The 71807-nt window shown below is 36.8% G+C and overlaps 6 protein-coding genes and 2 long non-coding RNA genes across 9 annotated transcripts; 2 read left to right on the forward strand and 6 right to left on the reverse strand.

The window, feature by feature from the left end:
• Nucleotides 1-8538: 8538 nt before the first annotated feature.
• On the reverse strand, nt 8539-10049 carry LOC111905330 (NADPH-dependent aldehyde reductase-like protein, chloroplastic). Its single transcript, XM_023901027.3, has one exon. The coding sequence runs from the start codon at nt 9520-9522 to the stop codon at nt 8704-8706; it is 819 nt and encodes a 272-aa protein (XP_023756795.1). The 5' UTR covers nt 9523-10049; the 3' UTR covers nt 8539-8703.
• A 1798-nt stretch (nt 10050-11847) lies between these two features.
• LOC111905331 (uncharacterized) lies at nt 11848-14115 on the reverse strand. Of its 2 annotated transcripts, none has more exons than XR_002854841.3 (3): nt 13094-14115; nt 12784-12843; nt 11848-12057 (listed from the first exon to the last, which is right to left on the reverse strand). It is a non-coding gene; the product is annotated as an uncharacterized LOC111905331 (long non-coding RNA). The 2 variants fall into 2 exon arrangements; XR_002854840.3 differs by having other exon boundaries at nt 12791-12843; nt 13094-14114.
• A 13722-nt stretch (nt 14116-27837) lies between these two features.
• LOC111905332 (cellulose synthase-like protein D4) lies at nt 27838-31859 on the reverse strand. The gene is made up of 3 exons (XM_023901028.3): nt 31109-31859; nt 29113-31023; nt 27838-28977 (listed from the first exon to the last, which is right to left on the reverse strand). Exons 1-3 carry the CDS (start codon nt 31534-31536, stop codon nt 28014-28016), a joined length of 3303 nt encoding a protein of 1100 aa, XP_023756796.1. The 5' UTR covers nt 31537-31859; the 3' UTR covers nt 27838-28013.
• A 137-nt stretch (nt 31860-31996) lies between these two features.
• Nucleotides 31997-33514, reverse strand: LOC111905333 (protein NDH-DEPENDENT CYCLIC ELECTRON FLOW 5). Its single transcript, XM_023901029.3, has 3 exons — nt 32934-33514; nt 32395-32859; nt 31997-32281 (listed from the first exon to the last, which is right to left on the reverse strand). Exons 1-3 carry the CDS (start codon nt 33456-33458, stop codon nt 32087-32089), a joined length of 1185 nt encoding a protein of 394 aa, XP_023756797.1. The 5' UTR covers nt 33459-33514; the 3' UTR covers nt 31997-32086.
• A 20511-nt stretch (nt 33515-54025) lies between these two features.
• LOC111905334 (photosynthetic NDH subunit of subcomplex B 2, chloroplastic) lies at nt 54026-55888 on the reverse strand. Its single transcript, XM_023901030.3, has 3 exons — nt 55428-55888; nt 54377-54820; nt 54026-54290 (listed from the first exon to the last, which is right to left on the reverse strand). Exons 1-3 carry the CDS (start codon nt 55848-55850, stop codon nt 54096-54098), a joined length of 1062 nt encoding a protein of 353 aa, XP_023756798.1. The 5' UTR covers nt 55851-55888; the 3' UTR covers nt 54026-54095.
• A 1891-nt stretch (nt 55889-57779) lies between these two features.
• LOC111905414 (receptor-like protein EIX1) lies at nt 57780-60640 on the forward strand. Its single transcript, XM_023901113.2, has one exon. The coding sequence runs from the start codon at nt 57889-57891 to the stop codon at nt 59461-59463; it is 1575 nt and encodes a 524-aa protein (XP_023756881.2). The 5' UTR covers nt 57780-57888; the 3' UTR covers nt 59464-60640.
• LOC111905415 (receptor-like protein EIX2) lies at nt 59768-60514 on the forward strand. The gene has a single exon (XM_023901114.2). It carries the CDS (start codon nt 59768-59770, stop codon nt 60512-60514), a length of 747 nt encoding a protein of 248 aa, XP_023756882.2.
• A 92-nt stretch (nt 60641-60732) lies between the features above and the next one.
• On the reverse strand, nt 60733-63552 carry LOC122194700 (uncharacterized). The gene is made up of 2 exons (XR_006184237.1): nt 62377-63552; nt 60733-62304 (listed from the first exon to the last, which is right to left on the reverse strand). It is a non-coding gene; the product is annotated as an uncharacterized LOC122194700 (long non-coding RNA).
• Nucleotides 63553-71807: the final 8255 nt, after the last annotated feature.

Consider the following 71807-nt stretch of genomic DNA (forward strand, 5'->3'; position numbering starts at 1 on the left):
TTTATTTATTAAACATGGGCCAATTTGGGCTAAGGAGAGAGGGTAGGAATCATCTTGGGCCTATTCTAAGTTTTGCTCCAAATTATGAGGCTAAATAACTATTTTTTCTGCCCATTGGGCTTCTAGAGATTGTTTACGGCCCAAGGTGCATAAAAGAATTGATTTATGGTTTATTAGGGCTAATTGGATTAGTTATGGCCCAACATGGCCCAAAAGGTTAGGTCTCATGAATGTGGGCCCAATTATGGCCCGTTTGAAGGTTCTAAGTCCAACATAGTCAAATTGGAGGCTTATTGGCCCATTAGGCCAAATAAGAAAATCCTAGTCCATAATGGACTTAAGCCGGGATTTTTAGGGTTTCCAATCTTTTATTGACTATTTGAATGTTTGTATGAAGTATTTGATGAAACTTTGGTTGTTATTAAATAAGCATTATACATGTTTTCACATTTTTGGTTCACAAATGTTATCATTGTTGTTGTTACAAAGCATAGAATTCCTAGTTATGACAAAAACAGTTGAAAACAACTCCTTTATTGAAGCCATTAACAATGTAGAGAATTTCATCAAAAGTTACGACCATGCAACTATGTTTGAACCAATTACAAGGGGTTGTTGAAGACGAACCAAGAAAAGAAGCTGAAAATCGAAATGATGACAATGAGAATCATGTCGACAAAACAGTAAACAAGCCACCACAAGAGCCCACTTTGCAACATCAAGAGACTAATATGAACTTGCCCACTGAAACCCCTCGAAAAGGCACTCATGTTAGATCAAAACCTAAGCATCTTGTTGGGTATGTTATCGATTTGCCTTCTGTTGATCCTTCAACGACTTCTGTCAACTAAGGTACATGTAAACCATACCCAATATCATAATATGCCAACTATGACAAATTTTCCAAGTCCCACCGTGCTCTTCTTGCTGCAATCACTTCTACTAATGAACCTAAAAGTTTCTATCAAGCATCTAAAGATCCAAATTGGAAAGAGGCAATGAGAAAAGAAATTCATGTGTTAGAATCTAATGGTATTTCTACTTTAACCAACCTACCCCAGGAAAGAAAGACACTAAATCAAAATGAGTTTATAAAATTAAGGTCAAAGCCAATGGATAAGAAGAAAGATATAAATCACATCTTGTCACGAAAGCGTATACACAGATTGAAGGTGTAGACTTTCATGAGACCTTTGCTCCAGTTGCAAAACTATTTACTGTTAGATGTGCATGTGGTTGCCAAAAACCAACGAGAAGTTCATCAACTTGATGTAAATAATGCATTTTTGCATGGTGAATTACACGAAGAAGTATACATTAATGTTCCTTAATGATTCATGAAGACAAAAGAAAACCGTTTTTGTAAGCTTCAAAAGTCTATTTATGGCTTGAAGCAAGTCTCCATAAACTGGTACCAGAATTTTACTAGTGCCAGAAGTTTACTAGTGCTAGCCTTAGTGATCATTTTCAGCAATCAATAGCTGATCATTCTAAGCTCATTTTCAAAACCAAGATGACATACATTGTTGCACTTATTTATGTTGATGATGCTCTTCTTATATGGAACGACGCTTGCAAAATCAAAAAGGTTAAAGATAGCCTACATAGACAATTCAATATCAAAGACTTAGGCCGATTTAAATACCTTTTGGGTATCGAAGTTGTTAGATCCCCATAAGGATTTGTGATCAGTCAAAGGAAGTACACTCTAGATATTCTTGAAGATTGTCATATTTAAGATTTTTGTCCCAATGCTTTTCCAATGGAACAAAATCTTCAATTAAGAAAGGAAGATGCTATTCCAAAAGTAGAATCTTCGAAATATAGACGACTTATTGGAAGACTTCTTTATCTCAAGTGACTCGTGCTTATATATCTTTTAGTTTCAATTAGTTAAGTCAATTATGGAGTAAACTGAGAATGACTCACATGGATGTAGCTTTCATAGTTCATTGTTACTTAAAGGCCACTCTAGGACCAGGTTTATTTTTTTTCCATCTGAAGGCAGTTTGGGTTTGATAGTTTGTGATGCAAGTTGGCTCAGATATCAATACATACGAAAGTCTTGTACATGTTATTTTATAACCATTGGTAGATCTCCTATCTCTTGTAGAACGAAAAAGCAGAGTGTTGTTGCTAGGTCTTCTACAAAGGCAGGATATCGAGCTATGCCAAGCACTGTTTGTGAGGTATTATGTCTTCGGTGGTTACTTTGTAACCTAGATGTTGCTCAAAAGGGAGCTACTCCGTTTATATGTGACAACGAAGCAACTTGTCATATTGCATCTAATCCTCTCTATCATGAACATACAAAGCATATTGAAATGGATTGCTATTTCGTTCAAGAGCGGGTATCTAGTGGAGAAATACAAACTTTTCCCATCCAGACTGAACATCAACCTGCAGACATATTTACTAAAGCTCTTGGAGCAGATCGTTTCAAGTATCTCCATGGCAAGTTGGGTGTTCATGATCTTTAAATTTCAACTTGAGAAGGAGTGCTAAAGTTATCCTAATTAGCTAGTAGTTGTCTTAGTTTTATTAGAGTATCTTATTAATAAGTTTGCCTAGTTTATCTAGGTTTCTTTTTTCCCTAGTTTATATATATATATATATATATATATATATATATATATATATATATATATATATATATAAATTTCTATCTCTCCCTAGGTTGTCACACACACACACACGCACACACACACACACACACACACACACATATATATATATATATATATATATATATATATATATATATATATATATATATATATATATATATATATATGTGTGTGTGTGTGTGTGTATGACAACCCGAAATTTCTATCTTATCCAATAGATTAATTCAATCAAAGTTCGACTCGTTTTGCTATCTTTTAACACTGTTTAGGGTCTATTTGAGTGTTCTAAACCTAGTACAATCAAGGTAGGAGCCTAGAAATGGGATAACACGATGCATATCAAGCAGACTCGGGCCAAACACTCCAACACATGGAGTGTGCGGCCGCACACTTGAGTGTACGGCCACATACAGGTGTGTGCGTCCGCACACCCATCCTAGCCACACACTCCCACCTATAAATATGACCCTTAGTCATTTTTGAAAACTTTTACCACTCCTTCAAAGCTGGAACTCGTTTTCTCTCAAGTATCATCCACATTTATCTTCAAATCTTCAAATCAAGTGAGTATTGCTTCCTTGATTCATTAATAACTTGTTATATGCCAAGAACACTTGAAGATATGCAGGAAAAACGCCAAATATCATGATCTTCAGGTGTGTACGGCCGCACACACCATGTGCAACCATACACACCCTTTTTAGGTCCTAAAATGGCAACGAACTCCATATATGGCTAGAACATGAAGTAAGAAACCTTCCTAGATGAGTCCTAAGGCCTTAAAATCCATCTTGGCACACTTCATGTGGAGTGTGCGGCCACACACACACCCTGGCTGCACACACACATGTGGTGTATTTTGACCATACACTCCCTTGTATAGCCATATACCCCTTATATACAATCATATATGGTTGTGACACTTCAATATAAGTGTTTACTAGTCCTTAAGGTGGTCCCAGTTAAATAATTAGTTGTTACAAGCACTAATTGTATACATATATATGTCATTATATGGTTAATAGGATTCGTTTGTGCTCAAGTCCGCAATTGACACTCAACTTCCTAAACCGATCTTACAGTCGCATCACTCACTACAGGTGAGTTCATACCCCTTAATCAACATTTTAAATGATTTTAAATGCTTTTATGAGGGGGGGGGGGAATACAAGTTGAATATCATAGTTATTATATCAATCACATGTGATTAATAACTATCAAACATATAGATTTACTATACTTTCAAACTATTTTACTAAACAAATGACTTCAAACTGCTTATCAAACTCTTTTACATGTTAAATTCTTTATTAAACTCACTTTTATGTATCAAATCTTTTCTATTATAGCTTTCAAACTTATATATTTTTAAAATCATGTCTATTACATATATAGTTATATAAGTAAGGATTGAAGGACTTAGGACTGCCAACTCACTTTATTTCTTGTTCCTTGTTTGGTTGTGGACTTAGAGTACTCTGTTGTTTGTTCGAGTGTCGTTGGATCCTTAGTTATATATTATGTATATATGTGTAGATATAAAGACTTTTATCATAGTTCAATACATTCAGTCATACAAACGATTATACTAGTAAACTATAATAGGTATAGTTTAGGGTTATACTACTCATTACTTCTAGTTCAACGAAGCATACAAAGAGCCAGTTCATTTATGAGTCAATACTTACTATTATGAGAAACTATACAACGATACTATGATGGAAAACAATACATTCACTACACTAGTACATACAATACATATACAAGTATATTATAACATAAATGTGAACCACGGTTTTGAGGCATGTCTTCACTGCCATGGCCCGATTTGTAACTAGAATCTCCTGGAGGGAGAGCGTGAGTTTGCGTATAGATCTATACTGGATTGACTATCCTACACCTTTGCTGCTAGCTACAGTGGGACCTGCAGGTCTACGGATGCCAAATGTTATTACTTCCGACGTCTTTCATCGTCGTGCTTATAGTCGATAGTATGGTACAATCAATCACATAATACCTTGATATAAATCCGGTTTAAGGTAGTTAGTACAATAGTAGTTACTATAATACAACACTACAGTATTATATTAATTTTCCCCTTTGCATTCACTTTGTGATCATTTCAATAAACAATAATGTATAAACTATATTTTGATAATGATAGTTACACTTGGGAAAATTATACACTTTTACAAGAAACAAACATACAAAACAGTCGTGCCTTGGTAGAATGCTACTTTTAGTAGAAAATATAGGATTTTATAGGAGTTACAAACATTTACAAACATTTATGAACATTTACAAACATTCACTTACTTTTGCTACAACGTTTACAAAATCATATTTCAAACACTGTTACAAACATTTAGATACAAACAATGACACTAAAATACTTATGAATTCACCAGCTTTAAAGCTGATAAACTCTTTCAAAATAACTTGTATTATCAGGTCATTAGTAGACAGGTACCGATGCCAACTTTTGAGAAGATGCAGCGCATTCAAGACTCATCTTATATTTTGATTTACATTGTTGGTGTCATATAAACTATACATAATACATTTGTATTAAATTATATTATTAATGCAATGGATGATGTTGTTTGCTTGTTTACTATTATGTTGTGTTGTGATACTATACATGACGTCCTCCACCCCCGAACGTTTCCGCTGTTCCGGTTTTGGGGTGTGACAATATATATATATATATATATATATATATATATATATATATATATATATATACACACACACACACACACACACACACACATTGTAGTTTCTGTATTGTTCCTCCGAGATTAATTAATGAGAATATAAATTGCAGTTTACTGTTAAATTTGTCAATCATTAAATAATTTTGATCAAAACCAAGGAACAAATTATTTTGAAAAAGAAACCAAAAATGATTTTTGGAAAAATTTCATTAAAAAAAGGTCGAATAAACTCCCCCGAAAGGACCCAAATTAGTTGGAATCAACCATATTTGTTCATATTTACCGTAGCGTGTTGAGTTTTGCAAAAGAATGTCATACGACAACATTGAGGTAGATTTTAGATATTTTTTTGGTCATGCTGATTTTGTCCTATCCAATAACATGGTCGTCTGATGTGAAAACTGCTTGTAGCAACCTCTTTTAAAAATGATTTTTAGGCCATTTTGAACATACATTTTACTTATTAGAGGATGATTTTAGGGCACTTCTTTGGAAGATTTCATTGATTTCAACTCAACAATATTCCTTTCTTATATTTTAACATTTGGTTGTTAGATTACTTGTTGATTTAGTCTTGATATGTGGCTAAATCACAATAGTTTCAACATTAGGGTTTATTTGAACTTTTGGTTCAAGTACTTATATGAAGTGATTATGTTTGATCTAATGTACTTGTACTGTTTGCTTAATTTATCTTAAACACCGTGTTCCAACATTTGTAAGGTTGGTGGGCCTCTGTGTGTTTATATATATATATATATATATATATATATATATATATATATATATATATATATATATATATATATATATCATATCCTCCCTTGTGACTAGATGTCCAACTCACTAAAAAACTGCCAAATCATAAAATCAGCATCAAACCTCTTACTATAAATAGTAATTGTGATATTTAAATCACATGGGTTGTGGTGACTTGGTAAGATACATGGAAGATATGACGAATAACTTATTGATTTATGTTTAAATCTAGGGATGTCAATGGGGCAAACATGATGGGGGTTACATCCCCCGCTCCCGCCCCCGAAATTCCTCCATTCCCCCGCCCCCGCCTACGCCCACGAATTCCCATTATTACCCTTGCCCTTATCCCCGATTGATTTTGGGCTACTTTCATTGAGCTAAAAGAAGTTGTTGTTTGGGCTAAAAGAAACTATTTTTTAAGTAACAAATCGTTGTATATAATAGAATTTTACATGTCACAAATAACTTAAAAACATGTTTTTTTTATGAGTTTTGGTATGTCAAGATCATGCTATTGTTTATTATATATATATATATATATATATATATATATATATATATATATATATATATATATATATATATCATTTATTAATAGGGCCATCAAGGGGGTTTAAGGACGGGACTGCCCAACCCCGAAATTAAAACGTTGCCCCTGTTCCCGCTCCCACCCCCCAATTTGTATTTAAACATATACCCCCATACGGGATGGGAGCACCATGGGAACAGGGTCCCATGGTATTTTTTGACATTTCTATTCAAATCATGACACTACTCAGCCCTTGTGGTCATGGTGGTTCATTTGTAGTGATTCCAGAGCATGGGACAAAGCTTTATGTTTGCAACGAAAGATTAGCCGGTGCGCGAAAATTGGCCCAAAACCATCGTTAAGAAAGTTCCATTTCCAAAAACTTATGTTATTTAAGCATTTTAACAAATTTAATGGTAGAATATACGAAAAAACCTTGATAATTTTTTTAGTAAAATGAAAACTTTGTTACCCTGTTAATCATATTCCTTTTAGTTTTATTTCGTTACTAGCTTTTTCCTACATATCAAATCAAATATAATGAATCGATGATTCATTTGTTAAGGAAAGAAAATAAGATTGTTTTCCAACAAAAAAAATCAAATTAAATTGACTCATATAGCCATCAAAATTATAGGTTTATCATCATGAGTTACGATTTCGTCAGTTAGACTGCGATCTTATCAAAAGTATAAGTTTTTTATTATTATTATTTTTTATTTTTTTTGTTGAATTTTACCGATTTGGCATTATGAAAGTGCATATGGCATTTAGGCATCTATAATTTCCTGTATCTTATTTGTAATTCCCTCATTCTTATCCGTGACTTTGTCTCCCCAAATGAGATTATATAATGTTTATTGCATAAGAGTATATAGTAAACACTTGTACAATCTCATTATATAAAAATAGGATTTTTTTTTCAAACATTAAATACTATTGCTCATCGGTTGGCCCAAAGTTTTAAAAACCGGTTTGAACTAATTGATCGAACCGGTTGGAGCGGGAATTGGAAAAGAGAGTTGTTCAAATAGCTTAGTTTTATGTTTATTTCTAAACTGGAATGAATCACTCGGTTTTTACTAATGTTTTGAAATCGGTTTTTTAGTTGAACGAGTATGTAGATAGGTTTCCGGTTCAACCAATTTCCATAATTTTCATATTTATTTATATTTTCCTACACACATAGACATCAACAAGTTTAAATATAAAATATACATAAATACAAGTTGTAGATAAATATAAATACATTAAAAAAACACATAACCATAAATTTTACATTAATCCACGTACATCAAAAACAAAAAGTATAATATAGAAACAAAATATAGTTTTATATGAATATAATGACATTAAAAACTTCATAACATTTACCATGTATTTTTATTCAAAGAAACCTAGATATGAAAAAACACTAAAATTTGTTATGCAAATGATTCATTTTCATTTGTTTTTATTTAATTTAACCGGTTCAACTGAGTTTTTATAAAAACCGACCGATTTATTCAAGTTCAAAAATAAACATAAAACCGGTGTTAGTTAAACTTGTAGAAATCTATATATATTTAGTAAAATAGAAAAAAAAAAAAAAATTTAAAAAAACCAATTGAATCGACATTCAAACCGATTGAACCAGAAATTAGTCTCTATATCGGTACAACTAAAAATTCAATTTTTAAAACATTGGTTGGATTCATGGTAAAACGTCCATAAGCCATATCACAGCCCATTAAGTGTTGCTTCTTTCATAGGTTATTGGCTTATGTCTTAATTCTTTTGTTATTTTTTAAAAAGCAATTTTATGGTTATACTAAATTATATTTTCTTTTCTTTTAATTCTTCCATTGTTCACTCAATTCTGTGGTTTGTTCGATTCCATTGTCATATATTGCACACCAAAAAATACGAAACAAAAATTAATTAATTTTTTTGCAAATTTATATATAAGCATATACGAAATTTGTAATTTGCTGGAAAAATATTTGTAATTTATTCAAAACACTGACCCGAACCCGAACCAACCCGCCACGAAATCTTACAAGAAAAAAGCCCGCGAAAACTCTCTGTTTCACACAAATCCACCATTGACACGAACGATCTGACCGTTTATCCACTCACCGGCGTCACTCGTCAAGAACCCAACCAACGGAGCAACGTCCTCCGGCAACCCCAGTCTACCCAAAGGGTTCTGATCAATTACCATATTCACCATCGCCTCAGTTTTTCCTTCGAAAAACAGATCTGTCGCGATAGGCCCCGGAGCTACACAGTTCGCCGTGATCCTCGTCCCCTTCAGTTCCTTCGCCAGAATCTTCACCATAGCCTCCACCGCAGCTTTAGACGCTGCATACGGCCCGTACCCCGGTCTCAAAGATGCCACCAGTGATGTCGTCAGACAGATAATCCTCCCTCCGCCGCCTTGCTTCAACCTGTTCGCCGCCTCCTTACAACATAAATAAGCGCCTCTGGTGTTCACGGCAAACGTCCTATCGAATTCGTCGAGGGAGGAGTTGGGGATCGAAGAATAGGAGGAGTCAAGAACCCCGGCGGCGTTGACGAGGATATATAAAGGGGAATCGAAGGCGGATTCAGCCGCATCAAAGAGGGCTTTTACTTGAATCGGATCTGATACGTCGGCTTTGAAAGAAACAGCTTGTGGGGATTCAGATTGAGATTTGGAATTAATTTCCGAAACGACTAGATCCGCTTTAGAGGAATTGGAAGTGTAATTGACGACGAGCTTTGCTCCAAGGGATGCTAGGTGGAGGGAGATGGCTTTGCCGATACCGCGAGAGCCGCCGGTGACGATTGCAACCCGGTCCTGCAGTTGGAGGGGCTGAGATTGGGTGGTTTCCGGTGATGAGATTGTGGTGATTTTGCTAGCCATAGGTGTGGTTGAGCCTTGAAGTTTGAGTGGAGAATTGGAAGTTATAACTATTCATTTTAAATAGAAGCACCAGCGCAATGCTGATTGCATCACCGGGATAAAAAGCCTCACTGCTGACGTCAGTTTCATGAATGAATACCTCTGACTCGTCTTGGGCAACATGACTAAACTTGATTTCTAATTGTACCACATTGCTATGTTATTTTAGATCTAAATTGTTGTATTTTTATGTTAATTTAGTAAGAATGTATTTATTTATTTAAGTGTCATGGAGTTAGTTTTTAGGTCATCGTTCGTGAAATCAAGACAACGATGTAAGTTTTCAGGTCGTCATTCGAGAAATCAAGGCAACAAGGCTAGTTTTCAGGTCGTTGTTCGAGAATTCAAGGAAACGGGAGAAATTGAGGAATGACAATTGCATAAGGCTAAGCCGAATGATGTCTTTATCATCCATTTTCTCTTGCCACCTAGAATCCGTATCATTGTTTATCATCTTTTCTTATCAAGAAGTGATGAAATCCATTTTAAAAGTTATAATTTTATTTACCTAGTAAAGTTGTGTATAGGATGAAAGACATCTCGCTCATTAAAACAATATTATACGGTAGATGTGATATAGAGGAAATCTGGTATACCACATAAAGTGGGTCGAGCCCATACATAAAATACATACGCATCGAAACCAAAAATTTGAAAGACTATTCTATATCTTCCGACATGTGGACTATTGCTAATAAAAAAAAACCCTTGTTTATTTTCCTTGCGCGGCTTAGAGAAACTAATCCTATACCGGTCCGGTGGATCAGTGTAATAAAAACAATATTGATTTTACTTTCTTCTATATCATTCTGTAATTTATTCTCATATTAGCATGGTACAATAACAAATATACCCAATCAAAAAATACATGAATGAAAAAAAAAAAAACATTAAAAGACAATAAAATAAAAGTGATAACAATTGATTAACACACAATTAAATGAACTTAAGTTAAATACAAAAAAAAAGTGAAAGTTATTGTTTAATTACATCCCAAATTGATTCCTAAATGAGTTCACTTTTCACAAGAAAATAATCAACGTTGTCAAAAAAATCAATATCTAGTCATTATTTTTAATTGCCGGTCCATTATCAGCAGGTTAAGATAATCACAAAAAAACTCAAAGAAAGTAAAAATCATTAACTAACACTATTAACCATAGTATCTTATTTTTCCAAAAAAAAATTATAAGTTGTTAGATTATAAATATAATATAGCCCAATCAACAACCATCAATAAAAGACAACACTTCAACTCATACACATTCAAAAAAAAAATGTGAAAGTCCAAAGCTCGAATAGAAAAAAAATAAAGAAAGTAGAAAGCTATAACTTACAACAACTATAAAGTACATGGTTATTTCTTGCAATTAGCTAAAAAAAAGGTGGTTAATTTGAAAGTAAAATGGTGTAATAAACAATTGAATGAGAGTATGTTGTTATTTCTTGCAATAATAACCTTATTAGTTCTCGATAAAGATTTTTTATTGCATCTGTTGTGAATAAAAGACATAAAGTAAAAATGGTCATTTCAATAAAATTTACAGCAAGACTGTTAAATCTGAAGATGCACAAGACCAAAAACAAAATGAAAGAATGAAGTGAACAGTATGTATATACCTTTCTGACTTGTCCTCTTTATTGGTCAAAAAGCCAAACCTACTACTTGGCGAGTAATCGGCATCAAACACAAACAAGTATGTTGTTATTATTGACATGTTGGTCGGGTATTATACTTATATTATTAACACCGTGAAAGACAAAAATGATCAAGTCAATGCTAAAAATACAAATACACATTAAATTTTCACTCTATGTCAAGTCTTTCAACAAAATTCCCAACATCCACATTATAAAGTACTTTGCATGAAAGTAAGGTGCTAATTTCACATAATATAAAATAAGCACATACATGAACTTAAACATATATCCTACTTATAGTTTACCATGATTGCACATATAATAGTCTCAAATTACTGAAGAATAACGGTTCATTCTGAAGTATTACCATGCTTTTATTTCTTACTTAATGGACATACCTAAGTCACGACTATTCACAAATAATCTATACAACAAATTCTGCTTTACATTTTTTTTACAAATTCTAAACTCATTATTGTTATATCTACATCTCAGCTTTTTTAAGAGCAAAGTGTCCATTAATAAACAATTTTTTTCCAAATAAACCCTTCTACTCCAGGTTCATGATCAACATAATTGAATTCCTGTATATATATAGAATAATCATAGATTAAATGAGAGAGAAATTAAAAAAACAAATATAGGTTAAAAAGAAAAGTGTGTTGCTATTATTTGTTAAAAAAAAATAAATGGTGAATGGAGATCTACATAGAATTTATTTTGTTAGCCACCTGGAAATCACTAAACTTAATCATTTACTTTGTTATCCCATCATCGTAATATCAATCACCTCTAATTGATTATCCTTGACATGGTAAGTTTTCCAACTACCCAGTCCATATGAAAAAGTTGTCACTGAAAAGAACAAAATTCATTAGTTATTTAATTTACTTTCTGATAGTAAGATGTGTGATGACATATAAATGATGGTCTCATATGATGTCACCCCGGAAGTAAACAATTTTGTAAACTTGTCAATGACAAAATAAATAAAACTTAATGGAATGTAAATATGGTAAAATGCCATCTTTAGAAAGTTGTTGATATTCATGTAATCTTTGGAGGTCGAGCTTAAAGTCTTTGAATTTGGATTTTTTCCCATAAGTAGAGCTTATTTAACACCTAAATAAAACATATTCATTTAGACTTTTTACTTTATATATATTTTTATTTTGTTTTTTTAATTTTCAAGTATCAGAAAGCAACAAAGATTCCTACTTTGCCAGAATATTCTTTCATTACGTTTATGTTATTGTCATAACATAAACAAACTACCACAAGGACTTAGAAGTACGTGAATTTGATGACCCACTTATATCTATTATTTTTCTTTTAGAAACCATTTAATATAGTGTTTCCTGGTCTCATGTTCGATTTGTTAAGTAAATTTTATTACTGCAAGGGGAACTACAAAATAGATGATCATTTATGCAAATACAATGAGCATGTATTGAAATCTTGAAATGAGTAAAAAATTTATTTACTTTCACAAACCTTTTATAACCAAAAATTGTTAATAGAAACTCAAACAACTATAAAAAAAAAAAAGATAAAAACATAAGGTTAAAGGTTAAAACACACCACAAACCTTCAACAACTATCTCACAAATAAACTTCTTGCTTATACGATGAAATCAAGACCTGTAAAGTAAGATCCACATGGGTGCAACTATCATTTTCAGATGATGGAAACATTATCCAAATACAAAGAATAATCTTATAAAGTACAAGTTCTTAGTAAGATAAAGATTGAAAATATGATATTGTAAGAAAACGAAATGAGAGTAATATCCTATAATAAACAAACAAATGAAAGTTAGTTTATGTTTCTTGCATTTAGCTCTTAAACAACTAAAACAAATCAATATAGTGAACCGGTAGAAAGACTTACATGTTAAGTATATGGTTAGTTGCCTCAAGAAGTGATATTTTGACCAAATCTTTAACACTTGATACAATCTCACCAAATCCTCATAAACAAAATCATGGATCTCGGCTACAAACTCCACACAAGTAGTTCTATCACCACCAACAACAACAAACTGAAGCATACATATCCAAACCTTAATTCTAGAAAAAATGAAAAATCCAGTTTCACTTGGGCATTTCCATAAATAGTTGGTATGCACTGTCTATGTATTAGAAACAAATAAGAACAAATATGCAAGGAAATCGAGAAATTCCTTGAAACAGAATCCCAAGAGGCCAAATCAAAACCCATATAGATTGTAACAAAAAGTCGATTGTAGAAAATTTATAGAAGAGAGGTTAGAGGAAGAAAAAGACATGAAATTAAGATGTGGAAGATATAGAAAAAGCAAACCTCAATTTAATTCCTTATGCTTTTTTATTTATGTTCCCGAACCTCGCTAGTAAGATCAATAATTTCATGTAGGCTTAGGGACGAGCTAGAACGTGGGAGGAACAATTTATTGAAGGAAATGTACATGTAAAAATCAATCAAATTAGGGGCAAATTCAGTGGGCTTCATAGCTATCTTTGTTGTCGTGAGAAATCGGGGAAAAATGATTTGTGATAGAGTGGGGGAAAGGAGAGCAACAACCGGTCTCTCTCTCTCCCTGAATATTTATATGTAGAGTTTGGAGTGATAAAGGGATATGGTTAAAAGAACGTGGTGGAGAGAATTAGAGCACATCGGGTGATGCGGTTATCAGTTTCATGGAGCAAAGACGCAGACAAAGACAGAGAAGTGGAGTTCAAGAAGGATACATTATATGAAAAAGTGGATGGTTGAAGATGTGGTGGGATACATGGCTGCAGTTCTTCAATAAAACTAATTAGCAGTTATTGAGAGAGTGAGGCATGGATGCGTGAAGGAGTTGGAAGAAACTAGAAAAAATCCTTGTAAATAGTGAGTTTACACGGATATGATTGAAGATCGGACGACTGCAATACTAACAACGGTTATTCACGCAATGTTGTCAGTAATAATAATAATTTGGCTCCTAGAATGTAGAAACATTTATTTTCTTGGCAATCGGCTCCTAGAAATTGATACATAATACCCACCACTAACCATTATAGTGGTGAGTGTCACCGTATCACTACATCCTACCATTAAAACTATGGGATACCTATCACTAACACACCACACCACACCACTCCACATCATTTCTTTTAATTAAATTTAATTCAAAAATACATTAAAAATACATATTTTGTTTTTTTAACTAGTTTTTGCATCGAATTAAAATACCACATTACATTAAAAAAAATTACATTACTTAAAAAAAACACAACGTTCAAAAAATAACCTAAAAATATCAAACATAAATAAAAAAACTACTCCATATTCTTATATCTGGTTTGAACAGATTCTTTCATTGTGAGAAATATCTCAAAATCTTCGCCTTTGAGATCATCCGCTTTCATCTTCAAAATCTCCATATCGGTATTTGTTTGAAGCGTCGTTTTTGCCTATTGAAATGATGTTTGCACTTCTATCATTTTTTATTCCACTAGACTCACTATCTCCGCCTTGATCTCTTGTATTTAGACATGTCGATCAAATTTGTCTCCAAATGATCCATAATGCTAGATACCAAAGCCGACGAACACGCTTTTTTTGCTTTATTTATCCCAACGGGTCGACGAAGAGGTTGCTCATCTTTAAGATCTATCGGATCATTGTTGATGGCGATGTGTGTCCACCCGTCCAATTGTTGGGAAGTTGCATCGGGGTCTCTTGAATACTTTGAACCATAAGAGGTTTGTGAAGTTCCTTCGGTTTGCTCTTTCCATTTTGGAGCATCTTTCAAATTGAGTCATGGTTTGAGATATGGAAAATCTTTGCGATTGGCGTTGTTTTTCAAGGCCACGTTAAACACATTGAAATCGTTTGAACCGCTTTTATGTAGGTTGTTGTAAATTCCTTCAAATTCGATATATTTTAGTCTAAAATCGCGCCACTTCGAGCTAATTTGATCAAGATTTCGACTTTCACTTCCCATTAACTCGTAAAACACGGTTCTCACTTTCTCCCAAAAACATCTAAAGGTTTAACTATCTCCTTCAATTGGGTCTCATGAAGCCGATACCCATGGATCTGCTTGTTTTTCTTCTTCCTCTTTTGTCCATGGAACCCTATTGGTTGTATTGGTGGTGAAGGTTGTGTTTTCGACACAAGATTCAGCGAAAGAGGGGGTTGTGAAGGTGGTAGTTATGATTATTGTGGTTATGGTTGGAAAGGTTGTTGTTGGTATACGAAATCGGGGTGGAATTGTTGTTGATAGGCTGGGAAAGCTTGAAATTGTTGTTGGAAAAGTTATGTTTGTTGGATAGGGAACTGGTTTGGAGCAAATTCATAAAACCACCTTAAGGTGATTCCATGGTCGGGAATTGGCAGATAGTTGTATCTAATGCAAAAGTGTTATCGGGTTTAAAGTTTCGATAGTTTGGGGGTGGGGGGTATTTTGATTGGGATCCATGGTTTTTGGTTGTAAATAAAGTTGTGTGTAATTGTTTAATAGAGAAAAAAGAAGAATGGTGTAAGAAATGAGGTTGTACATTATGGTTTTTATATAGGTAAAATGGTTGTTTTAAAAAAAATGAAAAATGGTCACTGAAACGGCCAGTTAAAGCCTTAAAAGGTCAAGAAGCCCTCATTGGGTGTTGTTTCTCGTCTTCGGTACAACAATCCTCCATGAAAATGTTCGACCACTAATGGTCGGGTTGGTGTGCACGGACCATGACCGTGGCCACGTCAACCATGAATGCCTTCGTGGTCGGTATTGCATAAGGCCTAAGAAACAATCGTTTTAAATCACTTGCACTGAAGAGTGATGAAGAATTGTGCTAACATTAAACTCAAAGTAAGTTGTCAAGAGTTTTGAACACTCAGTTCTTTTATCAAATTTATTCAATGAATGAGATGTAATGTAGCATTCAGCTACATTTGTGTTCAAGTATTATGATCATACGATGTACATTGGAAATGTGGAATTGTATTGTGTTTTCTTATTTTTGTTGGATTAGGTGTCTAAGCCCATAACTATAATTGGTATGTACCTGAATTGATAGCAGCACAGTCCTTTTGGGTTGCCCTCAAACCTAGCAACTAGATAAGGAAATTATGAAAAGAGAGATATTAGTTTATAAGATTGATAAATTAATATAAATGATTTATTAATATGTTAAAAGATTAATATATTAATTAGAAATCATTATGTTTAATTAATAGTTAGCCAGAAATTAATCATAATTAATTTTGGGTTTAAAAGTATTAATTATAAAGTGCAGGGACTAGTTTGCAATTATCAGATAGTTATGTGGAAGGCTCCAGAACCTCCTTGGAGGGAGGTGGACGAAATCTATAGGGGAAACCCTAAGGATTTCATCCAAGGGGCTTTGGATAAGGCCTTTGGATTAGCTTAGGCCCCAAGCAAAGGAGTATTAGGGTTTTCCCAAAACCCTAGATCTCTCAGCTATATAAGGAGCCTCCCAGTTCCTAAATTCGGCCACTCCTACCTTAGAAGAAACCCTAGGCCAATTTTTGCATACCTTACCCTCTCTCCTTCAAGTTTCCTTCTTGCTAGTTCTTGGGTGTGATTCCATTAGAGGCATTACATTTGTGGTGCTAGGCTTCCAAGAAGATCAAGTTCAAGAGGATTATCAATTGTTTACTATAACAATTGAAAGGAATGTAACTCTTAAACCCTAGTTAGTTATTTTCGAAAATAGCCTCTCTCCTCTAGGGTTCTTGTTTGCAATTCAAAGTTATATGTTCAATAGTTAAAACATAGATCCAACGTATGTTGCATGTGAACTTAGGAATTGTTTTCTGGTTTATTTGTTTTACCTAAAACCCAACAGTGGTATCAGAGCGATTGGTTTTGTTTAAATTGAATAGCTATAATAGTTGAATTGCAAATTATGGTTTATAGCCATTAAACCCTAAAGGCTAAGATTTTTGATTTTAGGGGTTTTGGTTCATAGGGTTTTCGAAAAACCCTAGCCTCCATGAACCCTAATCGAAATTAGGGTTAGGGTTTTGGAAACCCTAGCCTCCTCCTTTAAAATTTCAAAATTTGCTAGTCCCTTTTAGTTTGTCTTTGTTTTGGATAATAGTTGCCTTACTGGATAATTGAGAAAAATAAGGAAATTATCCTATTCCCTAATTTCCGAAATCTAGAGGGATTTGGATTAGGATTAAATTAATTGTTTAATTTAATTAGATAATCATTACAAGATTTAATTAATTAATTAAAAGTTAATTAATAGATAAATATTAAATCTAGTTATTTGGTTTATTTTAAATTTAAAATTAATGTCTTAGTTTTCGAAATTTATATATAAACCCTAAAGTTTTAAAAAGTTTAAAACACACCTTATGTATATATATATATATATATATATATATATATATATATATATATATATTATAATTAAAAGTTAAATATTATATATGTATAAGACTATGGTCAGTCAAATCGCTAGTATGCCTCATTCACGAAGCTAATCTATAAGGGGGTATAAGGAAATTGCCTATAAAATGGTAGTTGAATGGGTGTCCACTCTCACCCACCGCTTCCTTGATTAGTAGAGGGTCGTTAGCAGAATGGATTTGATAGGACAACTACATCTCATTAAAAGTATAATGTTATTAAAGAAAGTACTAGAACATTATTTTACAAAATCCCAACTCTAGTTACTTTAGGAAAAATGTGAAAAGTATGTTAATCCATGAAATTGCACATTATGCTTTATTGGTCGTTAGTGGAGCGTGTGTGGATTACCAACACACTAATAGGCGCTAATAAAGAGTAGTAATGGGTATCTCATAATTATCATTTTGATGGAGCGTGTGTGGTTTACCGGCACATCAATAGTTAATGATAAAGACAATGAGGTTACCAAGCACATTTGCATGGTTATTCACATCTAGTTTGTGATCCTCGGCATCCCAGTCACAAATAGAAGAGCATAATCCGAGATTAAAACATGGCGTTGAATAGTTTCAATGTATCTCAAAAGGAATTAGGAATTTCACTTCGTTTATTTTGTCTAATGGTGGAATTGGTGAATCGTCATTCACCTACCTTTATGAGATTTAAACTTGGATCTCGACATCCCATTTCTAAGTTGTAAATATTCATAGTTGGATCCTAACCTTGATATGATATCTTTGGGTTATTATATTGAGGTGTCTTGAAATCTAACTAAAACTATCTTTCTTTTCAGATGTCTACTCCTGTAAAAACTTTTGCTTCATCATCCTCCAGCCACAACTTCTCTTTACTCAACATTTGCTCCAAAGTCGTTATGGATGGCTCTAACTATAACGATTGGATGTGTAACATCAAAATGGCGCTTCGATTTGAGGACAGAGAATATGTCCTTGAAAAGGAGCTCAAAGAACTTGATGAGTCCAAAGCCACTCCCGAAGAGTATGTTGCCTACAAGAAGCACTATGATGATGCTACCAAAGTGGTATGCATCATGGTCACAACCATGTCCCCAGAACTACAAAGGTACTATGAGGACTACTGGCCTTTTGAGATGAACAAGGACCTTATGGAAAAGTACCATAAGCGAGCTCGTCAAGAAAAGTTTGAAATAGTCAAGTCACTCATGGCTTGCAAGATGAAAGAAGGGGAGTTGGTTGTATCTCATGTGGAAAGAATGCAACACTACATAGAGCGTTTGGTCAAGCTCAATATTCACTTTGATGAGGAATTGGCCATTGACATGGTCTTGAACTCATTGCCCGACTATTATGGTCAGTTTATCCTAACTTACCATTTGAACAACACTGAGCAGACACTGGCCCAATTGCACAACTTGTTGCAGACTGCTGAAGCAGGGATAAAGGGTAAAAGTATAGCCTCCACTCCTGTAAGTGCTCCTGTATTAGCTATTGGACAGGGAAAGGGGAAAAAGAAGAAAGGTCCTCCTAAGCAAAACTGGAAGGGAAAGGTCCAAGTCGGGTCATCTAGCGGTGGCCCAAAGGCTAAGCCTAATGCTACCATTCCCCATGTTTCTGATCCAAAGGATGCTATTTGCTTTTATTGCAATAAAAAAGGGCATTGGAAGAGAACCTGCCCACAATATTTGCAGGATATCAAAGATGGCAAAGTGAAGCCATCTTCGGCAGGTATTTACATTGTTTCTTCTAATAACTCATTATCTTCTCATTCATGGGTCCTTGATACAGGATGTGGTTTTCACATCTGCTCTGATTTGCAGGGGCTAAAGGAAAGTGAGGAGATAGAGTGAGGAAGGATAAACTGGATCATGGGAAACAAGAAATCTTCATCAGTGACCAAGATCGGAGTTTATCAACTTTTTCTTAGTAATGATGTTAGATTAGATTTATTGAATTGTTGCTATTCATCTGAGATGACGAGAAACATTATTTCATTTCATGCATTGTTCTGACAAGTTTTTAAATATTCTTTTAATGATTTGAATGGTTCAATTTTTGTTTATAAGAATGGTGTTTTCGTGTTTGAAGCTTTACCTTTTGATGGTGTGTATGAAACAGTGACTTGTGTTGATAGCTTAGGAAATAGTGTGTTTAATATTGACTTGTCTAATAGTGTAGACAAGGCATGCTTGTGGCATTGTCGTCTTGGACACATTAACAAGAAACGCATAGTCCAACTCCAAAAGGATGGAGTGTTGGAATCAGTTGACCTAAAATCAGATGATGTGTGTGAATCTTGTCTTTTGGGAAAGATGACAAAATCACCATTCACAGGGTCTTGTGAAAGAGGTGAGGGTTTGTTGGACCTCATACATACATATGTTTGTGGACCCTTCAGAGCAACCACAAGAGATTCTAATCGATTTTATGTGACTTTCACTAATGATGATAGTAGATATGGTTATGTATACTTAATCAAATATAAGTCAGAAACCTTTGAAAAGTTCAAAGAGTTTAAACATGAGGTCGAAAATCAATTAGGCAGGAAAATAAAGATACTTAGATTCGATAGAGGCGGAGAGTATCTTAGCATTGAGTTCAACGACTATCTAAAGGAATGTGGGATAGTCTCACAATTGACTCCTCCTAGGACACCACAGTTAAATGGTGTGGCCGAGAGGCATAATCAAACCTTGTTAGACATGGTTCGTTCTATGATGAGTCGTGCTCCACTTCCAATTCATTTCTGGGGCTATGCCTTAGATACAGCCGCCCACATCCTCAATCTTGTCCCAACAAAGAAGGTTGCCAAAACACCTCACGAAATATAGACAGTGAAAGCTCCCTCATTATCACATACTAAAGTCTGGGGTTGTGAAGCTTTCGTAAGACGAGAGACTCACGACAAGTTAGCAGCAAGAAGTGAGAAATGTGTTTTCATTGGTTACCCAAAATAGTCTTTTGGATATTTGTTCTATAGACCTAGTGAGAACGTAGTTTTTGTAGCACAAAGAGGAGTCTTTCTAGAAAGAAGCTCATATTCAAAGAGGACAGTGGGAGTACCATTGACCTTGAAGAGATTTAAGAGTCAACTACTGAAGGAACCTTAGATGACACTAGCACTCAACCAGGGGAAACAGTTCATGTTGAACCATTTGATAAATCATTACCTCTTCGAAGATCCACTAGGGTGAGTGTGCCACCTGAGTTGTATGGTTTTCATATTACTTCAGACGGTGACACATTCATCAGTGATAGGATACTGGTGAATTTAGATGAACCAGTCTTAGGGCTGTCAAATCGGGTAGTCATGTCGTGTTTTTGTCTAACACGACACGTCAAGGTTTTGGATGACATGAACACAACACGACACGATGTCGTGTTTTTTTTCATTAACACGAAAACGAACCAATTAAAATACGACAACACGACACGACACGACAAAGATAATATTACATAACTATTAGTGTATTTCATTCATACTTAAAGATATATAACACAACAAAAACGACAAACACGAAAAACATGAAACCATATGCTTAATGGGGTCAATTTCGTGTCGATTTATGAACACGAACACGACACGACACGACATCGTGTTTTTTAATCTTGACACGAACACGACACGAACACGAATTCGAATTTTGATTTCGTCCCAATTTCGTTTCATTTCGTGTATTTTTGTCGTGTCGTGTTATAAATTGACACCCCTAACCAGTCTCTTATAAGGAAGCAATGGCAGGCCCAGAGGCTTCCAAGTGGAAAGAGAAAATAGACAGCAAGATAAAGTCCATGTATGACAACCAAGTTTGGAATTTGGTTGATAATACACCGGGTCGTAAGACAGTTGGGTGCGAATGGATCTTCAATAAGAAGACATACATGGATGGGAATCTACACACATTCAAGGCTAGACTGGTTGGGAAAGGTTTCACACAAACCCCAGGCGTTGACTATGATGAAGCCTTCTCGACAGTAGCCAAGATTAAATCTATCAGGATATTGCTCGCCATAGCTGCCTTTCATGACTATGAAATCTGGCAGATGGATGTCAAGACTGCTTTCCTTAACGAGAAGTTGGCTGAGGATGCTTACATGAATCAACCAGAGGGTTTTGTTGATGCAAAATTTCCCAATAAAGTGTGCAAGCTTGAAAAATCCATTTATGGATTGAAACAAGCATCTCGCAGCTGGAATCTTTGCTTCCATGAGAAAGTCAAAGAGTTTGGTTTCTCTAGAAGTGAAGATGAGTTTTGTGTGTATATCAAGGCTAGTGGGAGTATAGTAACTTTTCTGGTGTTATATGTCGATGACATATTACTCATTGGTAACGACATTCCAACCTTGAACGAAGTTAAGTCTTGGCTTGGAAAGTGTTTTGCCATGAAAGACCTTGGAGAAGCTGCCTATATTCTTAGGAATAGGATATTGAGAGATAGAAAGAGGATACTAACTAGACTTAGTCAGAGCACATACTTGGATAAGGTACTAAAGAGGTTTAGTATGGAAAATTCCAAGAAGGGAGAGCTACCTATCTAGAGCAACACAAAATTGAGTAAGACTCAATGCCCTAGTACAGATGAGGAAATAGCTGACATGAGTTGTGTACCTTATGCTTCCGCTGTCGGATCGATCATGTACGCTATGACATGTACTCTCCCTGATGTGGCCTTTTCTTTGAGCATGGTCAATCGATATCAGGGAAACCCAGGTAGAGCTCATTGGATAGCAGTAAAGAATATACTCAAGTATTTGCGAAGAACGAAGGACCGGGTCCTTGTACTTGGTGGAAATGATACTTTGAGAGTAGATGGTTATAGTAATGCTAGCTTTCAAACGGATAGAGATAACTTCCATTCTCAATCTGGTTGGGCATTTCAACTGATTGGAGGAGCAGTTACTTGGAAAAGTTCCAAGCAAGATATGGTGGCTGATTCTACTTGTGAATCAGAGTACATAGCAGCGAGTGAAGCGTCTAAAGAAGCAGCTTGGTTAAGGAACTTCATCTAGGATCTCGAAGTTGTTCCAACCATCCGGGAGCCTATGGAACTGTTCTGCGATAATGAGGGAGTAGTTTCCTTAACTAAGGAACCCAGAGACCATGGTAAAACCAGACATATCAACAGAAAAGTACCATTTCATCAGGCATAGATTAGAAGAAAGCCATCTTGTTGTAAAGAGGGTATCATCTGAAGATAACCCAGTAGACCCCCTCATAAAGGGTCTGAGTAGGGCTAAGCATATTCATCATGCTCAAAGCATAGGGCTGAAAGATGATATTAGTTTTAGTGGTTAGATTAGTCTAGTTCAGAAACCTGTTACAAAGTAAATGTAATTGACTTTTGGTGATTAAATAATAAAGTATTATTTATGAGTTTGTTTACTGCCTTTTGTCAATTGTTTATTATTGTGTTTCATATTTTTCATGTTTAACTTCCCGAATAATATGATTGTTCAAACTCCATAGTCGCTCGTTCATGAGTACTCAGAGAGTAAGATTTGAGTATTGGATAAACCCACGCTCAGAGTATTACTTCATGGAATTCATCACGAGTAATAGTGAGATGATAATATCTATGATCTTGAAACAGAGATTTATGAGTTGTAATTTGCAAGCCGGCTATACATTGGTGATATGAAAACACATCAGTAACGTGGTGTTATAAAACGTATTGTCATGTATGGTTTGATGAGTAAAAGATACAAGCATATGAGTCAATGTTTATTCATTCCCTTTTTCCCTAATGTGAAAAGCGATATCTGTGGGCCCCTCGATGATTTGGTGTTGACTTTTGTGCTGGGCCCAGCCAGGACTAAATTGATGTGTTCAATTAGAAGTTCTATATCATCACAAATTAGAAATCGGGAATCATAGATTCTGGACAAAGAGATTGATTGTATTCCATGTCTTATTTCTAGGGATATCTAGTAGAACGAAGGGTCATGTGATCACTTATCTTAGGACACGTAACTGACTGGGTCAGAGTTCGGCAGCAACTTTTGGAAGCTACAATTTGCTGGTCGAATTTAGAAGTCATACTAGCAATTATAGTTACAGACTTATCCAAGTGGGAGACTATTGGATTAGGTGTCTAAGCCCATAACTATAATTGGTATGTACTTGAATTGATAGCAACACATTCCTTTTGGATTGCCCTCACACCTAGCAACTGGACAAGGAAATTATGAAAGGAGATATATTAATTTATAAGATTGATAAATTAATATAAATGATTTATTAATATGTTAAAAGATTAATATATTAATTAGAAATCATTATGTTTAATTAATAGTTAGCTAGAAATTAAACAAAATTAATTTTGGAGTTAAAAGTATTAATTATAAAGTGCAGGGACTAGTTTTCAATTATCAGATAGTTGAGTGGAAGGCTCCAGAACCTCCTTGGAGGGAGGTGGATGAAATCTATATGGGAAACCCTAAGGATTTCGTCCAAGGGGATTTGGATAAGGCATTTGGATTAGCTTAGGCCCCAAGCAAAGGAGTATTAGGGTTTCCCCAAAACCCTAGATCCCTCGGCTATATAAGGAGCCTCCCAGCTCCTAAATTCGGCCACTCCTACCTTGGAAGAAACCCTAGGCCGATTTTTGCATACCCTACCCTATCTCATTCAAGTTTCCTTCTTGCTAGTTCTTGGGTGTGATTCCATTAGAGACATTACATTAGTGGTGCTAGGCTTCCAAGAAGAACAAGTTCGAGAGGATTATCAATTGTTTACTATAACAATTGAAAGGTATGTAACTCTTAAACCCTAGTTAGTTATTTTTGAAAATAGCCTCTCTCCTCTAGGGTTCTTGTTTGCAATTCAAAGTTATATGTTCAATAGTTAAAACATAGATCTAAAGTAGGTTGCATGTGAACTTAGGAATTGTTTTCTAGTTTATTTTTTTTACCTAAAACCCAAAATTTTTTGCAATGGAATAAATTTCAAGTTTGTTCAAGTTATGATCTCTATTCATTCATTGTAAATTTTATTACAGTTTAGGTTGATAATTGTAACTTTATTAATTGTGATTTAGGTTGACAATGATAAGTTTGTTCAAAAGACTAAAAAAACAACAATCAACCAACAAATAAGAGAAAAATAAAAGATAAACAAGGGAAACAAAGGGTGGATGGTTGGAAATTCTTTAACCTGGTTTTTACGAATGGAGTTCAATATAGAAAGTGCAAATGGTGTCCCTTGATTTTCAAAGCCGACCCGAATGTAAATGGTACATTTACTTAAAAATACATGTTTTTTCTCATAAATGACCAAATTGCAATTTTGGTCAACCTTTGCCAAAAAGTCAAATCTTTCTAAATTTGTTCAAAAGTTTGTTCAAAAGACTAAAAGAAAAATAACAAAAGACTAAAAAAACAACAATCAACCAACAAATAAGAGAAAAATAAAAGATAAACAAGGGAAACAAAGGGTGGATGGTTGGAAATTCTTTAACCTGGTTTTTACGAATGGAGTTCAATATAGAAAGTGCAAATGGTGTCCCTTGATTTTCAAAGCCGGCCCGAATGTAAATGGTACATTTACTTAAAAATACATGTTTTTTCAGACAAAACCTAGATCATTTGAAAAAAAAACAAAGCACATTATATGTAACAACCTAAAATTTAGAAAGATTTGACTTTTTGGCAAAGGTTGACCAAAATTGCAATTTGGTCATTTATGAGAAAAAGATGGGAATATGAAGTTGTAAAATCGGTATTTGATGCTTCAAGGATATCTTCGTGACTTGATAGATTAAGATATGTATTAATCATTGAGATATGACTTAACAATCTTGTAAAGTATGTTCCCACCTTCGCATGAATATAAAGATCATCGAAAACGAATAAGAAATGAAGAAATTATGCATGTTTGAAGTTGGGACAAAAATGCCCTAAAGCTGTTGCTGATTCCCAGAAGCCACGATGTGGCTAATACAAAGTATACTAGACTAAATCAATATGAAACATACAAAGTACATGAGAATGAGCATGAAATGAGTTATATGGAGTATATGAGACTGAGCAGGAGATTGATATATATATATATATATATATATATATATATATATATATATATATAGAGAGAGAGAGAGAGAGAGAATATGAGATGAGATATATAGAGTATTCGAGACTGAGCTGAGATGTGATATACTAGATGAGGTATATATAAAGTACATAAGGTTAAGTAGAGATACACAGAGTATATGAGACTGAGTAGAGATGAGATATACCGAGTATATGAAATTGGAAAGAGAGGAGATATAATTGAGTATATGAGATTGATTAGAGATAAGACATATTAGAGAATATAAGATCGTGATGAGATGAGATATGATAGAAGTTGAGGATGATGAGAGATGAGATGGTGACTAGTAAGACCCAAATTAAATTTCTCAAATGTGGTTTCAGGTTTAAGGTGAGGAGATACATATATGTGGGGTCTATTAATTTTTTTAAATATATAAAAAATACATAAATAAGAAAATTAATTAAAAAATAAATTATAAAGGGCACAACAATCTTTTGAGGTAAGACAGGGACCAAACGTACAACGAAAATAAACAGTAAGGATCATCCGAGTTAAGAAATAAGTTAGGGACCAAACATACAGATTACCCAAACCACAGGACCATTCATGTAATTTACTCTTACCTTTTTGGTATGTTCACATCTAGGTAACTATCTTTTTGTGTACACATCTAGGTAACAAACTTTTTGAAAGTGTTCACATATTACCATTATGACCGGATATAACCTGCTACAGCCAGTCATAATGGTCATATGTGAACACTTCCAAAAAGTTCGTACCTATTGTTTACAAAGAAAAAGATAGTTATCCAAATATGAACAGACAGAAAAATAAATTATCTTAATAAGTCTATTTCCCTTCTCTTTATTGTATTTGTCAATGTCTTTAAAATTTAGAAACTTACAAACCAAAAAGCCATGATCCACATAATAATAACCTTTTATTATTTTAGTAATAAATTTAGTTGATCATTTTACTTATTTAACTCATTTATTATAATATTAAAAATAATTTCATTTATATTTTATAAATATTATTTATCTAATTTCTATATTTATAAACCAAAATCATATAAACATGATAACATAAGTTTGACATACTTTAAAATATAGACATACAAATCGTTTGGAAGATAAATATATAAACATAATCGTATATCAACCTTTATATAGTAAATTATACGAATGGTTCCTCTAGTTTAGGGTAATTTACACATTTTCTTCATAATTTATTTTTTAACTCGTAAAGTCCCTACGTTTGTTTTTTTATGCACACCTTCAATCTCATCCTTCACCTTACCTTACATACTCTATTATTTTTTTCCTATTTAAATAATAGTATTTTTAGGTAAAATAGGGACCAAACGTGTAACAAAAACAAACAGTAGGTACCAAACACGTAATAAAAACAAACAATGTGGACCTTCCGAGTTAAAAAATAAGTTTGGGACTAAACGTGCAAATTACCCCACCATAGGGACCATTCGTGTAATTTACTCTAATTTTTAAAATACACAAATATAATTATATTATTTTTCGTTTAAAAACATGTCAATTTGTTTTTTGATGATGTTTTATTTGTTGCTCTATATAGATTCATTTCCTTGAACTTGATCCCTTATTTTCCATTTATTTATATATAAATAAATAATATAAGTTGGTTATGATGTATTAGTGGAACACTTTTTAAAAGCATGTTAGTATAAAAATAATGTGGAAGTAACTGAAAACGGTTGAAGAATAAGCTACATATCATTGGTATGCATGGACTTATAAAGCAAATAAAAGTGAACAAAGTAAAATAATCTAAAGCTTGATTTTAAAGGTGCATATTAGAACGGGTGGTCGCATTTGTCCATGGATCGGTTTAGATTATGACTACTTTGCATTTGTTAAAACCAAAAATAAGCTAAACTAGTTTTCTGACAAGCTAACTTGAGATAATTTATCGGTAAGCTAATTTATAACTTAAAAATTAACATTTCATCTAATATGCCAAACTGTGCCTAAACATATTTATGTGCTTATTGTCACTTCTCCTTAACAGATGAACAAATCCATTATCATCAACAAACATATCATCATATTTATCCATCCCATTGGTGCATCAGTATAAATGTCATTCTCATTATGTATTACGTACAAAAAAAAAATGGAAAAAAAAATGGCATGGCATGGTAAATTGACAACCAATCACATTGTAAGCCAACAAGTATCTATAACTACAAATGAGATATAATATTTCAAACCAATAAATATTACAAACTATAAACAAATCTCTATTCATGGTATGTTAACTTAACAACAACATAAATATACAAAACTATAAAACCAAAAAGAAATTGTAAACCTAAACAAAATACTTTAAAAAAAAAAAACTCTGGTCGAAAATCTTTCAAGGGAATTTAAAACCAGATCCTCCGGCACTTGCATCCGCCGGGCCGGCGCTAGGGTTGATAGCAACCCACAACAACGACAGTGTGATAGCGATGAGCCCAGACCACACAAACACAATCGTCGGCGTCTTTCTTCTCCTCCCCATCAACCCTTTGAAAAACGGGTACAAATGAGCCAAAACCCAGAAACTAAAAAACGCACCTCCGATGAACTTCCCCCATTGCGGGTTTAAACTGTAGATCGTCCTCGAGAAGGCAATAACAATGGCGAGAACGTTAATCATGGCGATAACAATCGGAGGAATCATCAACGACGTCCATTTCACTAGATACAACTCTGCGTATATGTCATCGGCGTCTTCTACTGCTTTTGCTGTCAAAGTGAACGAGATTTCAATCCCTGCAATCACCTTCAACAACCCTTGAACCACCGCCGCCAAGTGCGAGCTCGTACCGGAAATCAACCAAAACTGCTCATTCCGCCACCAGTCTTCTAGAGACACACCGGACCACCTCACTTCCAACACCGCGAGTCCGATCAAACATAGGGTGATTAGTAACAGGTAGATTAAGAAAGTGGCGTTGAGATTTTTCACGATGAAGTTACCGGATAATAGCGAGAGCGCCGGAAGGAAGCAGTAAACAAGGAGGAAAATGGATGTAAAGGGGTAAATCCCAACATTAAGATACGCTAAACGTTGTAGAAATTTGAGGCGTTTTGATGCCAGAAAAGCGTTGTTTCTTGAGAAGAAAATCTCGACGGACCCCGTCGCCCATCGGAGCACTTGGTGGAGTCTGTCGGTGAGATTGATCGGAGCAGATCCCCGGAAAGCATCTCGTTTTGTAAGCCAATAGATCGACCTCCACCCACGGTTGTGCATTCGATACCCCGTCACCACATCCTCAGTCACCGATCCATAAATCCAGCCCACTCGATCACCCCACTCCGTTTTATCCTCGTACCTGTATTCCAACAAAAAAGGTTAATATTTTTATATATAAGATAAATAAATATGATGGTTTCTTTTTGGCTTTAATGTCAAATGTCAAGACTGTTTCTTTATTACAACTTCACCATTTTAACCATACAATACTTACCAACAAGAGATAACGGATACAGATTCAGCAACAATAGTGGCGTCAAGTGGTTCACGATCGTCCCGAAGGACGCCGGGAGGGCGGCCGTACTCGACTGCTGGATGGTCAGCAATCGGCCGCCCTTGAAACTCGGCTACGGGAATCGACGCTGCTAAAAGTGTCGAGTTCCCGAATCGTCGCGGTAATTCATTAACATCAAGATCTGGGTCAAAATCGGATGCCTTCAATGCTTGTCTCTCCGATGGCGATTCATTGCCACTTGTCCCCTTATTTGTAGGTAGAATGTTGACCTTCGGCGGGTCAAACCCGTACAAAGCAAATCGTCTAAACATGCATCCCGTACCCACATAAAATGGACCTTGTACCCCGTCAAGTGCTCGCATGTTTCCATCAAAAAACACGGTGTTATGATTCGCGTAACGGTCTGAAGGGTCAATTCCTTCGAACCGTTGCGGGAACTGAATGTAGCAAATGTCTTCGCCACCACGGTCCATCATGAAGCAAATCCCTTCACGGACCGCCATGCAGTTGTTCACATAATGATCACAGTCTAAGTTCAAAATAAATGGCCCGTTCGAAAGGACTGCGGATGAACGTACAAGTGCATTCATTGCTCCGGCTTTCTTGTTATGGTCATAGCCGGACCGCTTCTCTCTCGACATGTATACAAACATTGGTAATCTTATATCGACATTTGAGTAGTCGACAAGGCTCTCGTCACCTGATCCGAGTATCGGGTCAGGGGACGGAGGCTTCAACATTACTTGCAGGATACCGGGGTGATCACCTTTCGCATGATCCTTACTAGGGTTGGCCCAAGTACCGGGCCAATGAGTGCCATCAGCCATCCATGTGGCTCGTTTGATCTTTATCGGCTCCGTTGGGTCTACACCGCTATCCCGAACACTCTTCAAGATCTTCATCTCTTCCCTTGCGTTAAACGCGTCAGATCGTCTCCGTATCGAATCCGGCAAGTTATTAATTCTCACTTTAAACTCGTCATACTCCCGCTTCACCCTTCTCCGATCCTTAACGAAATCGTTTCGTTTCTTGTTTTTTGTTGGATCGCCTTTTAACGAGAAATACGTGTCCGGATTTCTTGGCTCAATGTCATGTTTTCGACAAAACGGGACCCACAAATCTGCGAAGCTGCAAGCTTCCGCCATGGCCTCGAAGGTTAGAAGGGAACCACCATCATCGGATATGTAACAAGCAACCTTCTCCACCGGATATTCAATGGCCAAGATCGATAAGATGGTATTGGCGCTCGTGAGCGGTGGCTCTTTCTCGGGATCCGCGGTGGAAACAAAGAAATCAATACCGGGGAGGTCGGACCGACCGTTAGGGTTCTTGACTTTGTCAGGCAACTCGAATTTATCGCGAAGAAGGGGAATGTCAACCGAACGGTTGACCGGGCAAAGCTTTGGGATTTGATCCAAAATCCACGAGAACCCAAACCAAAGCTCACATATAATCGACATTAACCATAACCACATTGCATCAGGATTCGGGTGTCGAACTCTCCATGTTAAAAATAAACATAAAACTACAAAACGAACTACAATCAATGCTCTATAAGGACTAATGATACTAGTTGGAATAGGAATTCTCCGGGTGAGCGGCCGCCACGGTTTGTCCGCCGGATCTCCGATACCGCCGCCCATCCCACCACCTTCCTCCGGTGGCCAATATGCATTACCAACACCATACGTACCGGAAGTCTCATTAAACAACCCTTTGTTATGATCAACATTGTTGTTTCTCTTTATCACCGACATACTCCCCGGAAGTGTCAATGCTCCACCGTATGGTGGCTCATCATCATCCTCCGACCTGTATGGCTCTTTGCATCCCGGACATAACCCATTATCTTTCTGTGCATCTAAAAAACAATCTTTACAAATCCTAAATCTGTGAAAAACAAAACCATAAATTAAAGCGAAAGATTTGATTTGACAATTTTTAGTTTTGAGAAACCCACATCAGAAAAACAAACCTGCATTCACATGGAATAATATCTACGCCTTTATCATCTTTCATGACCTTGCCATCACAAGCTGGCATGGAGCACGACGAACCTTTGGAACTCGCCATTTGTGGATGAGTCGCCGCTGATTCAATTACTTTATCCAAGAGATGGGCACGTGTCACGCTGTTGAAACCTCCGGTGAATAACGAATTAGAAACATATTGTTGTTCAGCTTTTGTAGCCACTGATGCCTCATCGTCGTCGGAGGATGCCGGAATATGAACTGTGTAATTCGATGAGTCGCCGGATGAATCAATTTCATCTTTGGATGATGTGACATATCGCCCACTTGAAGTTCGCCGGGCAAATTTTAAATTTTGGCCGGATCCGGAGGACCCACCACCACCTCCGCCGGTGTTCTTTATTCCTTTTTTAGATGGTTGGGAACTTGCCATTCCCTCACCATCTAACTAGATTTTGATTTCATTTAATTTACGCCATTAAAATCCCTTATTATTCTGGTTTTCTCAATTATCTTTTAGTTTGATGAAATTAATCCTTTAGTTGCTAGTCGAACGAGAATTAGAGAGCACAGGAGGGCGAAAGAATGGAAAAAAAAACAATTTTTTAGCGTTGGTTTCTATAAATAACAACTTTTCACGACAACAGTTTTACTCATTCAAACTTAAATAGAAACTTTTTAGGAGGTAAAACGAGAGGTTGAAAGTATCTACCAATAATATGGTAAATGTCAAAGGTAGTCTAATGTAATTAATAGGTTAAGCCAAAAAAAAAAAAAACATGGCTTAATGTATTAAGACACTAACACAAAAACAACAACAATAAATCCCACCCACCCAAGTGTGTATATTTGGAGTCTTGTGTGTCTTTTTTAATAGCTTTTCTTAGAGAAAATCAAAATAAAACTGGTTATGATTTCTTATATTCGTAGAATTCTAAAACAATCGGTTTTTATGTATCATTAAAACTGATGTACATATATGCTTAAAGATTAGGGTTATGCAAGTATTGCACACCCCTCCATTCCGAATGGGGACCTATTGTTATTGGTTTGAGCAATGCGGCTTGACCGATGCATATATATGAGTACTTGCCATATGACTTATGGTTCGAACCAGGGCTAAAAATGTACAACTCGTTAAAGCCTTCTCTCCCCACTGCAACTGAGTTCCGTTTACCCTGTAATAATTACAGAGCATGTATGCATATCAGTCTAATTCATATTCTGTAATGTCATGTAATGTGGTAAATAGATAGTCAAATTTAGATGTGATTTTTTTTTATAGAAGTACCCTGTCCATGATGGTGAAATTCCTCGGAGCACTGGTGTAGATCAAGCTTAGTTTCTCAGTTAAATGCTTGTAGTTATCATCCTCTTCACCTTCAATCTCTTCATCTTCTTCCCCATTTTTTGCTGTTTCATCTTTCATGTCCTCATTCGGGCTTCCGAGTCCCCAATCTGATAGCAGTCGCTTGAAACCCAATTGACGCGAATCATTCTTGTTGAAATCAGGAGGAATAATGCTGAATTTTGACAAAATATGTGGCTTAACGAAGTAATTTGCTCTCTCGAGCCCGACGGCGTATGATGCTTCCGGTGTGCTCACAGCTAAATGACCGATGATCGATCCCGTTAGTCGGAGTGATGAAGATCTCAAGTTCGTGATCACGATCTCTGAGCTTATAGCATCTTCTTTCAAAGTCACAATGTGTTTGATTTCAATTTTGTCTTCTGAATTGCTACTAATCAGTTCTACCTAAGAACATTAGGGCAATTTCAATTCATTCATACAGAGGAAGGGAAAATAGATATCGTGAATTGAGTATTCACCTGAATTGACTCATCTGGACTTCCTCCAACATTGCGAAGATTCCAGATAGTCGGAGACCATGAAATCACTTCATTTTCTTCATCGTCGCCGCCTCCTTCACATCTGAAAGCTAACGAAACGCCGCCACGGATCACCGCACCACGGCCGTCGTCCTCCTCGGATACCGACGTATGCAGCAACTCCTGTAATCCTCCATGCCACATACGCGGCTTGTAGGATGTAATGAGTCCACTTGGAAGCATGAGAGTGGCGACACTACCGTTGTCCAATCCCATCCTGACAACGCAACTTTCTCCGAGGCTTGTGAAGGAAGTGCCATGGCCGCTGAATTCTGTTTCGAGGTAATCGACGTTGATAGGTGGGTGTGGAATCGAAGCGGCTCTTGGCAACTGGAAATTTCTGGTGGAGGCGTTGAAGTTATTGTGAGGTGGAATGAGATTAGAGGTAATTTTGGTGATGGGGTTTGTTGCAGGTTGAAGATGGATGATGTTGGATGAGAAGATGGAGCTGTAAACCGTAGCCATTGTTTTTCTGTTTTTTTGTTTGGCTTTTCTAATTATTCGTGTGCATTTTATATGTTCGAAAAAAAAGAAAATAAATAAACTGTATATATCAATTTTAGAGTAGATATTGTTATAAGTAGACCTGCATAAAAGATTGGTTTCACACCGAACTCGAATAAAACCAAGACCAGCCCTGTCTAAAATGGGAAAATGACTCTTGAGGGTAATTAACTTTTGCGTTTGTACTCATTTGGTCCCTTTTCTTTTTTTGTATTCAATATACCATCGAACTTGTTGTTGGTGTTTACCATAACCTTTTTGACCGGCTTTTGACCTGTGATAGCCGGTCAAAGGGTTATGGTGAACACAGACAACAAGTTCGATGGTATATTGAGTACAAAAAAAAAAAAGAAAAGGGACCAAATGAGAACAAACGCAACAGTTGGTTACCCTCCTGATTCATTTTCCCTTTACTCATTTACAACAAATCCCACATCATTTCCTACTGATATTAATGACTTTTATGAGATTCATTCTTGCTTCTCTTCAAAACATAACATACGAAAGGACATTATTCATACATGTACAACTTTGTAATGCACTTGAATATTTATTAGGGGAATCTTGACTAAGCAGGCGCATTTCATGACTACATTTACATTTCCAATCAAATGATTTATCGTATCATGGATTCTAGACAAGTCTACAAACGAGTGGAATCACAAGTGCTATGATTTTTTAGTTTACTTAGCTTTAAGATCGAACTCATGGGATAAGATACAACATCAATATGTACAATACAATGGTGTATGTACAATGGTGTATTGTACATACTGATGTTGTATCTTATCTCATGAGTTCGATCTTAAAGCTAAGTAAACTAAAAAATCATAGCACTTGTGATTCCACTCGTTTGTAGACTTGTCTAGAATCCATGATACGATAAATCATTTGATTGGAAATGTAAATGTAGTCATGAAATGCGCCTGCTTAGTCAAGATTCCCCTAATAAATATTCAAGTGCATTACAAAGTTGTACATGTATGAATAATGTCCTTTCGTAGGTTATGTTTTGAAGAGAAGCAAGAATGAATCTCATAAAAGTCATTAATATCAGTAGGAAATAATGTGGGATTTGTTGTAAATGAGTAAAGGGAAAATGAATCAGGAGGGTAACCAACTGTTGCGTTTGTTCTCATTTGGTCCCTTTTCTTTTTTTTGTACTCAATATACCATCGAACTTGTTGTCTGTGTTCACCATAACCCTTTGACCGGCTATCACAGGTCAAAAGCCGGTCAAAAGGGCTATGGTAAACACCAACAACAAGTTCGATGATATATTGAATACAAAAAAAAGGGACCAAATGAGTACAAACGCAAAAGTTAATTACCCTCAAGAGTCATTTTCCCGTCTAAAATTGGAGTGGACCGAAAAAAACCGGGCCGAAAAGGACATTTTTATAACTAGACTTGCACAAAAGGACCGGTTTCGGACCAAACCCGAAAAAAACCAAAACCGGACCAGTCTAAAACGAAATTGGATCGAAAAAAAAAACGGTCTTAAAAAAGACCGAACCGAAAAAGACATTGTTATAATTAGAACCGCATAAAAGGACCGGTCTGGGACCGAACCCGAAAAAAAAACAAGACCAGACAGGTCTAAAACGAAACTGGATCGGAAAAAAAGGTCCTAAAAAAATACACAAAAGGACCGATCTCCGACTGAACCTGAAAAGAACCAAGACCGGAGACCGGACCGAAAAAAAAAACGATCTTAAAAAAGACCGGATCAAAATGACTGTCTCGATATCGTTCAAAACTGGCTTTGAGAAAACATGACTGTTTTGAGGCTGATCCCAAAAAAGATCGTGCGTTTTAAGATCGATCCGAAACTAATTGGAGACTAGTATGAGACCGATCTAAAAAAGACCGAAAGCCAAAGTTTATAAATATGTTATTCATGTGTTAATTACACAATTTTTAATCATACTATCTAACTTTTATTATTATTATTATTATTATTATTATTATTATTATTATTATTATTATGAAGAAAATGAATAGTAAACTTGTCATTTTTTTGGCAGAACTGATCCATTATTATTGGGCTTTAAAGTTGGGAATAATAAATTTGGATTTTTTTGGCAACTTTGCTCCTCATTCTTTAACCATTTTGACACTTTTGGTCCTTGCAATCAATACTTTTACACTTTTTAGGAACCTTTTAATATTTAATGTTTGGGTACAAAACTTTAACGGTTTGACAACTTTGATCCCTTTTCTAAAAAGCTTCAAATTCCTACCCCTTTAATTATTTAGCCATTTTGACACTTCTAGTTCTTGCAGTAAAAACTTTTACATTTTTTCATAAAAATTGGATGTTTTTTGGCAACTTTGCTCCTCATTCTTTAACCATTTTGACACTTTTAGTCATTACAATTAATATTTTTACACTTTTTAGGAACCTTTTAATCTTTAAAGTTTGGCCACAAAACTTTAACGGTTTGACAACTTAGATCCCTTTTCTAAAAAGTTGCTAATTCCTACCCCTTTAATTCTTTAGCCATTTTGACACTTCTGGTCCTTCCAGTAAAAACGTTTACATTTTTTCATAAAAACATGAAAAAAACGATTCGGGGCAAAGTTCGGGTTTTTCATCCTTGCACTTTCTACGTCTGTCATATTTATCGATTCACAAACAACATTGAAAGCTTCCGGCCCCCGCGTAGCGGGGGTAACCTTTCTAGTTATTATTATTATTATTAAACTTTAGTGTATTATTTTAATAAAGTATAATTTATAATTTTGGTGTAGTCACACATTTGTTAAGGAAAATTAGAAACAGAAACTTAAAAGCCCAAAAAATACTGAAATCAGACCAAAAAACCCCCAAAACCCCAAAAACCGAACCGAAAAATATGCATTGCAAGACCGCTAGAGCAAACCGAAAAAGATTGAGACTAGTCCAAGACCGATCTGAAAAAAGACCGGACTGCTTCGAGACCGACCATAAAATGTCCAGACAGTTTCGAGGCCGACCCTAGACCAGTCTTAGACCACATTTAATATGCAGGTATAGTTATAACTTATAAATGTAAAATATATCAAAATTTTCGTCCCTATGAAAAAAAAAAGTTATGTTTATTTTTGATTTGTTATAAATAGGGATGAGTAAAGGAACCGACCCGGCTAGAACCGGCTCGAACCGGACCCAACCCGGGAACCGAAGTCGGCCGAAATTAAGAACCTAACCGAACCGTCGGTTCCCTGTTCCTACCAATTTTTGTCGTGTCTTTAATGTTGAAACTGGTCATCGAGAAATAGCAACATACGATTCTGGTTTTTGCCGGTTCTACCGGTTCCGGGTTTACCAGTTCCCGGTTCCAAAAATCCACACGAATATCGGCCAGGTCCCGGCCCGAACGGTTTCGGTTGGTTCCTCGGTCCAAATGTTCATCCCTAGTTATAAACATGAAAAATAGATGTATTTTTATATGAAATAAGTTTTGCAATTATAATCTTCTAGTAATATTTAAGAGGGTTGTTAGGTGTGTCAGACCCAACAAATAAAGGGGTACAATAGACTCCAAATACACTGCTTTAATGCACTAAAAAGTAGTACAAGACAAGCAGGGTCGAATCATAGAGACACAAGACAAAAGTCTATACCTTTTTGCACAAGGTACTTTGGTCACAAAGGGGGGGGGGGTTGTTTGCAAAAGTAAATAACTAAATAACAATCTACTTTAAAAGCATGCACAAAATGAAATAGATTTGTAAACAAATTGATTGAATGGTTCTAGTTCTAGTTCTCAATGTTGTTGTTCAATTTGATTATGACTTGATGTAATTCAAGATTGCTATTCTATGTTGGTACTGAAAGATATTAACACGCTCTAATAACTCTCGCTTGCCAAATTATCTAACCAAAACACGCTCTTTGATTAGACCTAGCTTTACTAATTCAACCTAAACACGCTCTTAGATTGTATTGAAAAACTGCATTAAGTTTTGTACAAGCTTCCCAACAATATTCATTTCTTCTCATACGCTCGGAAGTGTGAAAACATGTGATATATGTTTTACAATAAGAAAACTTATTGCTTGTTACCAATTATTAACTCAATAGAACGATTAGGTGCCCTAAAAGTTAATTAACTGCACAAAAATTCAATTCATGAAAGTGGCCAATCAAACACAAATCAAATTCAAGGATTCTAGTTTAAACAAAAACATAATCACTAGAATAGAATCACAAATCAAACATCAAATCATATGCTTCAAGTCAAGCAACCAACATGTTTTGAACAAGAACTAGAAACTAGGGTTTCTTAGCCACACATGGCTAAGAACAAATCAAACAAGAATAAAGATGGAATTGGAATGTTTAATCCTTACAAAAATGAAATCCAAATGTTTGCAATGATTAAGTCTTCTCAAAAGCTCCAAGAATTCTCCCAAAATTGCCCTAGATCGCCAGAAACTGCTCCCAAAACCGTTCTCTTTTCAAATGACGTTCTTCTGCTCTTTTAATTAAAGTTCACGTGCATACCATGAGGCCATGCGTTTTTTGCATGGCCATGCCTTTTGCCCATGTGTTTTTGGCATGGCCCATGCTTTTTGCTAAAAATCAAACACATCCTCACTGTTGGCTCCATCTTCAGTCTAGCTTCACCACGCGTCATGTTGCTCAAATATGAGATGATAAAGGACAAACATGACCTGTGTCAATGTGACAAGAACCGCATTTCAAACGTAATCATTTACTATGATGACAATGCAACAATGACTCGGGTTAATGCTTTCCTCCATGGAATGACCGGTTCATCTTCTCTGCATGCTCCAAAGCTCCAAGAATCCAAGCTCCATGAATCCGTGCATCCAAGCTCCACGTTCCATGCTCCATAATGCCTGCAAAATAAATCAAAAATAGTGAAGTACCAAGCATTCTTAATGAAATATGCAATTACCCTAATAATCAACTAAATGCAAGAATTATGAAGTAGAATGATATAAAAAGACGGAAATAAACATGCAAAATAGGTGCATAAAATGCACCTATCAAGGGTGTTTGGTTAAGCTGATGAAAATTCATAAGCACTTTTTAACTTATATCTTATAGTTTATAAGCTGATAAGTTAGGGTCTTTTACTTATGAAGTGACTTATTAGACCATCTCTAACCTATCTCCATTTTTTCCTCCATAAATGGAGTAAAAAATGGAGTAAATAGTGTTTCGTCTCCAACCATACTCCATTTTTTACCCCAAAAAGTATATTCCTAGAATATTTCATTTTTATAACTTATATATATTGTCAAATACACCCCTCTACTAATTTAACTCTATATTTATGATTAATTAATATAAATTAGTATATAACATGATATTATAAATATTAAGTATTGCATTTAAATTATAATTAGTAGTTAAAATAAACTACAAATGTATAAAATAAAAATGAGAGAGACTAAAATTGACAACCAAACTTCATATGAAAATGGGATAGGGTTAGAAAAGAATGGGGAAAAAATAGAGTTTGGGGGTGGGTTGGAGATGCCCTTATTGGTATGACATCCGTATGAGTTATTTCTATCTAAACACCATTATTAGCCAATATCAGTATGAAATTGATAATAAACTTACCTAAACACCCTCTAAGTATTCACACAATTTTTGCATACCCTAAACGACTTCCCCAAGAAGTTATATGGTAGTTTTTTATACCTGAAGGCTGTGAGATAGACAATCAATAATTTAATTGGTACATTACGACAAATATGCTAAATTACAATTTAAATTTGCCTGTCACATATAAATATTTATGGGTTTGTTTTGGCGAAAAAAAAATGATAGCAAACATTTGTTTATCTTTTCAACATTATTGATATCTTACCTAGATAATCGACGAAAATGATGTTTAAGAGTTAGTAAATGTTGTTTGTTATATGTGTCTAAGGTGCTGTCTATTTTTTTGTAAAAAACATATTCAAACCTCTTATTGTTGTGCGACGCAGCACACGTACAACACTTTTAATCTAACAGATGTTTGTTTTTTAGAAATCTTTAGAGCAAAAAACCTCTGCGCATGTTCTGTTTGGCGCAACACTTGTATTGCCTTTTCCAACCGCTTCTTCTTTTTTCTTGTTGAAATTTTGATTATATTTTGCTGAAATCTTATTTTACCTTTTTTTTTGTTTTATTTATTCTTGTTGATTTTTTTTTCATTTTTTATTAGATTGAATAATGATAATTTCTTGATGAAATATCATTATTTTTTGCTAAAATGTCTTTATTTTTTGTTAAAGTATTATTATTTTTTACTGAAATATCATAAGTTCTTGCTGAAATGTCATACATTATTAAATTTTCGGTATTAAAAAACTATTTTCGATTTATAAAATCAGATTATTTTAATTTTTTAATATCTACAGCAGCATGCAGATGTTAAAAAAACAAACTCGTTTATTATTACAGTCTGCAGCCGTTTGGTCTACCTCTTCTACTGCAGAGGGTTGCGGAGGTGGTCCGCAGACTTCATGAATTTTTGCTTCAAAAAAACAAACAACACCTAAATGTTGTACACTTGTATCTTTAGATGAAATCCATATATATAGATTTGATAAAGGTGATTGATCGACTGTTGGTGGAAACCAATCAAATGGAAAACGGTCCGGTACAAATTTGTCATGTGTTATAAAAAGTGCATACTCGTCTTAAATATACCTCTTGATTTTTCTCTTCTCTTCCCTTCATATTCTTTATTTCTATCGCCTATATGCAAAATTCTAAAGATTTTCACTAAATAAAGTGATTATTCATCAATTTAAAAATGTTTTCATTCCGACCATCCTTTGACTTGTTCGGTGACAGATTCATGGCTTATATGGTTGGTCCATTGATTTTGAAGGCCCCGGAAAAATAAAATGGGCCACTAAATATAATTTTTTTTATATAAGCAAAAATCTTTGATAAGTTAATAATTGTTAAAAAAATTAATCACAACAAAAATTGGCACTCGTTTGTCACTAATTAATCGTTATACTAATGTAAGTAAAAGAATTATGGGCCCGTAGTGACATGTGCGGCCGCACACCCCGCATATGCTCAAGACCTGCCTTGATGGCTTGCATACATACATATAAAAAATAATCAAGATCATGATGCAAATTAAGGAATTTGCTTCAATGATCCTTAACTACAAAAGTTTTTAAATAATAAAATATCTTAAATAACTACAAAAGTTTTTAAATAACAAAAATATCTTAAAGATAGATTTGAAAGAGGTGGAGAATGATCCTAAGAAAGGTCTAACAAAACTAATTTAACAATATTTTATGATTTTAAGAGAAATTTCCATTTATGGTACCTGATTATAGTTGATTTTTTAGATTTTGGTCCGAAAAAGTTTTTTTTGTTCAATTTTGATCTTTATTTAATGTTTTTGGTCTTACTCCAAATAAAATAAGGGTTAAATGCAGAAAAACACAAACATTTATCTACTAACATTCAAAAAAAAAAAACTTTACATTCTATTTATATGCAGAAAAACCCTTACATTTTTAGTTACCTTTCACATTAACCTAAATATTCGGGTTCTTTTTAGAAATTACCGATTCGATTGTGACATGACATTTATCTTTTTTATTTTTAGGTTAACATGAAAACAAAAATAAGTGACGTTGTCTCTTGTCTAAGGTAAAACGTAAGCAATAGATCATTTACTCAATGACCATTTATTCAAACAAAAATAAGTGATGTCGTTTATTTTTTCCATATCTACCTAAAAACAAAAAAGATAAATAATATAACAGAAAACAACCGGTAACTTATTAAAGAATGAATATTTGGGTAAATATGAAAGGTTAATGAAAAAATAAAGGTTTTTCTATATATATACAAAGGGTTTTTCTAAATGTTTTTGGATAAATTAGGGATGAGCGTTTGGACCGGGGAACCGGTCGGAACCAGTACCGGAACCGGATAGAATCGATCGGGCCGGGACCGGGACGATATTCTTGTGGATTTTTGGAACCGGGAACCGGTACCAGTAGAACTGACAAAAACCGGAACCATATGTTGCTATTTCTCGAGGATCGATTGCAACATTGAAGACACGGCAAAAACCGAGAACCGGTAGAACCAGTGGTCCGGTTTGGTTCCTACTTTCCACCAAGTTCGGTTCCCAGGCTGGTTCCGGTTTGGGCTATTCCGATGCTCATCCCTAAGATAAATAGTTGAGTTTTTATGCATTTTTCCTATAAAACAACTATATTTTTTGGATCAAAATTGCAAAAATCATCTATAAATAGGGACTAAAATAGCCATTTTACTAGGAATAGGACCAAAAATGTTATAAAAACCTCAATTAAGGACCAAATTTGAAATAGGAATTCTTTTGGGGTCAAAAATGCAAAATCCGACTAGACCTAGATACTAAATATGCAACTTATTCTAATTTTAATAATCTTAGAGTAATTTACTTTTTTGTGCCTAAGTATATCTGATTTTTTAATTTTGGTCCCAATTTTTTTTCTTTTCAATTTTGGTTCTTATTTGAGGTTTGACCAATATTTTTTGTCTTGTTCCAAGTAAAATGACTATATATTTTTATTTAAATTGCAAAATTTGGCTATAGTCAGGGACCAAAATAGTCATTTCATTTTACCGACAGTAACGAAAAATGTTACAAAAGCCATAATTAAGGACCAAAATTTCAACTAGATTTTTTTTGGGAAAAAGTAAAAATCGACTACACTCAGAGACTAAAAATGTAACTTACTTATATGTTAATAAAATTAGAGTAAATTATAATTTTGGTCTTCGAGTATAGTTGATTTTGCAATTTCAGTCCCATAAAGTATTTTCTTGCGATTTTGGTCTTTATTTGACGCTTTTGGTGTTTTTTCCAAGTAAAATGATTTTTTTTGTTCCCAAAAGAGACCTGATAAGAATACTAATTAAGACAATAACAATAAAAATGAAAGATAAGAAGAGAGGACGAACTTCTATTAAATCAAACGGGAAAAACCATAAAACTTCTAAGAACTTCTTCCATTCCAATCCATTAAATAACATTCCTCCAACAAAATATATGCATTTTACTTAGAATAAGGACCAACAACTGTAACGCCCCGTCTTTGGTATGATGCTTTCGTGGTTTTTATTTAGAAGTTTTATTGAGGGACTCGGCGAGTCTGTGGCCTGACTCGTCGAGTAGGGTCGAGTTTTCGTGCATGTGTTAGTTGGCGACTCGGCAAGTCCATATTCGGGACTCGACGAGTCTGCCTGCCTGGAAGAAACCCTAAATCCCCGGGTTGCTCACTATTTAAGCAATGCTTTGTGCCCCAAACCCGCCTCCTTCACCCTCAGAGAGCTGTGAGAAACCCTAATCCATCCCTTATCCATTTTAAGTGCTTTTGTGTGTGGATTTTGAAGGCTTGAAGAAGAAGAAGAAGAAGAAAGGAGCAAGGAGAAGAGGTGTTGAGCAAAGATCCAAGGGCAAATCAGAGTTCATTGAGGTATTTCTCGGATTCCTTCCGTTTTATGCTTTAAATCTTCATTAGAACTCTTCTAGGGCTAGTTTGATGCATTTTCTAAGCCCTATAGTTGTATGGATGCCTTTATGGGACGAGATATCCCTAGATCTGTTCATTTAGGAGTTGTAGAGCCCGGATCTGTTGCCTTTTTGGAGATGCCTTGCATAAGAACCCTAGATCTACTCTTCTAAGTGCCTTTTTAGCCTATATCTCCTTTTTCATGTGTATGTACACGTAAAGTTGGAAACTTTACGTGGTGGATCAGCTTATTAGACTCAGATCTATCATTTGTATGCAATGGATTCAAGCATAATCGAGTTTAGAGTAGTTGCATGGATGTGACTCGGCGAGTCAAGTCGCGAGTCCCGTTTTTCCCCTTTCTGAGTGTTGTCGAGTGGAAGCCTGTGAGTAGTAGAGTGGACTCAGTGAGTTGGAGAGCAGACTCAGTAATGGAGGGACTCGACGAGTTGTTCATACAACTCGGCGAGTCCAAGGCAATCTTCTTAAGCTCAAGAACAGCTCGTCGAGTTGTTCATATGACTCGGCGAGTCGGATGCAGATTGTCTGAGTTCTTGGATCGAGAGAGAGTACTCGTCGAGTCGATGCCATACTCGACGAGTAGCCACGAGTGGGGTCGTGTAATGAGATTAGAGACTCGGCGAGTTGGCGGCCCAACTCGGCGAGTCAGGTCAACTGTGGGTTGACTTTGACCGGGAGAGTTGACTTTGACCAACCCCAGTGCAGTGTTTAGTATTTGATTGAGTGTGTTTTTGGACTTGTAGCCGGGGAGATACCGGAGCAGCAGCGGTTAGCTTCCAGAGCCATTCACACAGCAGCCAGTTCACGAGGTGAGTTTCCCTTCAGTAGGAACGGGTCTAAGGCCACAATGTCGGCCCGTTTAGCTAGCAGTCAGCTTCGGACCTCGGTCCGATGTAGTAGTTAGTATGTTTGATGCCTTCGTGGTTCAGACAGGATATGTGTTTATGTCAGTTGATATGTTTATGCTATGTTCAGTCAGCTTCGGACTTCGGTCCGATGTAGGGGACAGAGGTCCAGTCAGCTTCGGACTCCGATCCGATGTAGGGGACGTAGGTCCCAGTCAGCTTCGGACTTTCGGTCCGATGTCTCAGTCAGCTTCGGACTTCGGTCCGATGTCCTAGTCAGCTTCGGACTTGGTTCGATGTAGGGGACGAAGATCCCAGTCAGCTTCGGACTTCGGTCCGATGTTCCAGTCAGCTTCGGACTTCGGTCCGATGTAGGGGGCAAGGCCCCGGTTAGTCGGACTTCAGTCCGGTGCAGTGGGCAAGGCCCAGTATGTGCTTTACATGTTATTGTGTGGTATGTGGTAGTTTGGGGGAGCACACACCACAGCTACAATTTTTATCCTGGGAGTTGATCAGCTATCTTAGATATGTTTTGATACAGTCGTGACACCGTTTTCTCTTTTGTATTTTAGTATGGTTTTGAGATTTGCAACGCATGGTTTTATTATGATATACTCTGTTTTATGATTTTGGTTATATTAAAAATGAAATTTTCGGGTCGCATTTTTGGGTCGTTTCAAGTTGGTATCAGAGCCCTGGTTTGAGGGATTCGGATACACCTCCGGGTGCATCTGAACTCAAACTAAGGGAAAGATAAAAAGATTTTCAAAAAGAAAAATGTTTTCGAATGAGATTTTGAAAAGCACTTAGAAAGAAAAGAATTTTTAAATAAGATAAGGGTATGGTGCATGCGATCAGCCGAGCTCAAGTAAGTACTCCCAAATTACCAATACAAGTTTTATTATTATGATTAATTGTTCCAGTTTCAGTAGAACAACATGCTAGTATAGGACTAAGGATCTAGGAGGATGCCTTATGTGCCTGCTATATGTGTTACAGCTTTATGAGAATTGCATGCTAGTATTGAGTAGACAGCAGTAGGATAGCCTGTTTAGGTTATGCCTGGTAGCGCGAGCTTAGCATTGTATGCTAGAGTAGCTTCTCGTTATGAGAATAGTTTTGCCTGAGTATGTTTCCCTTATCCGAATGTTGCTTGCTTTGTGCTTTGTGGGACTTTGAGTGGTGGGAGTTAGTCATTAGGTGAATACGCCACATCACATGTGATCAAGGTTGAATAATCTCAGAGTGCTAGATTTGACCCTATTGCGCAGCTCTTGTCTGAGTCCAACCGTTGTAGGGACGAGTCTTTTACTCGAAGGATTATCCGAGCCTCATTGCATGTGATGGTATTCAGGTGGTGGCTAATCAGCATTACAAGGAGGCCTTCGGCAGCTGAGGACTGGTATGAGTGGAGTCAGCGATTTCCCTAGGGCAAGCCTAGGATGAGAGTAGCAGAGATCAGTAGTAGTAGAAGTGACTTGGTGGAGTCAAGGCGGTTCTTGAGGAAAGTACGGATAGATGTGTAAGGTAGTATGGGCCCGTACTACTGAAAGCAGAGGATCCGTACTCGAATCAAGGAAGGCCGAGACAAGACCAGGAAGCTAGAAGTAGTGTCAATGATCCCTTGAGATATTTCAGTTTTCTAATATTGCTATGATGTGTTTCAGAATGGTGGTTTTGCGTCCGAGGACAGCAGCCGGCGGTGGAGGTGCCGGGGAGGGATCAGGATCAGGGCCGGGGAACGAGCACATGGATGAGCAGACCAGAGAGTTTCTTTCTTCAGAGATTACTCGTATCATTTTAGAGCAGACTCCTGTGATCTTCGGTTCGATCAAGGAGGGTATCCTAGAGCTGATGGATGAGAGATTGGGCACCTTCCGTGCCGAGGTGGCGGCCATGATGGGGTCGCGCACACTTACATTCAGGGAGTTCAGGGCATGTGGAGCTCCAGACTATCACGGGGCGCGGGACCCCATAGCGAGTACTAGATGGTTGGCGGATGTGGCCAACGCGTTCCACACTAGCAGGTGTCCCGAGGGGGACAAGGTCAGATTGGCGTCCTGTCTTCTGAAGGATAGGGCACGGGATTGGTGGGAGGAGGTCGGACATACTATGGGAGATGATGCAGCATTGGATGCCATGACCTGGGCTGATTTCTCTACCAGGTTCAGGGCGGAGTTTGCACCAGTTATTGAGGTGCAACAGTTAGCCAGAGAGTTTTAGGACCTCACCCAGACTACAGAGACCGTGGCGGAGATCACCGCCAAGTTCAGGGAGAGGGCTCTTCTTGTTCTTCAGTATGCAGCCGATGAGGAGATGAAGAAGGCTCGTTATCATGAGATGTTGCGGAGCGATATCCGCCAGTTTGTGAGCCGGTCCAGCTGTAAAACGCTAGACGACATGATTGCTATGGCTCGAGAGAGGGAGATTGATCTCGAGATGGAGAAGAAAAGGAAACCGAAGGCAGTTTCGGGTTCAGGAGGTTCGGGCAAAAAGCCCAAGGTTTCAGATCACAGGTCCAGGTCTCAGCCGAGCCACAGTCGATGTGGCAGGTGTGGGAAGATGCACGATGGGGTGTGCAAGGCAGGGAGTTCCTGCTGCTTCAAGTGCGGTCGGACTGGGCATTTGAGCAGGGATTGTACGGCCCCTGCTACTGCTATTGCAGCATCAGATCTGATTTGCTTTCAGTGCAATCAGAAGGGACATAAAAAGTCCCAGTGTCCGAGTTTAGCTGCAGTAGGGAAGGTGGTTGCACCTGCCCCTGCTACCTTGAGGATTACAGATGGCCGGCAGGGCCGAGCTAAGGCGCCAGTGGCGAAGAGTAGAGCGTTTCAGATGACAGCAGAGGAGGCGCGAGCGACTCCTGATGTGGTGACGGGTATGTATCTCCCTTCATCTCTTTATTTTATTGATTGATTATTGCTTATGATTGTATGTTTTATATAGGGTCGTTCTCTGTGAACGGCATTTCTGCTATGGTATTATTCGATTCGGGGGCTACCCGATCATTCGTATCGCTTGCGCTTAGCAAGAGATTTAGCAGAGCTCCAGGGGAGTTGGATTGTCCACTAGAGGTTGAGATAGCAGATGACAGGACCGTGAGGGTCGGCAGAGTGCATAGAGGGTGTTCTCTTCAGTTGTTTGATGAACAGTTTTCAGTGGACCTGGTTCCTATTCCCCTACGAGGGAATAAGGTTATTGTGGGCATGGATTGGCTAAGTCCCAATGGGGCGGTGATTGATTGTGAGCTTCAGCTAGTGAGGGTTCGCACTCCCAGTGGGGGAGAGTTAGTGATTCAGGGCGAGAGGCCACAGCATGGACCGACCTTTTGTTCCGCCGCAAGGGCGAGGCGCTATTTTCAGCAGGGTTGCGCTGGCTATGTAGCTTATGTCTTGGATGCCCGGGAGAAGGGCAAGACGGCAGTTGATGATGTTCCGATAGTGCGAGACTTCCCGGATGTATTTCCCGAGGATTTACCGGGGATACCTCCTGAGAGGCAGGTTGAGTTTAGGATCGACCTGATTCCTGGTGCGGCTCCGATAGCCAAGGCACCATATCGCCTAGCTCCCCCTGAGATGCAGGAGTTGTCTACGCAGCTGCAGGAGCTGCTAGACAAGGGTTTCATTCGGCCGAGCAGTTCGCCTTGGGGAGCGCCGATCCTGTTTGTGAGGAAGAAGGATGGGTCGCATTGTATGTGTATAGATTACCGGGAGTTGAATAAGGTGACGGTGAAGAACCGTTACCCATTTCCGAGGATAGATGATTTGTTTGACCAGCTTCAGGGAGCGTCTTGGTTCTCCAAGATCGATCTACGCTCCGGGTATCACCAGATGCGGGTTAGGGATGAGGATGTGCAGAAGACTGCTTTCAGGACCAGGTATGGTCATTATGAGTTTGTGGTGATGCTATTTGGGCTCACCAATGCCCCAGCCGCGTTCATGGATCTCATGAATCGCGTGTGCAGGCCGATGCTGGATCGGTCAGTGATAGTACTCATAGATGATATCTTGGTATATTCCAAGACACAGGAGCAGCACGAAGAGCACCTGAGGGAGGTGCTGGAAGTTTTGAGGAGGGAGAGACTTTTCGTAAAGTTCTCCAAGTGTAAGTTCTGGTTGCGCGAGGTGCAGTTCCTTGGTCACCTCGTCAACCAGAAGGGTATTTTGGTGGATCCGGCCAAGATAGAGGCCGTGATGCAGTGGGAGGTCCCGAAGTCTCCATCTGAGATTCGGAGCTTCCTAGGGTTGGCAGGGTATTACCAGAGATTCATTCAGGATTTCTCCAAGATAGCAGTGCCGCTCACCCGACTGACCAAGAAGTCGGTGGTATTTCGTTGGGGGCCTGAGCAGCAGGCAGCGTTCGAGACCCTCAGACAGAGATTGTGCAAGGCTCCGATCCTTACCTTGCCAGAAGGAGTAGAGGACTTCGTAGTCTACTGTGATGCCTCAATCACAGGTATGGGAGCAGTGTTGATGCAGCGAGGCCATGTGATAGCTTACGCCTCGAGGCAGTTGAAGCCTCACGAGGCTAACTATCCTATCCATGATTTAGAGCTGGGGGCGGTTGTGTTTGCCCTCAATATTTGGAGGCATTATCTTTATGGGGTCCGTTGTACTATCTACACGGATCACAAGAGTTTGAGGTACCTTATGGATCAGCCGAGTCTGAACATGAGGCAGAGGAGGTGGTTGGATGTGCTGAAGGATTATGATAGCGAGATCCTTTACCATCCAGGGAAGGCCAACGTGGTGGCCGACGCCCTAAGCCGCAAAGTGTCGGCAGCACCTATCAGAGATTTGTGTTTGAGGATGACAGTGATTACTCCGTTGTTGGAGCGGATCAAGGAGGCTTAGGGTGAGGGCCTCAAGGAGGAGAGGCAAAAGTGTGAGAGGATAGTGGGCCGAGTAGCTTCGTTTGATTATGACAGTCGGGGATTGCTAACACTTCATGGGAGAGTGTGGGTACCGTACTGGGGAGGAGTACGGCAGGTGTTTATGGACGAGGCTCATAAGTCTCGATTTTCTATCCACCCAGGGGCGATGAAGATGTATAGAGATCTTCGACCCGATTATTGGTGACCCTACATGAAGCGAGACGTCACTTGGTATGTTGAGAGGTGCCTGACCTGCAGGAAGGTCAAGGCGGAGCACCAGAGGCCTCACGACAAGATGCAGCCGTTAGACATTCCCGTGTGGAAATGGGAGGACATCACCATGAATTTTATCACCAAGCTTCCCAGGACCGCACGAGGAGTGGATTCGATATGGGTAGTAGTGGATCGGTTGACGAAGAGTGCTCATATTATCCCGATCTAGGAGAGTATATCCGCAGAAAAGTTAGTCGATATCTATGTGCGTGAGATCGTGGCACGTCATGGAGTGCCAGTATCGGTAGTGTCAAACCGAGATGTCCGTTTTACATCCAGATTCTGGAAGCGGTTTCACGACGAGATGGGTACTCGTCTTCATTTCAGCACCGCTTTCCACCCTCAGACGGACGGGCAGAGCGAGAGGACGATTCAGACCCTCGAGGACATGCTCAAGGCATGTGTTCTAGACTTCGGTGGCAGTTGGGATACGTATCTTCCGTTAGCGGAATTTTCGTATAACAACAGTTATCATGCGAGCATTGATCGACCTCCCTTTGAGATGCTTTATGGGAGGAAGTGTAGGACCCCGATTTGTTGGGGTGAGGTCGGTCAGCGAGTCGTTGGGAGCACAGAGGTGGTGCTCAAGACGACCGAGTTGATTCAGCAGGTCCGTAGTAGACTGCAGACTGCGTAGAGTCGGCAGAAGAGCTACGCCGACAGGAGGCGTTCAGATTTGGAGTTCCAGGTGGGCGATATGGTCCTCCTGAAGGTCTCACCCTGGAAGGGTGTCATCAGGTTTCGGAAGAGGAGCAAGCTGGGCCCCAGGTTTATTGGTCCCTTCAGGGTTTTGGCCCGCGTGGGTCGGGTTGCTTATCGGTTGGATCTTCCTGCAGAGCTTAGCCAGATCCACAACACTTTCCATGTGTCTCAGTTGAGGAAGTGTTTGGTGGATGAGTCAGCAGTTGTTCCCCTAGAGGATATTCAGGTTGATAGCAGCCTGAATTATATTGAGAGGTCGGTCGCGATTCTGGACCGAAAGACAAAGACCTTGAGGAGCAAGGCAATTCAGTTAGTGAAGGTGCAGTGGCAGCACCGGAAGGGGTCTGAGTGGATGTGGGAGGCTGAGGAGGAAATGAGGGAGCACTACCCGGAATTATTTGCAGATTCAGCCGCAGAAGACTTCGAGGACGAAGTCTGAGACAAGTGGGGGAGAATTGTAACGCCCCGTCTTTGGTATGATGCTTTCGTGGTTTTTATTTAGAAGTTTTATTGAGGGACTCGGCGAGTCTGTGGCCTGACTCGTCGAGTAGGGTCGAGTTTTCGTGCATGTGTTAGTTGGCGACTCGGCAAGTCCATATTCGGGACTCGACGAGTCTGCCTGCCTGGAAGAAACCCTAAATCCCCGGGTTGCTCACTATTTAAGCAATGCTTTGTGCCCCAAACCCGCCTCCTTCACCCTCAGAGAGCTGTGAGAAACCCTAATCCATCCCTTATCCATTTTAAGTGCTTTTGTGTGTGGATTTTGAAGGCTTGAAGAAGAAGAAGAAGAAGAAAGGAGCAAGGAGAAGAGGTGTTGAGCAAAGATCCAAGGGCAAATCAGAGTTCATTGAGGTATTTCTCGGATTCCTTCCGTTTTATGCTTTAAATCTTCATTAGAACTCTTCTAGGGCTAGTTTGATGCATTTTCTAAGCCCTATAGTTGTATGGATGCCTTTATGGGACGAGATATCCCTAGATCTGTTCATTTAGGAGTTGTAGAGCCCGGATCTGTTGCCTTTTTGGAGATGCCTTGCATAAGAACCCTAGATCTACTCTTCTAAGTGCCTTTTTAGCCTATATCTCCTTTTTCATGTGTATGTACACGTAAAGTTGGAAACTTTACGTGGTGGATCAGCTTATTAGACTCAGATCTATCATTTGTATGCAATGGATTCAAGCATAATCGAGTTTAGAGTAGTTGCATGGATGTGACTCGGCGAGTCAAGTCGCGAGTCCCGTTTTTCCCCTTTCTGAGTGTTGTCGAGTGGAAGCCTGTGAGTAGTAGAGTGGACTCAGTGAGTTGGAGAGCAGACTCAGTAATGGAGGGACTCGACGAGTTGTTCATACAACTCGGCGAGTCCAAGGCAATCTTCTTAAGCTCAAGAACAGCTCGTCGAGTTGTTCATATGACTCGGCGAGTCGGATGCAGATTGTCTGAGTTCTTGGATCGAGAGAGAGTACTCGTCGAGTCGATGCCATACTCGACGAGTAGCCACGAGTGGGGTCGTGTAATGAGATTAGAGACTCGGCGAGTTGGCGGCCCAACTCGGCGAGTCAGGTCAACTGTGGGTTGACTTTGACCGGGAGAGTTGACTTTGACCAACCCCAGTGCAGTGTTTAGTATTTGATTGAGTGTGTTTTTGGACTTGTAGCCGGGGAGATACCGGAGCAGCAGCGGTTAGCTTCCAGAGCCATTCACACAGCAGCCAGTTCACGAGGTGAGTTTCCCTTCAGTAGGAACGGGTCTAAGGCCACAATGCCGGCCCGTTTAGCTAGCAGTCAGCTTCGGACCTCGGTCCGATGTAGTAGTTAGTATGTTTGATGCCTTCGTGGTTCAGACAAGATATGTGTTTATGCCAGTTGATATGTTTATGCTATGTTCAGTCAGCTTCGGACTTCGGTCCGATGTAGGGGACAGAGGTCCAGTCAGCTTCGGACTCCGGTCCGATGTAGGGGACGTAGGTCCCAGTCAGCTTCGGACTTCGGTCCGATGTCTCAGTCAGCTTCGGACTTCGGTCCGATGTCCTAGTCAGCTTCGGACTCGGTTCGATGTAGGGGACGAAGATCCCAGTCAGCTTCGGACTTCGGTCCGATGTTCCAGTCAGCTTCAGACTTCGGTCCGATGTAGGGGGCAAGGCCCCGGTTAGTCGGACTTCAGTCCGATGCAGTGGGCAAGGCCCAGTATGTGCTTTACATGTTATTGTGTGGTATGTGGTAGTTTGGGGGAGCACACACCACAGCTACAATTTTTATCCTGGGAGTTGATCAGCTATCTTAGATATGTTTTGATACAGTCGTGACACCGTTTTCTCTTTTGTATTTTAGTATGGTTTTGAGATTTGCAACGCATGGTTTTATTATGATATACTCTGTTTTATGATTTTGGTTATATTAAAAATGAAATTTTCGGGTCGCATTTTTGGGTCGTTTCAAGTTGGTATCAGAGCCCTGGTTTGAGGGATTCAGATACACCTCCGGGTGCATCTGAACTCAAACTAAGGGAAAGATAAAAAGATTTTCAAAAAGAAAAATGTTTTCGAATGAGATTTTGAAAAGCACTTAGAAAGAAAAGAATTTTTAAATAAGATAAGGGTATGGTGCATGCGATCAGCCGAGCTCAAGTAAGTACTCCCAAATTACCAATACAAGTTTTATTATTATGATTAATTGTTCCAGTTTCAGTAGAACAGCATGCTAGTATAGGACTAAGGATCTAGGAGGATGCCTTATGTGTCTGCTATATGTGTTACAGCTTTATGAGAATTGCATGCTAGTATTGAGTAGACAGCAGTAGGATAGCCTGTTTAGGTTATGCCTGGTAGCGCGAGCTTAGCATTGTATGCTAGAGTAGCTTCTCGTTATGAGAATAGTTTTGCCTGAGTATGTTTCCCTTATCCGAATGTTGCTTGCTTTATGCTTTGTGGGACTCTGAGTGGTGGGAGTTAGTCATTAGGTGAATACGCCACATCACATGTGATCAGGGTTGAATAATCTCAGAGTCATTAGGTGAATACATGTTTTATAACGTAAATTAGATATGTATTTAGAATCAATCTTTTAGAAAGGGAAAATGACATAAATGCCCTATAATGTTTCTAGGATTGACCGATTCAGTCACTAAAGTTATTTTGTTTCTTTACAGGGGCATAAGGTTGGAAGCGACCTGTTTTTTTAGTCCCTCTAACCTGTTTTAGCCGGTTTCAGTGGACACATAAGCTATTTTCCATGTAAAAGTCAAAATCATATTTTGACTTTCTGAAAATTGATTTCCATTTAATTTGAGCACACTTTAAATTAACCTAAACAATCACGGAGGGACTTCTGATTAATCTACAAATTTAATCAAACATGAAAATGGATCGTGAGCATAAGAAGCAAAGCCATCGTCGTCATCTTTGATGGCAGTTGGAACTGGAAAGGCTAAACATTTGCATCAGTCGTTGCCGGATTCCAGTGGAATGGATGAGCTTCTAGAGGTTGAGCAGCTTGAAATGGTGATGGGTGAAGATGAGATTTTGCAACTGTTTAATACTGTTCATTACAACCCTTTTGATCTATTTGGTTAGGGTCAGAGCACGCTTTCCGAGTTCAACACCAACAGTTCTGATAGTTCGTCTTCGACCAAAATTGGGTTTTTAAAATGCGAATCTTGAAAGGAGGATTGTCAATTTAGAACATTTTTTTACTGTCGTTTCCTTTTGTAGGGTGTAAAAGCTATGCCTTTTTAAAATTTGTCTCGTTAGTGGCTGTTTAAGAGGTTTCAGATAGGGATTTGCTTTCTTTCTTGTTTCATCGCATGAGTTTGTTTCACATGTGGTTGTGATTCAGTATTATCCATAAATATTCTTTTGCTCTTGCAATTCATTTATCATATGGCTAAATTACTTTTTTCGATTTGATTGTAAGATTTTTAAGATTTTTTATTGACTCCAACAAAAAGTAGATGTGCATCAGATTCGGAAAGGAGAAAAAAGGAGATGTGCAGCATAAGGAGACCCGGATGGATGTGAATGGAGAGCAGACAGGAGAAAAAGTTTGGGTTTATGTTGGTTTAAGAGAAAGCTGGTCAAACAAATGTGTACGAGGCAAAGGGGTAACTTCATTTTCTGCAAAAGGACGTAATCGACTCGACAAATATGACTTCGTTCCTTCATAAAGCCACAAAAATAGTTTAGGGACTAAATGGACCAACCCTAAAAAGTTTGTAGGGCATTTGTGTCATTTTCCTTTTAGAAAGTGCATCCAAAACAAATAACTTATTTCAAAATTTTGTACGTAAGATACACTTGATACATCTACATAAACAAAAACAAAGTAAGGACTGTAACATATATATATATTTAATTTTTTGTAGAATAAATATAGTTATATATATTATATAATTACAAATTACAAATTATCATGTTCGATAACTTGTGCTCCTCTCCACTCTTCACCCGGTTCAATGGTGATTGGAGCCAACATAGTTGCAGGCCCCGTACAAATAAAATATTCCTCTCCATATTTCTCTGATAATGATCCGGGACTCGACACATAAATTTCTTCAAACCCCATTCTTACCACCCTGAAGAACAATTCTCTTCCCTAAAAATCCAAGTAACCATTTATATCACTTTTAAAATTCATAAAAAAAAATTCAATTTACTCTAAAATAATATATCAAAGATTACCTGATCAATGGTCTCGTATTTTGATGGAGGAGTGTTGTAGAACTCTTTTAATCTCTCCTCGAGTGGAGCACCATAAACTCTACTAACTTTATGTTTCAAAATTGTGAGTGGCAAATCTTGCACGCTCCAAACTCCTCCTTTCTTCTCAGGCTCCCACCCGAGGGAAAACCAGGCTGGATCTTCTGGTTTTACTGCTTCGGATGGAGAGAGAATCTCAAATTGAGAAGTTAAAGGAGGTTGCGTGCAATATTTGCAACCTTGGAGGCCTTGAATGGCAGTTCCTCCTCTTTTTTTAGACTTTAGATGGCTAAGTATAGCGGTTTTTAGGTCAACTGGTTTTCGGCCATTATTTTTTATTATAACTGCGGTTGCCATGCTTAGGGCGTAGAGGGAGATGACATAGGTTATGTCAAGAGTTCCACTTGTGGTACAACTCAACTCGACCTGTAAAAATGAAAGTGAAACTAATAAATACGTTATTCTGGCTCGTTAAAAAAATATCAATCATGTAATTATATTTGTGTAGTTTTTATGAAATAAACCATTTTTAAAAAAAAAACTTTGGTTACATTAATTGACATAATTGATCGTTGTAGACAATTTAAGGTATGTTTGGCAAAATATCTGATATTAGAAATGAAGCTTTTATTTATGTAGTAATATTTGAAGAAAATTGTAAGCTTTTGAAATATCTAAAATTATATCAAACATAAAATTAAATTTAACCACTAGATGTTGTAAAAAAGAATTAAATTTAACCACTAGATGTTGTAAAAAAGAGCGAAGAAAAAAAAAACATAAAAGTTAAATAGGAGTCTTGGTCTCTTGACTCTTGGACCATAAATTATAGTAGCATTATCCACCTATATATACTTCATTTAACAAATAACTAAATAATCTTATTTTTCATAAATATCATCGTTCAAAAATAAAAAGTATTTAAATTATGGTTTAAGGTGTTAAATGCGTAACATTATCCAGAAGACCATAATTTACGTTTTAAAAATTTAGAACACAATAAAATGGTGATGGAATGAAAGAGGAACAATACCTGAAGAGCATCAATGGAGTCGGAATCAGCATCCTTAACGATCCATTCCGATAAATCAACACCTTTAGATTTCGAATTATCATCAGCGTAATTAATCACCAAACCGATTCCGCCTTTTGCAGCAGAAGTGGTATATAAAACCTCTTCGTATCCATCATTATCTTTCCAGTTTACTTTAGGCTTGTAAGAAGTGACATGAGCATTGTTCAATTGAAGCTTCAACGAACTGCCATTTCTGACTGTAAGTTCTGCGATCTGAGTTCCGTCGAACTCTGAGAATTTGATGCCTTTGCGGCCGAATTTCTGATCAAGCGTCTCTGTAAAGGTGGTAACGGAAGGGGTGGTTATGGTGGAAGCGGTTGATTTTGGAATGAGTATGGTTGGTTTGGGAAGAGAGAGAGATAGAAGAGAAGCTGCAGCCATTTGAATTAAGACGATAAAGTGAATCCTATTTTTGCTTCTATTCCTCTTTGTTGGTATCTTCTTGCTAATTTTCTTTTTGTACCCTTCAAGTATTGAAATTCAACAAACTACAAGTCTATAGCCATAAAGAGTAAAGTCATGTTAGAAGTCAAGCAATGGATTTTTGGACCTTTTTTTATATAGATTATTTATACATGAATAACTCGAATCAAGATAACAAGTTGTAACAAAACATTCTTTATGTTTTTGATGTTTAATTTATGATAATGAAATGTTCCTATAAATAAACAAATAGTTAAAAATTGAATTCGATCTTTAATCAATCTGAAATTTTGTTTAAAAAAAATGTTTGATTAGTCTAACATCTAGTTTTTTTTTTTTTTTTTGAAACGACAAATCTAACCTACTCCTTAACTACACCTTAAATCCACCTATGTTCACGACGAGACTTAAACTCTCAACCTCAAGGAGGGTCTAATATCTAGTTAATCTCCATGGGCAAACATTTACTATGATTTAACATTATTGTCACCTTATTGCTCTATTAATTTGACATTTAATAAAATAGCATTTCTAAAACGATTAACCTGTTCCAATAACTTTTTAATTAATTTAAAATATTAATCCACATCTATCTAAAACGTTCTATAAAACATTCTCATTTAGTTAGACACATCATATTTTAATGCGAAATATTTTAAATAAATATTATCACTAGATATTAAAATATAAATGTTTCCTAAATGAAAAACTATAATAGAAATAATTAATTAGTTAAAATAAAAAAAATATATTTAAAGTAAAATAAAAATTAAAGGGTTAAAATGAAATATGATTAAAGAAACAAGATTAGATGTGTAAAACACTCCACTCAATATATATTGAGTGGTCAATAAAATAAACAAAAAAATTATACCCTCCAATGATAGTAAGTAGTGATAAGTGATAAATGGTCAACTGAACGGTAAAAAGTTATAGAACAAGCTTTCATCGGAGATGTTCTTATATAAAACCTAAATTGCAATAAGTATAAAACTGGAACTAATATAAAGTTACACCCAAACAAAGTATAAACCAATTAAAATTTTACATTATCTAAAATTATGTTAAAATTTGTCCTAAATTGAAATAGAATCAGTCATAAATTAGTTATTATTTAATATAATACTTTTTATTCCTAGTTAACTAAAATTTAAAAATAATAGTATATACGTATATAATATGAACGTTGAATTCAAAAAAAAAAAATCTTACAGTTGAGAGAGAGAGAGAGAGGATGGGCGCGGTGAAATACCCAACTCAACCTTGGCCCAGTGTGCGGTTTGAGTACTCCTTGCAGCCTAAGCGATTTTGTAGAGCTACTCTATTTTTCAAAGTACAATGCCCTAACAAGAGCATTTAACTTGTAATGTCACATAAAATTTTAATATTTTCCATGTTTCATCTTTTCTTGTCTTAAAACATACATAAATACTTCAAACGTATTTTATTTATATAATCAGGTAATAAAAAATAGCATACACTAGGTCAGGAAATAAAAAAATTGCCAAAGTTGGATGCTATTATTGGAGTAACAAAGTGGGATGGCAAAATGCACCAAAAACAGCAACTTCAATGCTTCTAAGAGTATCAGAAGAAATAATCAAATAAAATGCCTCAAGAGACCACATGGGAAAGAAGAGTATTTCTAGCATAAAATTAGAACCACCACCCCTGTATGCTACAGCTGAATCGATTAAGAGCTTCACAGTAACTCATTCTTTTCGGATAATAATAATAATAATGAATATAAATTGCAAAATATCACAAGATGGGAAAGAGACATCTATAATAAATACAAATTGCCAAGACTTGGTAAGTCTTTTAAGTGTTTTATTTAGTTTGTCTTCTAGTTTGGTTTCAATTTCCTGGAAATTAAGTATTGTATTACTCCACACAAGCAAACCACTTATTTGAAGAATCATCCTTCTTCACAGTAGAGACTACATAAACCCATGATCAATACAATCCAATAATCAACAAGATTTGCATTTACATTATGAATCCATGTGTTTTTATAGTTCCCCCACTTCTCTTGCTACTCCTTATGACTACAACTACCAGCAAATTGGGAGGAGATGATATGATGCAGTGTTTGGATAATGAGAGAGATGCTCTCCTTCTTTTCAAAGCTCCCCTTCAAGACCCCAATGGTCATCTCTCTACATGGAGATTTGACCAACTTGACTGCTGTAAATGGAGTGGAGTCACATGCAACAACCAAACAGGTCATGTCACATGGCTTCATATTGACTCCTATGGTCTTGTAGGTGAGATAAGCCATTCGTTGCTTAACTTAACCTACTTGAATCATCTTGATCTTTCCAGAAATTCTTTTCATGGAACCATTCCCACCTTCATTGGTTCCTTGAGAGAATTAATATTTCTTGACCTTTCCTATAACTCTCTTTATGGAACCATTCCTCCAGAGTTTGGAAACCTCACCAACTTGCAACGCCTTTATCTTGGATCCAAGGGAGGATTTAGAGTTGAAAATCTAGAGTGGTTGTTTCAACTCAATCATTTGGAGGAACTTGATATGGATGGGATTTCCCTGGCCAAACAAAATCATTGGGTAGATGTAATTCTTAGTCTCAGGAAACTCTCATCTGTAAGTTTAGATGGATGTGAGCTCTCACATGTCGTGTATCCATATTCTTCTTCATTTCTCAACTCTTCTTCATCTATTGAATCCCTTTTTCTTGGAAACAACAATCTCACCTCATCCATGTATTGTTGGTTGTTCCCATTAGCAAGCAATAAGCTTCGTTTTCTTGATCTCTCTAGCAACAGGTTAGATGTGATGCCCAAAAATCTTGGTATTAATCTCTGTAGTTTGGAAATTTTGAGTCTCGACAACAACTCTTTAGTGGTTGAATTTCCTGATTTTCTCAACAACTTGTCTGGATGCGCATCACTTTCATTAAAAATGTTGTATGCTCCAAGAAACCAATTTACAGGGTCATTGTCCAGTGAGATCCAAAACTTTTCATCCATAACATCTTTGGACCTATCTGATAATCATTTAAATGGAAGTATAAGTGAGAAACTGTGGGAACTACCTAGGCTTGAAACTCTTGACGTGTCTTTTAATAATCTTAGAGTTCCTTCCACATATCACTTGTCAAACCTTTCTTATGTAAAGTATATTGATCTGACCTCTTGCAAGCTGCTAGGGTCTCGCTTCCCCAAATGGATTCAGACATTCAAGAATCTTACCTTTCTTGATCTTTCCAATACTGGAATTTCAGATACAATTCCTCTGGAGTTTTGGGACATGTGGCCTTCTCAATTACAACATCTGAATCTCTCTTCCAACAATATTAGCGGGAAAGTACCAGATTTATCATCAAATTTTGCCCAGAGTTCAGTGATTGATTTGAGTTCCAACAGATTCTATGGTCCAATACCAAATGTTCCTTCCGCTTTATCAACATTAAGCCTTTCCAGAAACAAATTCTCTGGAGGGATCGCCTTTATATGCCAAATTGTTGATGGGTTCTTAGAATTTCTTGACCTCTCTCATAACTCATTAACCGGACAACTCCCAGATTGTTTGTGGCTTTTCAAATAACTACAAGTTCTTAATCTCGGACACAACCATCTCTTTGGAAGGCTTCCTCCATCTATTGGATCTTTGATACAACTCAAGATGTTGTATTTATACAAGAACAACTTCTCTGGAGAATTGCCTTTTTCTTTAAAAAATTGCGAGTTTAAAGTCATTGAATTTAGGGGCCAATAAGTTTTTTGGTAATGTGCCTGTCTGGATTGGGGAAAGATTCTCAGAGTTGTATGTTCTTATCTTAAAATCAAACAAAATCTCTGGAACAATCCCTTTAGAGTTATGTCAGTTAGCTAATCTTCAAATTCTAGACATGTCAAGGAACAATCTCCATGGAACTATTCCCTCATGTTTGAGTAATCTTACAGGCATGGTTCAACAAGGAATTTCACAAGATGTACAACTTTATACAAGATATGAACAAGAGACATATGCTGACCATGCAATGATTCAGTGGCAAGGACAAGAACGCGAATTATTTAGTACTCTGAAACAGTTGAAGAGCATTGACCTGTCAAGCAACAATCTAACAGGACGAATCCCAAATGAAATTACCAATCTTTATGACTTGATTGTCTTGAACTTGTCAAAGAACGCTCTATTTGGAGAGATTCCACAGAAAATTGGTGACAGTTTTTCTGGGAGGATACCATCAAGCATGTCTGAGATGAGTTTACTGAATGACCTAGACGTGTCATTTAATAACTTGTCAGGGAGAATCCCGATTAGCACTCAATTCCAGACCTTTCCACCTTCAAGATTCAATGGAAACACGCGTCTATGTGGACCTCCTCTTACCGAAAAATGTTCTGGAGACAAAGAACCAGAAGCACCACGTCTTATTGGTAAAAGTGAGGGTGATGGGGAAGACACAGATGATGAACTCATGGGATGGTTTTATATTGGTGGGGGGACTGGTTTTGCTACTGGATTTTGGATAGCGTGTTCGGTTTTGCTTTTAAATCAACGAGGGAGACATGCTTTTTTTCGGTTTTATGATAATGTAAAAGATTGGGTTTATGTAAAGGTGGTGGTGTTCATTCAGAATTTGCAAAAGTAGTTTGTCATATAAGTTTTAAATTTTCACTTCTTATTTTTCATTGTGTAATGTAATGTAACATGGAAAGGGGTTTTAAGTCCCTAGTATCAATAAATTTGCCACTAACACCATGGGTGGCCTTTTTCACTGTGTTGTATAAGATAAGACATCCCAGATGGAAATTAGAGGTGCACAAAAAAGATGAAACAATTTTTGAAGTATTTGAAAAAGATGAAATATTTAATTATTAATTAGTTATATATTTAAATATTTTTGAATTTTAATAAAAGTATAATTAAATAAAGGTATAGTCATTTCTTCAGGAAATGCACTATTGCCTTTATCATGCATCATCAACTGAATCGAGTGACAAATGTTCAGAAACAAAGTTGTTTCAATTTACTTTTCTTTTAACATCAGGGAATGTAACATCCCATATTTTCCATACAAATACAACACATGACCAAACCTTAAACACCTCTGAAACTAGATCATCTATATTAACACCTGCCCAAAGAAATGAAACATAAGATTATGAGTAATTTACATTTTGGTCCCTGATTGTAGCTTATTTTTCAATTTTTGCAATTTTGGTCCTTGTTTGAGATTTTTGTAACGTTGTTGGTCCCTATGATAAGTAAAATGCGTATATTTTATGGGAGGAATGTTATTTAGTGGCTTTGACAGGAAGAACTTCTTGGAAGTTTCATGGTTTTTCAATTTGGAACTTCATCCTCTCTTCTTATCCTCCATTTTTCCTGTTATTGTCTTAATAAGTATTCTTATCAACTCTGTTTTAGGGAGAAAAAAAAAAGTCATTTTACTTGGAACAAACACCAAAAACATTACAAAAACCTCCAATAAGGACCAAAATTGCAAGAAAATACTCTATGGGACCAAATTTGAAAAAAAAACAGCTATACTCAAAGACCAAAAACATAATTTACTCTAAGATTATTAACATAAGAGTAAGTTACATTTTTGGTCTCTGGGTGTAGTCGATTTTTGCATCTTTATTCCCAGAAAATTCATGTTGCAATTTTGGTCCTTATTTGAGGCTTTTGTAATGTTTTTGGTTCCTAATCATACTAAAATGAAATGACTATTTTGGTCCCTAATTGTAGACAATTTTTGCAATTTGATCCGAAAATATAGTCATCTTACTTGGAACGGGACCAAAAGCATTACAAAAACCTCAAATGAGGACCAAAATTGCAAGAAAATACTTTTTGGGACCAAATTTACAAAAATTTGCTATACTCAGGAACAAAAAAGCAATTAACTCTAAGATTATTAAAATAAGAGTAAGTCACATATTTGGTATCTTAGTGTAGTCAATTTTTGCATTTTTGTTGCAATTTTGGTCCTTATTTGAGGTTTTTATAACATTTTTGGTCACCATTCCTAGTTAAATGACCATTTTGGTCCCTGATTATAGCAGGTTTTTGCAATATTGATCCCAAAAGTATAGTCATTTTACTTGGAACAGGACCAAAAACATTACAAAAACCTCAAATGTGGATAGATATTGAAGGAGAAAACTTTCTGGTACTAAAATCTGTAAATCAGCTATAAGCAAGCACCATAAATGGAAATTTCTCTTAAAATCATAAAGAATACTAGTATTAAATTAGTTTAGCTGACCTTTCTTAGAATCATGCTATTAGATCGAAAGATTGTTGTTTCTCCACCTCTTCCAAATCCTCTTTAAGATATTTTGTTATTTAAAAACTTTTCTAGTTAAGGATCATTGAAGCAAATACCTTTGCATCATCATCTGGATTGTTTTTTACAAACCATGAATCTGGCACCTAAAAAGTCAAAAGGTGGTCAGAATGGAAATATTGTAAATGTATGAAATAAGGAATAATCAGTTTACTTACTGTAAATCCAACCTAGCTAATGGAGTCAAGTTGTTTTAGGATAACTTTGCATCATACATTCTAACCTGGTAGACAATTTGAATGCATTTTTTTTGAATCCTTGTATCTATAAATCCAAAATGTAGAGATGATTCCATAAAGAAAGAAGCTAGGTAGAGTCAATTTACATGGGACAGAGTCCAAAAACATGATGAAACCCTGCAAGAGGGAGCAAAACTGAAAAAGAAAATACTTTTTGGACCTAAACCAAAAAAGCTGTAAACCAAAGGGACCAATTTTGTAATTTAGTCTCGAAGCAACAGTCAAAATGGGTTGGAGTCAAATATGACAATTTTTAGTCAAGTGGTTTAACAAATTTTTGGCAATCGCTATTATAAATACACCTTCATTTTGGAATAAGAAGGGTTTTTGATCTGGATTGAAGTTTGGTAAAGTACTATAAGTCTATAACAATTTAAGAACTATTCAGAAATAGAAAACATCGTGAACTCGGGTCAAATTTCCTTACAAAATTTGATAAATTCAGTGCAACTGTAATGGATCTAATTAGAGCCTCAACGAATGATCTAACAATAGGAAATGCACAAATCCTAATTTTCTTTCGAAGTAATTAGGAAAACCACACAGCAGCATAGTTGCAAGCTCTATTGATAATGCAAAAACAAATCCATGAAATGAAATGATAGCGTAAAAGCACGTCAACAAACAGAACTGTGAACACACCTGGTCCAGGGAGAGAATTGAAACAGAATTGTGTACACACCTGGCCTTGAGAGAAAATTGAAAGGTTTTTTTTTGAGATTTGGAGATGTGGAGAGGTTATTGATTTGAACATTGGCTGGTTTGTTAATGGCGTTATCTACAGCTGAAGAAGCCATGAAATGCATAAGCAATAGAACCCGATTCTCAGATGAACGAACACGATGACTTAAAACCGAATGGTTCTGAATTTATACTCCGGTAAATACTTGTTTCCAGAGCGATAATTCTAATATTCAAAGAAATTGTTTATTTATGTTGTACGTTATGAAATAATTATTGTACATTGTGTTGACCATTTTAGTTTGGTCAAGTTGTTTTAACACCCTGTGAGTGGAAATTAAAGAGGGAAGCGGATAGAAAAGAACAAATAGGAGAGAAAGAAAAAGTCAAGAGTGTTCCTCTTTATCTTTTTGGAGTGATTTGGGAAAAAAAAAAAATTATAACATTTTTTCCTCTCGTAATCTTTCTTTCAAATATTTGGAGAGAAGAATTCACACAGGGAAAAAACGTTGTTTCTCTTATTTTTCATTTCTTTTGCTTCCAATTCAGCAACACAAACAAAAATAATTTTTCTTTACTTTTCCTTGAATTCCATAACAGAAAAATTCATTTTACTTTCTTTTCATTTTCTTTTTTTTCTCTCCATATTTCTCTTCTTTTCTTTTTTTTCTTTTAAATAAAAATCGGGAAGAGGATGTAAGTGTAGCGGAGCATAACTTGTTTGGATAGGTTTTTGGTCAAAATCAAATTAACCTACTAATTTTGGTTTTTGATTTTTAGAATCTATTGAATTCGGTTTCTTAATAGGTTCGAGATCTCAGATTTTGGGTCCGTTTCTCGGGTTCAGCCCGTAGATTCATAGGTTTTATGTTTAAACTCGTGAGTTTTGGATTTTAACATATTTTTCAGCAAATATAAACAAAGTTAATCATATTCATTTCCATTGTTCCAACAATTTAAAATCAATTAAAAACACAATTAACTAAATAGTTCATGGAAGTATTAAAAGGTTACTGACATAGTCCTTAAGTTTAGCGAATTTTGTCCATGTGACTATTTTTTATGCATTAATGCCTTAACATTTGGGAAGATTTATTTAATTTTTCCATTTTACCTTCTAATCAGATCACCAGCCTATTAAGTTTTGTTGGTTTTGTCCCTATGATAACTTTTGGTGTGGTAATGCCCTAATATTTGAGAAGATTTATTCATTTTTGTTATTTTACATTCTAAGCATGTCATCCATGTTGGGTTATGAGGATTTTAGCTACAAAGGCACATACAGTGGAAACATGCAATTACAGAAAAACAAGAACTCATGATCTAAAAGTCAGATCCATGTCCAACCAATTAATTCAACAAAATAATTAATTATAGATAGGGAAAAAGAACACGTACATTTATAGCCTTTGATTTATTCTTTCTCGTCAGTTGAGCAAATGGATTATGTAATGTTTGTAGATCCGGGCTAATCAATTTAGAGATAATAGGGGTCGAAAACGACTTTTCGACAAAAGATTATTTAGAATAAATAATCTTAACCAAGTTGTAGAATATGTCTTAAGGATTCCGTACATATAAAGAACGCCAAAATCCGAGTTATAACGAAGAAGTTATGGCCCGTCGAAGTTTTACACCAAAACCGACACGACACCGGGAGACGTAAATAGTGAATTTTTAATAAAGGACTTTTTAGCTTTAATGATCTAAACAAAAGTTGTAGTATATGTTAAACTAAGAGCGTCCATAAAAAGAACGCCCAAATCTGACTTCGTATGAGGAAGTTATGAATTTTCTAAGATTTGGCATAGCAGTGCACGATCCGAAACTCGAATTTTAGTTCGAGCGGTTTTTAGCCTACGCAACCTAAATGAGAGTTGAAGATCTGTAACATCCTGAATTCCAGAAGTATGATTTAAGGGTTTAAAGTGTAATTTCGAAGAAGGGACTTGACGAGTAGATATGCTTACTCGCCGAGTCGGAGCGGGTTTTGGGTCACGAATTAAGTGACCAACTCACCGAGTCGGAAGCTGGATTCGACAAGTTGGTGCTGGAATGAGAAAAACCCTAATCTCAAGGGTTGCACCCTATTTAAAGGACTTTATGTCCTTCTCTCAGCCTCCTTATTGCCATTGAGAACCAGAAAACCCTAAGCTCGTGTGTGTGAGGCCTTTGGAGAGAGATTAAAGCTTTGGAAGTTGTTTCTAGTGGAAGAAACTTGAAGATCAAACGGGCTTGCATCAAGAGAGTGGTGTAGATGCCGAATCTATTTCAGTTTGGGCACATCTTAGAGGTAATAAGCTGTTACCTTCACTCTTTTGCATCTAGATCTATTCATGGATGAGATTTGGGGCCATTTTGGTATGTTTGAGATCTATTTCGGGTTTGGAGTTCAGATCTGAAGTTGCTACTCCAGATCTAGACTTGTGTTGGTCTAGAATGTCATAAAGCATCAGTCAATAAGTTGTTGGTGAAGCCCATTTGTCTTAAATCCTAGCCCTAGAGTGATTTGGACCTTTAACTCCTTGGTTTCACATAAAGTTTGCAACTTTACGTGAGAATTATGCCCTAGAATAGTGGATCTACAGTTTGGAGCCCCTGCATGGCTCAAAAAGCCTTTATATGAATGAAGGACTGAAGAGACTCGGCAAGTTCCTTGGGTGGACTCGGCGATTCATATGAAGATAGGCATGAACTCGACGGGTTGGAAGAACAACTCGGCGAGTCTGTTGAAGATTGCCTTGGACTCGGCGAGTCAGGTCGCAGAACCCCAATCTCTTTTGGTTAAAGCTTTGGATCAATGATTCGGTTGGCGACTCAGTGAGTTGGACAGGATGGAATTCAGAGATCGTTGGACTCGACGAGTTTTGGGGTGACTCGGCGAGTTGAGTCGTGCTATGAGAGTTTTCTGAGTTTGAGAACTCGCCGAGTCGACGGGTTCACTCGGCGAGTAGAGTCAATTAGGAAGGTTGACTTTGGCCAGGACTTTGACTTTGACATGTTTGACCTTCAGGGGTGTTATGGTAATTTTGAATATTTATGTCAATGGATCATTGATGGCTATAGGTGTTGGAGTTTGGGGCAGTGCTTCAGGATTGTGCTTTCGTGGTTCGGTTCGACAGTTGCAAGGTGAGTTATCCTCACTATACTAAGGGGTCTAAGGCACCAAGGCGGGCCCATTGGATTCGATATCTTATTAGTTATTGATATGTTGAGTTGAGTTAGTAATGTATACCAGTTGTTATGCTAGTTTGGTAGGTCAGTGGGACTACATGTGATACTGATTGATTACCTGTATGTGCATTTATCTGTTACATGTCGACATGTTACATGGGATGGGTTGAGGTGGTATTGCTCTGTGCGATAGCCAACATACCTTAGAGTATTCCAGATATGAGCTGAGGGCCCGGTAGGCATTCCAGACTCATACTGAAGACTCGGGAGCATTCCAGATACAAGCTGAGGGCACGGTAGGCATTCCATACTCATACTGAGGACTCGGGAGCATTCCAGATACGAGATGAGGGCCTGGTAGGCATTCCAGACTCGTACTGAGGGCTCGATGTCATTCCAGATACGAGCTGAGGGCCCGGTAGGCATTCCAGACTCATATTGAGGGCCCAGGGGTAGTCCAGCTTGTAAAGCTGTCGACCATTACATGTTGTTTCAGTTTGTTATGATATGTTTGTTAGGACTGTATGTGTATCGGTATTTTGGGGGTAACTCACTAAGCTTTCGAGCTTACAGTTTCAGTTTATTGTTTCAGGTACTTCAGGGGATCGTGGCTAGGCAAAGGCGTGATCGTACAACTCCTCACCTTTTATGACTTTGTTTATGGGATACTATGATATGATACATTTTGAAAACAAGTTTGTAATAGTAATGGATTTGAAATCTTTTTAAAATTTTAAATTGGCTTGAATTTTTAGGGTGTTACAAGATCTCATTAATAGGAACTCAACGATAAAAAGACAGACGAAAACGGAGTTCGTATGTAGAAGTTATGAATTTTACCCGGACATTTAACAATATAATATCCTCCTACTATTAAATTTAAGATCATTCGAGAATTAGCCGATGGAGTCTAAATGAAAGTTGTAGATCTTGTTTTTACCTACGCTTGGATATAAAAAACGTCGAAAATGGAGCTCGTATGCGAAAGTTACGGGGTTTAGAAGTCGACAGGGTGCTGTGCGAAATCGAGTGACGTGGTTGAATATGGGCCAATGCTTTCTCCCCAAGGCAACCCACCGGAAGGTGACATGTGGCATGGACTCGACAAGTAGAGCTGTTTTCCAGCCTATAAATAGAGGTGTCGGTTTCCCTCATTTTTCACACCATCCTAACTTCACTTTCTCTCTCTAAACTCTCTCTCTAGCCCCCAACCCCCCCCCCCCCCCAAAGTCTAGGTAAACCCCCTAGCACCCGAAGGAAGCCCCGTGGCTCCCGAAGTCCAGAGAAAAGAGCCTTTCGGCTCGGAAACGTTGCTCCAGCAAAGCTCGGTTTTGAGAAAAACCCGTTGTATGTAAGCTACACCTAACATATCTTTAGTATAGCTTATGTTTTAATATAGTAATGTAATTAGGACCTTATAATAAGTATTTGGACTATTATTATGGGTTATATAAGTATCGTTTAACGCTTATATAATAGTAATAATAGTTAGACTATTAATTAGTCTCGGTGAATATTAGACTAAACTCTAGTGGTAATGATACTAGGTTTTGTCCGAGGAAAATTGTGTTAAAGTAACGAAGTGTTGTCCGAGTGCCGAGTCACCACCTTTTCAAGTGAGTGCATGGTCTCTTTCATCTTACACAAAGATATGAAGTATTTTATATAAACTACGTGCTATGTGTGCCTATTATATGTATACTTGCTATCTATGATGGATGAACGATTTTATACAAGTTTTATATGATTTAAACTGTATATGTATTTATATATACATAATATGTTGGGTAAAACATGGGTAGATGAAATATGAGTTGGATGATGAGTTGAGAGGTGATATAGACCATGAGGTAAGGGTGAGAGGTGAACGATGTGAGAAGCCTTGTTCCCAAATGTTGGCCCCGTCATCTAGCATAATATGGATGACAACCACGGACTATTCTAGACAGTCCAGTAAAACACTAGCAGGCTCGCAACCTGTAGGTGTTGTGAACGATGTGTTCACCGGTGTACTCTAAAAACCCATTGACTTGTATTGCGAGTGGACTCTCGAAAACGATATTGTCAATAAGCGAGATAACCTTGGCAGATGCGCCTAAAGGACTCTACCGGTAGAAGCGCTTAATAGAGAACCTCATAATCCCAGCAGATGCGCCTAAAGGACTATACCGACAGATGCGCGCCATAAAGGATGTCACAATTCTGGCAACTGCGCCTAAGTGATAATATTTATCCTTGTCAAAAATACCCGTTACCCGAATTACCCGCTCGATTTTTTTGAGTATCGGGTAAATCGGGTCGGTAATTCGGGTATCGGGTTAATTTTTTTAGGTATTTGGGTAACCCGATTTTTTTTCAGGTCGGGTAAAGGGTAAGGTTGTTGGGATTCGGGTATACCTGATTACTCCAAATTTCTTTAATAATAACGGGCCCAAAACATATGATGAAATCCCTTTATCCGTCCCAATTAGTCTTAGTCCCAAATCCAAGTCGCCTCGTTCTATTTTCTCTTCGTCAAAAGAAAACCCTCGTTCGCAGTCCACTCATCATCGTTCGTCACCGGTCAATCAACTTCAGCTAGTCGTCGCCCCCTCCTCGCCGGTCGTCGCCTCGCCGGGTCATCGGATATTCAGGTGCACTTCCGATATAGTAATTGGCTTTAGCTAGTCGTCCTCTTTCTATACATTTTGCTAATCGTCCCCTGTTTTGTTTATACATTTTTCTATGTATACAACACATGTTTTGCAAATTTTCATATATTATCATTGGATAATTGCTATTGTTTTTCTCAATTTGGATGATATTAAAGTGTCGGATGACGATTACTCATTGCCCTTATCTTCTTAATCTTAATCTATCATACTTGTAAATCGCAGGATATAAACTCTTGAACTTTACCCTCCAAAACGAAATAATGTTAAAAGTTTCATTTTTTTAGAATATAAACGCATGATTCACAAGTCAAACTTTGACTTGCATACTCACATTAATTTATATGAAACAGTCGATTAATCCTTTCTTTTACTTATGAGGAAAAACGAATTAAAAAAACAATATGATAGTCAAAATCTCTTCCTTTTTTTCATTTGAAGAAGCCCAAAATTAAAAACAAGAGCAATATAAATGTTATTATGGCGACAGGGTAAGAAAGAGGCATAAGTTTAGAACAAAGTCAGATGTTGAAGATGAAGTAATTTAGAAGGTAAGGGTAATATGGTCCATTTATTTTATTTTTTAATTTTAATGATTTTAAATTATGAAAACTGAATATAAAATACAAAAAAAAAAAAAACAAACAAAACAAAACAAATTTGTCAAAAGACACTAGAGCAAGTCAAATATACATTAATAGAGAGCTAAGTTATTTGTTATTCTAGATTCTCATTTGACTATTTGATTTAAAGTTTGTTGTTATTCTTATTTACGGTTTGTTGTCAAAATTTATTTGTTATTCTAGATTCTCATTCGACTTTATTGTTAATTAGTGTTTTAACTCATTGGTAATTAATTAGTGATTGTCATGCCCTGTTGTTTTATAAATACTTGTTCTATAATTATGCTCATGCTCTGTTATTTTATAATTTTTTTTATAATTGATAGTTTGTCATGTTATTATCGCATAGACACAATCCCGGAACACTAGCTAGTTTGTCATGAACCCTTTCAATGGATATTTACCTTGGATTTAACAGTTTTTCTGTTTATCAATTTTTTTCATGATTTTTATGTTTTTTAACAGTTTTTTTTTTCTGTTTTAGATGTCAAATACGGATGACTATATTGAAGTGGAAGATGAGACGATTTAAGTTGAAAACCTAACCAATTATCAAGTTCCACAAGAAAAACAGAAAAAAAAACTAAAGAATTCAACCCAAGATCGAAAGTTTGGAAAGAATTTGAAAGGTATAAGGATGAAAACAGTGTTCAAAGATGCAAATGTAAGCATTGTGGTGGTGAGAATTACAAGTGCGGATCAAGTGGTTATGGGACCAAAAATCTAGGTTATCATTTAACGAAATGTAAAGCTTACTTGGATAAACTTAGTGGTGGGCAAAAACAACTAACTTTCCAATATGGTGATGAAAACAAATTGTTAACTTGGAAATTTGTTCAAAATGAGAGTCGTAAGGCTCTAGCCCACATGTTGGTAGTTGATGAACTTCCTTTTAGCTTTGTAGAAGGTGCAAACTTTAGGTATTACAATAGTGTTACTCAATCATTGTTTAAAGTTCCATGTAAAAGTACAAGCACAACGGATGTCTACCAATTGTTTGTAGACGAAAAAGAAAAAATCCGTGACTTTATTAAAAAAATGTTGGTAGAATATGTTTGACCACCAATACATGGACTTCTAAACAACAATCATGTTATATGTGTCTCACCGCCCACTTTATTGATAACGAATGGAAGTTGAAAAAAAAGTTTTGTGTTTTTCTTTTCAAGAGAGTCACCGTGGGGTTAATATTGGAAAAATGGTTGAGAAATGTTTAATGGAGTGGGAAATAGAAAATATTTTCACAATTTCTGTTGACAATGCAAGTGCGAATGATGTGGCAATTGACTTCTTGAAAAAAAGTTTTCAAAACTCCAACATGTGTCTTCTAAATGGGAAATGGATGCATATTCGATGTGTTGCCCACATTTTAAATTTAGTGGTGCAAGATGGCATAAAAAAGTTGATAAGGCGGTTGAGATAGTTCGATGGGCAGTTAAATGGATTAGGCAATCACCTTCTAGCATTCATAAGTTTACCGAGTTTGCTAAGGTTGCTAATCCCGGTATAACAAAACACTTGAAGAGAGATGTGCCAACAAGATGGAACTCTACTTACCTTATGTTGGAAACTGCACAAGCTTACGAAAAAACTTTTGAGAGATATGATATTGAGGAATTTGATTTTCGGAATGAAATTGAAAAGGCGAGTTTGTCGATACCTTCATCAAGCGATTGGGAAAGGGTTAGGAATGTATGTCATTTTTTAAAACCTTTTCATGATGTTACTTTGAGGATTTCCGGGACACTTTATGTGACATCAAACACGTGCATTGAAGATATATATTCCATTCGTACGCTCTTGGATGATGCTATTTCCGATTCCAATCTTTGTGATATTGCATTGGCCATGAAAGTAAAGTTTGATAAGTATTTTGGCGACGTAGAAAAAATGAATTTATTGCTCTACTTTGCTTTGATTCTTGATCCAAGGAACAAAGTAAAGTATTTGGTTATACTACTTGGTAAATGCAAAATACATGCATATACATTGTTATGATGTTATCAACTAATTTAAATGGTTGACTTTGGTTGTTATTATTCCATCAAAATGCATTCATGTATACTTTTCTTTATCTTTCGATTTTGGCTTATTTCTAGTGTTTTAATTTACAAATCTTCCATCTAAAACAATGAGTAATAAATCTAGTCTATATATTAAACTCTTTTTTTATTCTATTATGAGATTCAACACTTAAACTAAGATTTTTAAGTATTTGTTT

This window comes from Lactuca sativa, chromosome 6, assembly GCF_002870075.4.
Source record: "Lactuca sativa cultivar Salinas chromosome 6, Lsat_Salinas_v11, whole genome shotgun sequence".
NCBI classification, from domain to species: domain Eukaryota; kingdom Viridiplantae; phylum Streptophyta; class Magnoliopsida; order Asterales; family Asteraceae; genus Lactuca; species Lactuca sativa.

Coding starts and splice junctions, on each gene's coding strand:
- LOC111905332 (XM_023901028.3), bottom strand. CDS start 31,536: ATGGCAAGTTCCCAACCATCTAAAAAAGGAATAAAGAACACCGGCGGA. Junction 31,024..31,108: donor ATTATTCCATGTGAATGCAG/GTTTGTTTTTCT, acceptor TGTTTTTCACAG/ATTTAGGATTTGTAAAGATT. Junction 28,978..29,112: donor GTATCCGTTATCTCTTGTTG/GTAAGTATTGTA, acceptor GTTGGAATACAG/GTACGAGGATAAAACGGAGT.
- LOC111905333 (XM_023901029.3), bottom strand. CDS start 33,458: ATGGCTACGGTTTACAGCTCCATCTTCTCATCCAACATCATCCATCTT. Junction 32,860..32,933: donor GTCCAGATGAGTCAATTCAG/GTGAATACTCAA, acceptor TAATGTTCTTAG/GTAGAACTGATTAGTAGCAA. Junction 32,282..32,394: donor ATTTCACCATCATGGACAGG/GTACTTCTATAA, acceptor TAATTATTACAG/GGTAAACGGAACTCAGTTGC.
- LOC111905330 (XM_023901027.3), bottom strand. CDS start 9,522: ATGGCTAGCAAAATCACCACAATCTCATCACCGGAAACCACCCAATCT.
- LOC111905334 (XM_023901030.3), bottom strand. CDS start 55,850: ATGGCTGCAGCTTCTCTTCTATCTCTCTCTCTTCCCAAACCAACCATA. Junction 54,821..55,427: donor ACTCCATTGATGCTCTTCAG/GTATTGTTCCTC, acceptor TCATTTTTACAG/GTCGAGTTGAGTTGTACCAC. Junction 54,291..54,376: donor AATACGAGACCATTGATCAG/GTAATCTTTGAT, acceptor TTGGATTTTTAG/GGAAGAGAATTGTTCTTCAG.
- LOC111905415 (XM_023901114.2), top strand. CDS start 59,768: ATGTCAAGGAACAATCTCCATGGAACTATTCCCTCATGTTTGAGTAAT.
- LOC111905414 (XM_023901113.2), top strand. CDS start 57,889: ATGAATCCATGTGTTTTTATAGTTCCCCCACTTCTCTTGCTACTCCTT.